Source organism: Triticum dicoccoides, chromosome 5A (assembly GCF_002162155.2).
Source record: "Triticum dicoccoides isolate Atlit2015 ecotype Zavitan chromosome 5A, WEW_v2.0, whole genome shotgun sequence".
Lineage (NCBI taxonomy): Eukaryota > Viridiplantae > Streptophyta > Magnoliopsida > Poales > Poaceae > Triticum > Triticum dicoccoides.
The window spans coordinates 529,061,486-529,133,574 of record NC_041388.1 but is presented as its reverse complement, the minus strand read 5'-3'; the positions used below and the strand labels follow the sequence as shown (position 1 = coordinate 529,133,574).

The 72,089-nt window shown below is 44.0% G+C and overlaps 2 protein-coding genes across 5 annotated transcripts; one reads left to right on the top strand and one right to left on the bottom strand.

The window, feature by feature from the left end:
- Positions 1–42,477: 42,477 nt before the first annotated feature.
- Positions 42,478–59,695, top strand: LOC119302541 (protein HAPLESS 2-B-like). 4 transcript variants are annotated; one of them, XM_037579574.1, is made up of 18 exons: positions 42,478–42,783; positions 42,870–43,013; positions 43,687–43,775; positions 44,068–44,107; positions 44,627–44,684; positions 44,770–44,830; positions 45,195–45,273; positions 45,667–45,801; positions 45,982–46,179; positions 46,312–46,392; positions 46,472–46,572; positions 46,635–46,752; positions 47,114–47,146; positions 47,302–47,395; positions 47,489–47,577; positions 47,857–47,975; positions 48,072–48,727; positions 59,379–59,695. In XM_037579574.1, the coding sequence occupies exons 2-17, from the start codon at positions 43,008–43,010 to the stop codon at positions 48,223–48,225; spliced, it is 1,455 nt and encodes a 484-aa protein (XP_037435471.1). In that variant the 5' UTR covers positions 42,478–42,783; positions 42,870–43,007; the 3' UTR covers positions 48,226–48,727; positions 59,379–59,695. The 4 variants fall into 4 exon arrangements, with proteins under 4 accessions (XP_037435471.1, XP_037435472.1, XP_037435473.1 ...); XM_037579575.1 differs by having other exon boundaries at positions 59,302–59,387; XM_037579576.1 differs by lacking the exons at positions 42,478–42,783; positions 42,870–43,013 and having other exon boundaries at positions 43,716–43,775; positions 44,599–44,684.
- Positions 59,696–64,736: 5,041 nt separating this feature from the next.
- On the bottom strand, positions 64,737–65,613 carry LOC119297734 (germin-like protein 9-3). The gene has a single exon (XM_037575404.1). The coding sequence runs from the start codon at positions 65,573–65,575 to the stop codon at positions 64,919–64,921; it is 657 nt and encodes a 218-aa protein (XP_037431301.1). The 5' UTR covers positions 65,576–65,613; the 3' UTR covers positions 64,737–64,918.
- Positions 65,614–72,089: the final 6,476 nt, after the last annotated feature.

Genomic DNA, 72,089 nt, shown 5'->3' with positions numbered 1-72,089 from the left:
CCTAGCCTTCTTCCACCTCCCGCCACCGGACGTGTCCGTCCCGGGCCGGACGTGTCCGCCGGACGCGTCACTCCGACGAATCACAGCGCGCCAAGTTAGCTTCACCGCCCCGCTCGACCTCTCCCGCATCGCCACCTGTCAGCGTCGCGCCCTCCTCTCTCCTCCGCCGCCGCGGGCCCGCGAGGCCCAGATACGGCCCGTGGGGCCCGAATCGCCAGCGCCTCCGCCCGGTGAGGCCGCGCCATCCGCGCGAGGGAGCCGCCCGCTCCAGCCTCGCTTCGCCGCATGCCGTCTCGTCGCTGGCGCACTGGTCACCGCGCCGCTTCGCCGTTGCTCCGGCCTCGCCGCCGCCGCCGGGTGCTCGCCGGCCACCGCGGCACCTGCCGGAGTCGTGCACCGCGCTGCAGCCGGCCACCACCGCCTCCATCCGCGCCTTCCCCGACAGCTCCGGCGACCCCTCCCCTCCATCTCCGGCGAGATCGAGCTCTTCCGGCGACGTCTCCCGCGAGCCTCGATTCGCGTGCACGAACCCGAGATTTCCATGTTTCAAATGTCCATGTTCATCGTGCCGTAACTTTGCATCTGTAGCTCCGTTTTGGGAATATAGCATATCAAAATGTTCGTCTCGGAGAGTACATCATTTCATCTCATTGCATCATTTTCATTTGAGTCCATCTTGATGCCCGAAATGCTGTTGGAAAAGTGCTATTTGAGTTAATTGGCAGATCTGCTGCTCCAAATAGTTATTTGTCATTTTTGCCATGATTATTGTGTGCATGATATGCCCCTGAGCTCTGCATGAGTTTTGTTATATGCTTTTCCATCTATCCAGAGGTGCTATCCATGTATTTGTGTGATGTGTGTGGTGACTAGCACAATCTTGCAAAGTGGTGCCTTTGTTAATGCTGATTTCAGGGACTTAGCAATTCCACCAAGTCCTTGATCTGTTTATTTCATTATGCCATATGTTCATGTTGTTTCCTAGTGATCTGTGCCTCTTTTGAGGATGATCAGTAAGGATGTTTTGTTAATCTTGTAGTGCTCCATCCATCCATGTCTTTGTTTGCAATTATGGAGCACCCTAGCTTGAGTCAATCGAGCTCTACTTTTGCTATTTCGTGAATCTGGGCAGATTGTCTACTTGTTAGCGATTTTGCCGAGGATGTTGTAATTGATCCGTGCATGCTATGTTATTGTTCTTGCCATGTCTAGCTTGTATAATGTGTATTCTTGATGGGTGTATGCTTAGATTGTCATGCCTTGCTCTGTAGTGAGTGCATCGAGCTCGTAAACATGCCTACTTGACATCTGATTTGCATGTTCCAGTTTTTCTCTAAGTCTGTAATCTGATTATGTTTTTTCCATGTTCACATGCTTGCAATTGTATTTTCTGATCCCTTTTGGCTCAAGGTCACTAAGGGACTTTTGTTAAACTCTTTGAGTAGCTCCATGACATGCTTTACTTTGCCATGTTCAGGTCCTGTAGCATATAGTTTTCATGCTCCAAAGTGTGCTAACTGGTATGAAATTCCAAACAAGTGTTAATTTCACTAAGTCTGAGATCTGTTTACCAATTTCATTTTTGCCATGCTTGTTTGAACCTGTTAATGGATGAATTGACCGTAGCTCAGTGTTCATCTTTTGTTAAGCGTCATGAGTGGATCCCTGCCATGTATTTTGTTGCCATGTTTGAGTGTTGTAGCATGTTCATCTTATTGCATTTAGATGGCTACTTGCTGCATATCGCAGACCGGTGCCATATTTGAATTGCTTGCCATTTCCAAACCGTAACTCCGATTCCGGCGTTCTTTATATCGTTTTCAAGCGATTTCATCTCACCTTTCCAGTGGCACACTTGGATTTCCAAGTTGAGGCCGGGTTCATTCATTCCTTGTCAAATCATGCATATGCATCGCATACCGCATCCCGCATATCATACCATGTTCATGTGTTGGTTGTTTACTATGTTGTGTGTTTCTTTCCGGTGTTTGCTTCTTCGGGTTGGTTCCGGTAACGTCGCGTTTGTGAGGACCCGTTCGTCTATGTCCGTTTGTCTTCTTCATGGACTCGTTCTTCTTTCTTGCGGGATCTCAGGCAAGATGACCATACCCTCGAAATCACTTCTATCTTTGCTTGCTAGTTGCTCGCTCTTTTGCTATGCCTATGCTGCGATACCTACCACTTGCTTATCATGCCTCCCATATTGTTAAACCAAACCTCTAACCCACCTTGTCCTAGCAAACCGTTGTTTGGCTATGTTACCGCTTTGCTCAGCCCCTCTTATAGTGTTGTTAGTTGCAGGTGAAGATTGAAGTATGTTCCTTGTTGGAACATGGAGTTGTTGTTCCTTGTTGGAACATGTTTACTTGTTGGAATATCACAATATATCTTATTTAATTAATGCATCTATATACTTGGTAAAGGGTGGAAGGCTCGGCCTTATGCCTGGTGTTTTGTTCCACTCTTGCCGCCCTAGTTTCCTTCATATCGGTGTTATGTTCCCGGATTTTGTGTTCCTTACGCGGTTGGGTCATAATGGGAACCCCTTGATAGTTTGCCTTGAATAAAACTCCTCCAGCAAGGCCCAACCTTGGTTTTACCATTTGCCACCTAGCCTTTTTCCCTTGGGAGTCGCACATCCCGAGGGTCATCTTTATTTTAACCCCCGGGCCAGTGCTTGTCTAAGTGTTGGTCCAACCCAGAGCACCGTGCAGGGCCATCCCTTGGCAACTTGGGTTGCGTCGGCTTCTGTACGCTTGGCTTATCCGGTGTGCCCTGAGAACGAGATATGTGCAGCTCCTATCGGGATGTCGGCACATCGGGTGGTCTTGCTGGACTTGTTTTACCATTGTCGAGGATGTCTTGTAGAACCGGGATGCCGAGTCTGATTGGAATGTCTCGGGAGGAGGTCTATTCCTTCGTTGACCGTGAGAGCTTGTCATGGGCTAAGTTGGGACACCCCTGCAGGGTTTTGAACTTTCAAAAGCCGTGCCCGCGGTTATGGGCAGATGGGAATTTGTTAATGTCCGGTTGTAGAAAACCTGAAGTTGACCTTATTTAAAATGCATCAACCGCATGTGTAACCGTGATGGTCTCTTTCCGGCGGAGTCCAGGAAGTGAACACGGTGTTGGAGTTATGCTTGATGTAGGTTGTTCTAGGATCACTTCTTGATCATAGTTTCTCGATCGTGCTTTGCCTTCTCTTCTCGCTCTCATTTGTGTATGTTAGCCACCATATATGCTAGTCGCTTGCTGCAGCTCCACCTCATACTTTTACCTTACCCATAAGCATAAATAGTCTTGATCGCGAGGGTGCGAGATTGCTGAGTCCCCGTGACTCACAGATACTTCCAAAACCAGCTTGCAGGTGCCGATGTTACCGAGCAGGTGACGCAACCAAGCTCAAGGAGGAGCTCGATGAAGATCTTGTCCGTTGTGTTATTTCGCTCTAGTTGATCAGTAGTGGAGCCCAGTTGGGGCCGATCGGGGACCGTGTCGCATTTGGGGTTCTTCTTTTATTTTGGCTCCATAGTCGGGCCCTGATTGTATTTGGATGATGTAATGCTTTATTCATGTATTTGTGTGAAGTGGCGATTGTAAGCCAACTATGTATCTCTTCCCCTATTGTATTACATGGGTTGTTTGCGAAGATTACCTCACTTGCGACATTGCTTTCAATGCGGTTATGCCTCTAAGTCGTGCTTCGACACGTGGGAGATATAGCCGCATCGAGGGCGTTATAAAGCCCATCATTGGAATATACAATCCAAGTTCTATAATGAAAGATTCCCACTAGTATATGAAAGTGATAACATAGGAGACTCTCTATCATGAAGATCATGGTGCTACTTTGAAGCACAAGTGTGGTAAAAGGATAGTAGCATTGCCCCTTCTCTCTTTTTCTCTCATTTTTTATTTTTATTTTTTTATTTGGGCCTTCTCTTTTTTTATGGCCTCTTTTCTTTTTTATTTGGGCTTCTTTGGTCTCTTTTATTTATTTATTTATTTTCGTCCGGAGTCTCATCCCGACTTGTGGGGGAATCATAGTCTCCATCATCCTTTCCTCACTGGGACAATGCTCTAATAATGATGATGATCACACCTTTATTTACTTACAACTCAAGAATTGCAACTCGATACTTAGGACAAGATATGACTCTATATGAATGTCTCCGGCGGTGTACCGGGAAGTGCAATGACTCATGAGTGACATGTATGAAAGAATTATGAATGGTGGCTTTGCCACAAATACGATGTCAACTACATGATCATGCAAAGCAGTATGACAATGATGGAGCGTGTCATAATAAGCGGAACGGTGGGAAGTTGCATGGCAATATATCTCGGAATGGCTATGGAAATGCCATAATAGGTAGGTATGGTGGCTGTTTTGAGGAAGGTATATGGTGGGTTTATGGTACCGGCGAAAGTTACGCGGTACTAGAGAGGCTAGCGATGGTGGAAGGGTGAGAGTGCGTATAATCCATGGACTCAACATTAGTCATAAAGAACTCACATACTTATTGCAAAAATCTATTAGTTATCGAAACAAAGTACTATGCGCATGATCCTAGGGGGATAGATTGGTAGGAAAAGACCATCGCTCGTCCCCGACCGCCACTCATAAGGAAGACAATCAATAAATAAACCATGATCCAACTTCATCACATAACGGTTCACCATACGTGCATGCTACGGGAATCACAAAATTCAACACAAGTATTTCTCAAATTCACAACTACTCAACTAGCATGACTCTAATATCACCATCTTCATATCTCAAAACAATTATCTAGTATCAAACTTCTCATAGTATTCAATGCACTCTATATGAAAGTTTTTATTATATCCCTCTTGGATGCCCGTCATATTAGGACTAGTTTCATAACCAAAGCAAACTACCATGCTGTTCTAAAGACTCTCAAAATAATATAATTGAAGGATGAGAGTTCATCTATTTCTATAAAATAAAACCACCATCGTGCTCTAAAAAGATATAAGTGAAGCACTAGAGCAACAACAAACTACTCCGAAAGATATAAGTGAAGATCAATGAGTAGTCGAATAATTATGCAACTATGTGAAGACTCTCTAACATTAAAGAATTTCAGATCTTGGTATTTTATTCAAACATCAAGCAAAACTATATAAAATGACGCTCCAAGCAAAACACATATCATGTGGCGAATAAAAATATAGCTCCAAGTAAAGTTACCGATGAACGAAGACGAAAGAGGGGATGCCTTCCGGGGCATCCCCAAGCTTAGGCTTTTGGTTGTCCTTGAATATTACCTTGGGGTGCCTTGGGTATCCCCAAGCTTAGGCTCTTGTCACTCCTTATTCCATAGTCCATCGAATCTTTACCCAAAACTTGAAAACTTCACAACACAAAACTTAACAGAAAACTCGTAAGCTCCGTTAGCGAAAGAAAACAAAACACAACTTCAAGGTACTGTAATGAACTCATTCTTTATTTATATTGGTGTTAAACCTACTTTATTCCAACTTATCTATGGTTTATAAACTCTTTTACTAGCCATAGATTCATTAAAATAAGCAAACAACACACGAAAAACAGAATCTGTCAAAAACAGAACAGTCTGTAGTAATATGGACCAAACGTATACTTATGGAACTCATAAAATTCTAAAACAAATTTATGGACGTGAGGAATTTATTTTTTAATCATTTGCAAAAAGAATTAACTAAATATCACTCTCCAATAAAATATGGCAGCAATTCTCGTGAGTGCTAAAGTTTCTGTTTTTTTATAGCAAGATCAACAAGACTTTCCCCAAGTCTTCCCAACGGTTCTACTTGGCACAAACACTAATTAAACACATAAAACCACATATAAACAGAGGCTATATAAATTATTTATTACTAAACAGGAACAAAAATCAAGGAACAAAAATAAAATTGGGTTGCCTCCCAACAAGCGTTATCGTTTAACGCCCCTAGCTAGGCATGATGATTTCAACGATGCTCACATAAAGGATAAGAATTATAACATAAAGAGAGCATCATGAAGAATATGACTAGCACATTTAAGCCTAACCCACTTCCTATGCATAGGGATTTTGTGAGCAAACAACTTATGGGAACAAGAATCAACTTGCATAGGAAGGTAAAACAAGCATAACTTCAAAACTTTAAGCACATAGAGAGGAAACTTGATATTATTGCAATTCCTACAAGCATATATTCCTCCCTCATAATAATTTTCAGTAGCATCATGAATGAATTCAACAATATAACCAGCACCTAAAGCATTCTTTTCATGATCTACAAGCATATAATTTTTATTACTCTCCACATAAGCAAAATTCTTCTCATTCGGAATAGTGGGAGTATCATAAGAAACTCGAATACTATAAATTGTTTCCACATTAAAAGAGTAATGTTAAGAAAAGGGGTAACCATAATCATGACAAGTTTTATAAATATAATCATCACTACTTTTTATAGCATATGTATCATCACAATAATTATCATAAGTAGGACGCATGCTATCATCATTATAAATTTGCATATCAAAACTTGGGAGACTAAAAATATCATATTCATTAAGCGTAGAATCCCCAAGCTTGGGACAAACATTAATTGCAGCAAATATATTCTCAAAAACATCATCTTCATCAAGCATAGCATCCCCAAGCTTGGGCCTTTTCATATCATAAGCATAATCACTCTCATCATTAATAGTATAGATAGCACCAATAGTATAGCAATTATCATATTCTTCCAAGCAAGTGCCAAAAATATTTTAAAGATCATAAGAAGTATCATTATATTCCACAATTATATTTTCATGAGGCACAATAGTAATAGGAGCAGCATTATTTGGGAGAGATATATTTTTGCCTCTCTTCCTTTTTCTTTTCTTCTTCTTCACCACATCATGTGTGGGTTCAATCCTCTTTTTGGAGCTCCTTATTAATGAGATTGGTTGAATAGGAGGCTCCTCCTCGTTACCTGATTCATCACAAGAAATAATAGGAGGGTATTGAGAAGTCTCTTCCCTTTCATTAGTATTCTCTTCATCCTCTATTTGTTTTCTTTTCTTTATGTAATTAGCAATATAAGGGTTTTCAATACAATTCACCGCACAATACATATAAATTTCCTCTAGATCAAAATGAAGAACTCTATCAAGGGCAAATTTTGGAATATCCTTAGTTATACGTTTCATTTCTTCATAACCCAAGACCAAACTAAGTTCATTATGATGTGCAAGAGAAATCAAATCATTACAATTTTTAGACACGATACGATCATGAAACAATTTGCATTGGGTACTAAAATGATCACGTTCATTACAAAGCTCACAAGTATGGCCAAGAAAATTTAAATTTTCAGCACAATAATCTAGCCTTTCTTGCAACAATTTAGTTTCTAAGTACTTATGCCTCTTGCAATATCTATCTTCCCTATTTGGTGTGTACTTGCAAACCCAATGCACTCCACAAAAATTGACATGTTTATAGGAGACATTTTCATCATAACTAGTGCAATCATCATTAGTACTATGGATATTCAAGGAGTTCTAACAACATTGCAATCATGTTCATCATTCAAAGATTTAGTGCCAAACATTTTAGTGCATTCTTCTTCTAGCATTTTGGCACAATTTTCCTTTCCATCATACTCACGAAAGATATTAAAAAGATGAAGCGTATGAGGCAAACTTAATTCCATTTTTTTGTTTTCTTTTATAGACTAAACTAGTGATAAAATAAGAAACAAAAAGATTTGATTGCAAGATCTAAAGATATACCTTCAAGCACTCACCTCCCCGGCAACGGCACCAGAAAAGAGCTTGATGTCTACTACACAACCTTCTTCTTGTAGACGTTGTTGGGCCTCCAAGTGCAGAGGTTTGTAGGACAGTAGCAAATTTCCCTCAAGTGGATGACCTAAGGTTTATCAATCCGTAGGAGGCGTACGATGAAGATGGTCTCTCTCAAGCAACCCTGCAACCAAATAACAAAGAGTCTCTTGTGTCCCCAACACACCCAATACAATGGTAAATTGTATAGGTGCACTAGTTCGGCGAAGAGATGGTGATACAAGTGGTATATGGATAGTAGATAAAGGTCTTTGTAATCTGAAAATATAAAAACAGCAAGGTAACTAATGATAAAAGTGAGTGTAAACGGTATTGCAATGCTAGGAAACAAGGCCTAGGGTTCATACATTCACTAGTGCAAGTCCTCTCAACAATAATAACATAATTGGATCATATAACTATCCCTCAACATGCAACAAAGAGTCACTCCAAAGTCACTAATAGCAGAGAACAAACGAAGAGATTATGGTAGGGTACGAAACCACCTCAAAGTTATTCTTTCCAATCAATCCGTTGGGCTATTCCTATAAGTGTCACAAACAGCCCTAGAGTTCGTACTAGAATAACACCATAAGACACAAATCAACCAAAACCCTAATGTCACCTAGATACTCCAATGTCACCTCAAGTATCCGTGGGTATGATTATACAATATGCATCACACAATCTCAGATTCATCTATTCAACCAACACATAGAACCTCAAAGAGTGCCCCAAAGTTTTTGCCGGAGAATCACCATGAAAACGTGTGCCAACCCCTATGCATAGGTTCATGGGCGGAACCCGCAAGTTGATCACCAAAACATACATCAAGTGAATCACGTGATATCCCATTGTCACCACAGATACGCACGGCAAGACATACATCAAGTGTTCTCAAATCTTTAAAGACTCAATCCAATAAGATAACTTCAAAGGGAAAACTCAATCCATTACAAGAGAGTAGAGGGGGGAAGAAACATCATAGGATCCAAATATAATAGCAAAGCTCGCGATACATCAAGATCGTATCACCTCAAGAACACGAGAGAGAGAGAGAGATCAAACACATAGCTACTGGTACATACCCTCAGCCCCGAGGGAGAACTACTCCCTCCTCGTCATGGAGAGCACCGGGATGATGAAGATGGCCACCGGAGAGGGATTGCCCCCTCCGGCAGGGTGCCGGAACGGGTCTAGATTGGTTTTGGTGGCTATGGAGGCTTCTGGCGGCGGAACTCCCGATCTATTGTGCTCCCTGATGTTTTTAGGGTATATGGAGATATATAGGCGGAAGAAGTACGTCAGGGGAGCCACGAGGGGCCCACGAGGATGGAGGGCGCGCCCAGGGGTGGGCGCGCCCCCTGCCTCGTGGTTTCCTCGTTGATCCCCTTACGTGCACTCCAAGTCTTCTGGGTTTCTTCTGGTCCAAAAATAAGTTCCATGAAGTTTCAGGTCAATTGGACTCCGTTTGATTTTCCTTTTCTGCCATATTCTAAAACAAGGAAAAAACAGAAACTGGCACTGGGCTCTAGGTTAATAGGTTAGTCCAAAAAATCATATAAAATAGCATGTAAATGCATATGAAACATCCAAGGTTGATAATATAATAGCATGGAACAATCAAAAATTATAGATACGTTGGAGACGTATCAACGGGGGCGGAGGGCGGGGAGCGAACGGCGGTGGCGGGGAGCGAGATGCGATGCGATGCGAGATGTGGTGCGGGATCTAGATGCAGGCGATGGATATTTTTTAATGGGACCCACCACATCTAACCCCAATAAGCAGCTCCCCATCGGGTTGGTTTTTTTTGCTGGGTTAGATGCAAATAACTCTACTCTAACCCATCTGTTTGGATATTTTAGGGTTATTTCTGCCTCAACTAACCCATACTAGCTCTAACCCCCTGATCCAATCAGGGTGCTTGATTTGGACAGGAATCCTCGCTTTCACGTGGAATAGCATATCCATCAATCCTCGCTTTTCGTGTCAGTACCAATTGTACTTCGGCTTGATTTTCCTTGTGGCTAGCTTTGACAAACCCTTTTTTTTAAACGCCTTTGTCCAGCGGTACTTGCCTTAAATTGATTGCAGCTTCACGTAATCACGTGACCGAGTACTAGTAGTACTTGATGTTTCCTAGGATTTGACTCGTCTGCACGTAGCAATTTATGGATGATTCCCTTGGGAGAGATGGAGAGTCTTCTAATCTGACGTGTACCAGTAGTAGCAGCAATCCAGGTCTTGTGTACTTGTCTGTAGATGGTAAGACATGATCGTGGTTTCTTGACTGGCTACGCGCAGCCGTAGCGAATTTTGGCTTCGATCCGGAAAACGAAACGCCTTCGGTGGATTGCAACGATGCCAAGGGAATCTTTTTTGTCAGTCTCGGCGACTTTGTAGAACAGCGCAATGGAAATCGATCCAGATGGATCGCCTGGCCGCGTGCACGCAACCCTAAATCTTTCATCTCAATCTCATATATGCCAACTCCGAAGTTAGGTAACGACTCTGAAACGATGAAAACTTGTTGACTCCGCTCAAGGTTATCCATGCCGGTTTATCCTGCGTGACTTGTTCTGGGCCGACTCTTCTTTATCCGGAAATTCGCAAACTCTCCGAAGCCCTAGGAAGGATTCCTCCAAGAACTCGACACCACCGTGCGTCTGGCCCCACGGTGGGCGCCAACTGTCATGGAATTATCACAGCAGATGTCCTTAGTGTCAGGACTTAGTTGCGAGGCCAACGCATCTATGTGGTAGCTGGAACGAGAGACGCGAGGTTTTACCCAGGTTCGGCCCCTCATGGTGGAGGTAAAAGCCTACGTCCTGCTTCATTGATATTGATGATGATGATCACGATTACAAGGGAGCTCTATCTCGAGAGCTATTGAGTTGTCTGTCTAAACCTAACTTGTCCAACTCGTGGAACTTGTGAATCTTGTCACTCTTGGGGTGCCCTACCCCTCCTTATATATGTTTAAGGGGCGGCTTACATGACTAGTCCTATTAGGATTAGGATTACTCTATTATAAGTGGAGTCCTAGTCTTCCTTCCTTTGTAGGAGAATATTCCTTATGCCTTTCCTCTTAAACCGGCCCATCATTAACATAAACCAGCCTTTTGGGCCTTGGGCCTTGTCTTCCATCTGAAACACCAGTCGGGTCACCAATGAGTCTTCAGGCTCGTGAGTCGTCACACTAGTGAACCGCCAGACACATGAGTCACCAATCCTCTGGCGGGTTACCAATGAAATGCCAAGTCCGGCCGGGTCATACCGCGAGGTATATCCCCGACAGATGCATTGTTGTCAGATAGGTAGCTATATGTGTCATCAATTTCTGCAAGGCTTGGATGATAGGCGATCAACGGAACATGAGAAAATTTGTCAATCCATCAGAGCGTAATTCATTTGCTAAGATGCATCCGCCCTGTTGTGCCCCACAACCACATCGCTAGCTCAGCAACCTCCGCCACAACCAGATCACTGGCTCAGCAACCTCTGGCAACCATTGCGTGCCGCCTCCACCCCCACGGGCCAGGCTATTGGGGAACGTAGTAATTTCAAAATTTTCCTACGCACACGCAAGATCATGGTGATGCATAGCAACGAGAGGGGAGAGTATTGTCCATGTACCCTCATAGACTGTAAGCGGAAGCATTATGACAACGCGGTTGATGTAGTCGTACATCTTCACGATCGACCGATCCTAGTACAGAAGGTACGACACCTCCACGATCTGCACACGTTTGGCTCGGTGACGTCCCACGAACTCACGATCCAGTAGAGTGTCGGTGAAGAGCTTCGTCAGCATGATGGCGTGATGACGGTGATGATGAAGCTACCGGCGCAGGGCTTCGCCTAAGCTCTACGACGATATGGCCGAGGTGGATTATGGTGGATGGGGGCACCGCACACGGATAAAAGATCAATGATCAACTTGCGTGTCTATGGGGTGCCCCCTCCCCCGTATATAAAGGAGTGGAGGAGGAGGAGGGGGCCGGCCTCCTAGGCGCGCCCCAAGGGGAGTTCTACTCCCACCGGGAGTAGGATCCCCCCTTCCCTAGCTGGATTAGGAGAGAAGGAAGGGGAAGGAAGGAGGAAGGAAAGGGGGCCGGCCCCCCTCCCAATTCGTATTGGACTTGGGGGGCGCGCCCCCTCCTTTTCTTCCTTCTCCTCTCTCCCACTATGGCCCAATAAGGCCCATATACCTCCCGGGGGGTTCCGGTAACCTCCCGGTACATCAGTAAATGCCCGATCTCACCCGGAACCATTCCGATGTCCAAATATAGTCGTCCAATATATCGATATTTATGTCTCGACAATTTCGAGACTCCTCGTCATGTCCGTGATCATATCCGGGACTCCGAACTACCTTCGGTACATCAAAACACATAAACTCATAATACGATCGTCACCGAACTTTAAGCGTGCGGACCCTACGGGTTCGAGAACTATGTAGACATGACCGAGACACGTCTCCGGCCAATAACCAACAGCAGAACCTGGATGCTCATATTGGTTCCTACATATTCTACTAAGATCTTTATTGCTCAAACCGCATAAAGATATACGTTGTTCCCTTTGTCATCGGTATGTTACTTGCCCGAGATTTGATCGTCGGTATCCCAATACCTAGTTCAATCTCGTTACCGGCAAGTCTCTTTACTCATTCCGTAATGCTGAAGGAAATATGTCCTCGAGGCAATAATAAAGTTATTATTTATTTCCTTATATCATGATAAATGTTTATTATTCATGCTAGAATTGTATTAACCGGAAACTTAGTACATGTGTGAATACATAGACAAAAAAGAGTGTCACTAGTTTGCCTCTACTTGACTAGATCGTTGAATCAATGATGGTTATGTTTCCTAACCATAGACATGAGTTTTCATTTGATTAACGGGATCACATCATTAGAGAATGATGTGATTGACTTGACCCATTCCGTTAGCTTAGCACTTGATCGTTTTAGTTTACTGCTATTGCTTTCTACATGACTTCTACATGTTCCTATGACTATGAGATTATGCAACTCCCGGTTACCGAAGGAACACTTTGTGTGCTACCAGACGTCACAACGTAACTGGGTGATTATAAAGGTGCTCTACAGGTGTCTCCGGTGGTACTTGTTGAGTTAGCATAGATCGAGATTAGGATTTGTCACTCCAATTGTCGGAGAGGTATCTCTGGGACCTCTCGGTAATGCACATCACTATAAGCCTTGCAAGCAATGCAACTAATGAGTTAGTTGCAGGATGAAGCATTACGGAAACGAGTAATGAGACTTGCCAGTAAAGAGATTGAACTAGGTATTGAGATACCAACGATCGAATCTCAAGCAAGTAAAATATCGATGACAAAGGGAACAACGTATGTTGTTATGCAGTTTGACCGATAAATATCTTCGTAGAATATATAGGAGCCAATATGAACATCTAGTTTTCGCTATTGTTTATTGACCGGAGACGTGTCTCGGTCATGTCTACATAGTTCTCGAACTCGTAGGGTCCACACACTTAACGTTTGGTGACGATCGGTATTATGAGTTTGTGTGATTTGATGTACCGAAGGTAGTTCGGAGTCCCGGATGAGATGGGGGACATGACGAGGAGTCTCGAAATAGTCGAGACGTAAAGATTGATATATTGGACGACTATATTCAGACATCGGAAAGGTTCCAAGTGATTCAGGTATTTTTCCGAGTACCGGGGAGTTACGGGAATACGGGGAAGAAGTATTGGGCCTCATGGGCCAAGTGGTGGGAGAAAGGAGGCAGGGCGCGCGGCCCCCTGGCCCAAACTGAATTGGCTAGGGGGCGCCCCCCCCCCTTTCCTCCTTTCCTCCCTCTCCTTCCTTCTCCCTCTCCTCCTTCCTTTCCTCCTCCTAGTAGGAGTAGGAAATGGGAGTCCTACTCCTACTAGGAGGAGGACTCCTCCTCCTGGCGCGCCCTGCAAGGGTCGGCCGGACTCCCCCCTTGCTCCTTTATATACGGGGGCAGGGGGCACCCTAGAACACACAAGTTGATTGTTCCAAGCCGTGTGCGGTGCTCCCCTCCACCATAATCCACCTCGATCATATTATAGCGACGCTTAGGCGAAGCCCTGCGTCCGTAGCAACATCATCACCATCATGACACCGCCGTGCTGACGTAGGGTTTTACCTCCATCGAGAGGGCCCGAACCTGGGTAAAACTTCGTGTCCCTTGCCTCCTGTTACCATCCGGCCTAGACGCACAGTTCGGGACCCCCTACCCGAGATCCGCCGGTTCTAACACCGACATTGGTGCTTTCATTGAGAGTTCCTCTGTGTCATCGCCGTCAGGCTTGATGGCTCCTACGATCATAAATGGCAATGCAGTCCAGGGTGAGACCTTCCTCCCCGGACAGATCTTCATCTTCGGCGGCTTCGCACTGCAGGCCAATTCACTTGGCCATCTGGAGCAGATCAAAAGCTATTCCCCTGGCCGTCAGGTCAGATTTGGAAGTTTAAACTACACGGCTGACATCCGCGGGGACTTGATCTTCGACGGATTCGAGCCACTGCCGAGCGTGCCGCACTGTCACGACGAGCATGATCTAGCTCTGCCGCCGAACAGTGCCCTGGAGGCCGCACCCGCATCGGCTTCGACCCTTAATTCGGAGCCAACTGCGCCGATCGAGGATGGGTGGTTGGACGCCACCTCGGGGGCTACGATCCCAACGGTGATCGAGCCGAACACCAGCCCCGCACTCTGCGAGACTCATGACTCCAAGGAGCCGGACTCCTCTCCAGACTCCGAACCCTCCGCGCCCCTGCCGATCGAATCCGATTGGGCGCCGATCATGGAGTTTACTGCCGCGGACATCTTTCAGCACTCGCCTTTCGGCGATATTCTAAAGACACTGAAGTCTCTCTCTTTATCAGGAGAGCCCTGGCCAGACTACGGTCAGCAAGGTTGGGATTCGGACGATGAAGAAATTCAAAGCCCACCCACCACCCACTTTGTAGCCACTATCGATGACTTAACCGACATGCTCGATTTCGACTCCGAAGACATCGATGGTATGGACGCCGATGAAGGAGACAATGAAGAACAAGCGCCTATCAGGCCCTGGAAAGCCACCTCGTCATATGACATATACATGGTGGACACCCCAAAAGAAGGATATGGCGATGGAATAGCGGAGGATGACCCCTCCAAGAAACAGCCTAAGCGCCGGCGTCAGCGGCGCCGCTCAAAATCCCGCCAAAACAAATACGGTGATTCCAGCACAGGAGATAATAATACTCCGGAAAGTGCCGAAGAAAACCCCCTCCAGCAAGATTTAGCACAGGAGGATGGAGAAACCAGCCCTCATGAGAGAGCGGCAGACAAAGAGGTCGAGGACGATAATTATATGCCTCCCTCCGAAGACGAGGCAAGCCTCGACGACGACGAATTCATCGTGCCAGAGGATCCCGTCGAGCAAGAGCGTTTTCAACGCAGGCTTATGGCCGCGACAAGAAGCCTCAAGAAAAAACAGCAACAGCTTAGAGCTGATCAAGATTTGCTAGTCGACATATGGACTGAAGTCCTTGCGGCCGAAGAGCATAAACTCGAACGCCCCTCCAAGAGCTACCCAAAGTGCAGGTTGCTACCCCGATTAGAGGAGGAAGCACTTGATGCGGCCGACCAGCCACCTCGTGGCCGTGACAGAGAGGCCTCTTGGCCCTCCACTCAAGCCGCACCCCGTACCAAGGCACGGGAATATGCGCCGGACTTACGAGATATGTTGGAGGACAAGGCAAGGCAAACAAGATCAATCTACGGATCGCGTGGGCGCCCCACGGCTCGAGACGGTAACCGTCACGCCGGCCACAAATTCGGCAGGGCAGAACATAGTAGACAAAGCTCATTGGAGCTACGTCGTGATATAGCCCAGTACAGAGGCGCCGCACACCCACTATGCTTCATAGACGAAATAATGGATCATCAAATCCCCGAGGGTTTCAAACCCGTAAATATCGAATCATATGATGGCACAACAGATCCTGCGGTATGGATCGAGGATTATCTCCTTCATATCCACTTGGCCCGCGGCGATGATTTCCACGCCATCAAATACCTCCCACTCAAGCTTAAAGGACCAGCTCGGCATTGGCTTAACAGCTTGCCAACAGGATCAATCAGTTGTTGGGAGGACCTAGAAGCCGCATTCCTCGACAATTTCCAGGGCACTTATGTGCGACCCCCAGACGTCGATGACCTAAGTCACGTAATTCAGCAGCCAGAGGAATCGGCCAGGCAATTCTGGACACGGTTCCTAACAAAGAAAAATCAAATAGTCGACTGTCCGGACATTGAGGCCCTAGCAGCCTTCAAGCACAATATCCGTGACGACTGGCTTGCCCGGCACCTTGGACAGGAAAAGCCGAAATCTATGGCAGCACTCACGACACTCATGACCCGCTTTTGCACGGGAGAAGACAGCTGGCTTGCTCGTAGCAACAATATGACCAAGAACCCTGGTAATTTGGATACCAGGGACAGTAGTGGCAGGTCGCGTCGCAACAAGCAAAAGCGCCGCATTAATGGCGACAATGTTGAGGATACGGCAGTTAATGCCGGATTCAGAGGCTCTAAATCCGGTCAGCGGAAAAAGCCATTCAAAAGGAATCCTAGGGGCCCGTCCAGTTTGGACCAATACTCGACCGCTTGTGCCAGATACATGGCACCCCCGAAAAGCCAGCCAATCACACCAACAGGGATTGTTGGGTGTTCAAGCAGGCAGGCAAGTTAAACGCCGAAAATGAAGACAAGGGGCTGCATAGCGATGACGACGAGTAGCCCCGACCGCCGAACAATAGTGGACAGAAGGGTTTTCCCCCACAAGTGCGGACGGTGAACATGATATACGCAACCCACGTCCCCAAAAGGGAGCGGAAGCGCGTGTTAAGGGACGTATACGTGGTAGAGCCAGTCGCCCCAAAGTTCAACCCATGGTCCTCCTGCCCGATTACCTTTGATCGAAGGGACCATCCCACTAGCATCCGTCATGGCGGATTCGCCGCATTGGTTCTAGACCCAATTATTGACGGATTTCATCTCACTAGAGTCCTTATGGACGGCGGCAGCAGCCTAAACCTGCTTTACCAGGATACAGTGCGGAAAATGGGCATAGATCTCTCGAGGATTAAGCCCACCAAAACGACCTTTAAAGGCGTAATACCAAGTGTAGAGGCCAATTGTACAGGCTCAGTCACACTTGAAGTGGCCTTCGGATCTCTGGATAATTTCCGAAGCGAGGAGTTAATCTTCGACATAGTCCCATTCCGCAGTGGCTATCACGCACTGCTCGGGCGAACCGCATTCGCAAATTTCAATGCGGTACCGCATTACGCATACCTTAAGCTCAAGATGCCAGGCCCTCGAGGAGTAATTACGGTCAATGGAAACACCGAACGCTCCCTCCGAACGGAGGAGCACACGGCGGCCCTTGCAGCGGAAGTACAAAGCAGCCTCTCCAGGCAGTTCTCCAGTCCGGCCATTAAACGACCGGACACCGTCAAGCGCGCCCGGAGTAACCTACAACAAGACCGCCTGGCACGATCCGAGTAGGCGTAGCAATGCGGCCCCAACCCCAGCCCTCGCAAAAATGCGACACCAGTACTTCCCGTACATAACTACGCTCTAGAAATACCATGGGTACAGGGGAAGGGGCACCATCACGGCACGCCCGAAACACGGCTTAAACCGCACCAAGGGCTGCCGATTTTTTAATTTTCTCTTACTTTCAGGACTCCACTCTTCGGAAGGCTTGTTCGGCAGTTCAATTGCCGCACAAACGATGCAAGAACCGGGGAAGCAGACAAGCCACGCCGCATTATGGAACTCCAAGGTGGTCTCTATCACAAGCAGTATACCTGTTTCGCATACTATTCCGCAGCTTGCCCCTGGAACGGACATGTTACATAGTCCAACCTTTTGCTTATCGCATTATTTGTATCGTTCTGCTTTGATCGCAACCCTCTTTAATAAACAGTGCATAGCTTTTGTCTATTTTTGCATTACTCTTTATATATATATATATATATGTTCCTTAACGACATATTGCACCCGTACACTTTGGTACAGCCTAAATACGCCAGGGGCTTTAGTACCCCTCAATATGGTGTGAGAAGTCCGAAGACTTTAACAAGTGCGGCACCCCGAACTTATAGCATTATATGCATCGGCTCCGAATCATGTCTTGGGTCAATAGTTGGGTTTGCCCGGCTCCTATATTTTGGTGCCTTACGTTCCGCTATATCAGCTAAGGTAGCACTAGGAGAACCACTGCGATTGTGCCCCAGTTGAGCTGGGTCGAGCACCTCAGTGGAGAAAGCTAAAACTGACTGTCATGATGAAGCGAGAGCTGGTCGCTGTTTGAGAGGTTTTTCGAGTCCCTAAAGACTTATGTCGCTTAGAGCGAGGAGCCGGCTCTGTCCGGCCAAGGCGTGGATAGCGCCCCAAACTCGGTCTTCCGAATACCAGGGGCTTCGCCGAAATTTAAAATTACAGAATTCTATGGCTAAGTGAGAGTGTTCAGGCATTATAGTCCGATTTCCTTGTTCGTTGGGCTGAGCGCCTCCCTCGAAGGACCCAAACATGAGAAAAAGAGTGCTCAGGTTTATCCCCGAACACCCCAGCACTAGCGGCACGGGGGCAGAAGCCGACGACTTGCCATCTCTCAGAATTGATAAACAGTCGCACAGAAGGTAATATTTTAAATTCCAACAGCATTGCTTAGCGCATATGAACAAGTTTTCAGCGCACAGGACAAAACGAGCAAGTTTCACTCAAAAATTACATCCCTAGAACATTCATCCGCCACAAGGCAGGCACCCTTCAGAACATCCTTATAATAATTCTCGGGCTTGCGATGCTCTTTCCCCGGCGGTGGCCCGTCCTTCACAAGCTTCTCAGCATCCAGCTTGCCCCAGTGCACCTTAGCACGGGCAAGGGCCCTACGGGCACCTTCAATGCAGACGGAGCGCTTGATGACTTAGAGCCTTGGACAGGCCTCCACCAGCCGCCGCACCAGCCTGAAATAGCTCCCAGGCAGAGCCCCTCCAGGCCACAGCCGAACTATGAGGCCCTTCATGGCCTGTTCGGCCGCCTTGTGGAGCTCGACCAGTTGCTTCAGCTGGTCGCTCAGGGGCACGGGGTGTTCGGCCTCAGCATACTGAGACCAGAACACCTTCTCTGTCGAGTTGCCCTCCTCGGCTCGATAGAATGCGGCGGCATCGGACACACTCCGGGGAAGATTTGCAAACGCTCCTGGAGAGCTCCGGATTCGGGTAAGTAACAAGTAACTCACGTTTATGTGTTTGCTTTGCATAAAGAATGCCTTACCCGCCGCTATCTTCTTCACCTCATCCAACTCCTGGAGGGTCTTCTGGGATTCGGCCTCAGCAGACTTGGCATTTTCAATAGCCACCGCGAGCTCGGACGCTCGCGTCTTTGAGTCAAGCTCCAAACTCTCATGTTTTTCCATGAGAGCCAGGAGCTCTTGCCGTACCTTGCCAACCTCGGCCTCATACTTCTCCCGCTCGGTGCGCTCTGTGGCCGCCCTCTTCTCGGCCTCGACCAGCGCTTGCTTAAGGGTCGCCACCTCAGACGTGGCCCCTACAATAGCCACGATAATCCTGTCATTTTTGCAATTGCACATTTTTATATATATTTAAACACGGTATTTATTACCTTCATTGTCCTCGAGCTGCTTCTTGGCACGCCCGAGCTCTTGCTCGGACTGCTCGAGGTTTTGCTTTAGCGTGTCCACTTCCGCGTCAGTGCGGCGGACGTAAGCAGAGAAGCCTGCATACGCATATTGACTCCTTTTTATTAGACTCCTGTGAATTTTATTTGATCCTCTATTCGGCTTTTCTTCCCGAACGCCAAACAGAGCATCAGGGGCTACTGTCTATACGGTAATATTATTTACACATTCTTTACTTACCTCAAAGCCTATTAAAAGGCTAGTACAAGCTTCAGTCAGTCCGCTCTTGGCGGACTGAACCTTCTGGACCACCGCACTCATAGTGGTGCGGTGCTCCTCGTCGATGGAGGCACCTTGGAGCGCCTCTAACAGATTGTCCGGCGCCTCCGGTTGGACGGGGGTCACCGGCACGGTGGGCTTGCTCCTCTTGGAAGGAGGACCCCCGCCGGACTCTGGAACCTTTGAAGGTTCCGGAGCGGTGTCCGGCCTAGAGCCGGACTTGGAGCCCTGGGGGGTTTCATCACCTTTACTCCTGGAGTCCGGGAGGTCACCTTGCGGCGCCTCCAGGACCACCTCCTCCCGGCTTGGAACCTATTGGGACAACACTTCGGTGTCGTCCGTAGGGTGGGGGGAGGAAGCCGTCGGAAGCGAGTTCACATCCGACGAGTCCAATGAGCCGCTCGATGACACATCGAGCCGGTCTTTGGGTGGGCTGCATAAACATATTCGACATAAGGGAAAGCTGTGCAATAAAAGAATACTATGAATTACTCTAGTATCCGGATACTTACGATTTTGCCAGGGGCTTGGCCCTGGGTGGCCACTCCTCTCCGCCGTCGTCGGCGTCGGTGGAGTAGTCCGGAGGAAGGGTTTTCCCCTTCTTGGACCCTCCGGCCTCCCCAGAGAGGGCGGCCTTCCTTTTCTTCTCTCCTCCCGCTGGAGGGGGAGAGGTCTCTTCCTCTTCCTCCTCGTCTTCACGGGAGGAATGCGCCTCGGAACCGTCGGATAATGGATCCGACACCTCCTGGCGTCGGGCACTCTTTTGACTCCCCGTGGCCTTTTTCGCGGCCTTCTTCTCCGGCACCACGTAGGGTGCCGGAACCAGCAGCTTCACCAAGCGAGCGTCCGCTGGGCCTTCGGGCAAAGGAGCCGGACAGTTGATCTGTCCGGACGTCACCTGCCAATCCTGTCAAAGGTAAGGGAGCTTAGATCCTGCATGGAGTCAAACTATGAAAAACCGATACCCTGTAAAAGGAAAAAACAGCTTACCGCATGAGCGTGACGCTGCGTACTGAATCGCGATCCTCGGTAGCGGATGCGGGGGCCTCGGCGCCCTTGAAAAGCACCTTCCAGGCATCTTCGTACGTCGTGTTGAAGAGCCTGCTCAGAGTTTGGTGCCGCGCCGGGTCGAACTCCCACAGGTTGAAAGCCTGTTGTTGACATGGGAGGATCAGGCGGATGAGCATAACCTGGACTACGTTGACAAGTTTGAGCTTCTTGTCCACCAGGGTTTGGATGCATGTTTGGAGTCCGGTCATCTCTCCTTTTTTACCCCACAACAGCCCGTCTCCTTCCAGGAGGTGAGCCGCGTAGGGGATCCGGATCGAAACTCGAGGGTTGCGACCCATTCGGGGTCGCGCGGCTCGGTGATGTAAAACCATCCCGATTGCCACCCCTTCAGGGTCTCCATAAAGGAGCCCTCGAGCCATAAGACGTTGGCCATCTTGCCCACCATGGCGCCTCCGCACTCCGCCTAGTTGCCCCGCACCACCTTCGGCTTGACATTGAAAGTCTTGAGCCATAGGCCGAAATGGGGGCGGATGCGAAGGAAAGCCTCGCACACGACGATAAACGCCGAGATGTTGAGGACAAAGTTTGGGGCCAGATCGTGGAAATCCAGGCCGTAGTAGAACATGAGCCCCGAACAAATGGGTGAAGAGGGAAGCCCAGTCCGCGGAGGAAATGGGGGAGGAACACCACCCTCTCATGGGGCCTAGGGGTGGGGATGAGCTGCCCCTTTTCGGGAAGCCGGTATGCAATGTCGTTAGACAAGTATCCGGCCTTCCTCAGTTTTTTGATGTGTCCCTCCGTGACGGAGGAGACCATCCACTTGCCTCCCGCTCCGGACATGGCTGGAGAAGGTTGAGGTGGGGAGTGCGGACTTGGGCGCTGCAGCTCGAGTGCGCGAGAATGGATAAGCAAGGGAGGAAGAAGGCGTAGGTGAAAAGGTGGATCCTTATCCCCTTATATGGGTGGACGCAACTACGTGTCACCACCAGCCTGGTAAAACTCGCTTATCTCCAAGCGCCGTAATCAATGGCGCGGTTGGGTTACCCACGCCGTATTGATGAGAATCCCGGAATAAGGGGACACGATCTCTGCTTTAACAAGACGTGCCAAGGAAACCGCCTCGCGTGACGCGCTGAGGTGGGATAATGAAACGACTCGGATAAAGGCTTGGCCGTGGTGTGTCACACTACGAAATACGTCAGCAGATTAGATTTGTGTAAATGTTATTCTCTCTATGGAAATATGTGGAAACTTATTTTGCAGAGCCGGACACTATCTTTGTGTTCAAAATCTTCTATGAAGTACTTGGAGGAGGAACCCGCCTTGCAATGCCGAAGACAATCTGCGCGCCAGACTCGTCGTCATTGAAGCCTGGTTCAGGGGCTACTGAGGGAGTCCTAGATTAGGGGGTGTCCGGATGGCCGGACTATACCTTCAGCCGGACTCCTGGACTATGAAGATACAAGATTGAAGACTTCGTCTCGTGTCCGGAAGGGACTTTCCTTGGCGTGGAAGGCAAGCTTGGCGATACGGATATGCAGATCTCCTACCATTGTAACCGACTTTGTGTAACCCTAACCCTCTCCGGTGTCTATATAAACCGGAGGGTTTTAGTCTGTAGGACAACATACACAACAACAATCATACCATAGGCTAGCTTCTAGGGTTTAGCCTCTCCGATCTCGTGGTAGATCTACTCTTGTACTACCCATATCATCAATATTAATCAAGCAGGACGTAGGGTTTTACCTCCATCGAGAGGGCCCGAACCTGGGTAAAACTTCGTGTCCCTTGCCTCCTGTTAGCATCCGGCCTAGACGCACAGTTCGGGACCCCCTACCCGAGATCCGCCGGTTTTGACACCGACAATCACCATGATCTTGCGTGTGCGTAGGAAATTTTTTGAAATTACTACGTTCCCCTACAGTGGCATCCGAGCCAGGTTTATGCGTAGATGTTATATGCACGAGTAGAACACAAAGGAGTTGTGGGTGTGGGTATATACATATTGCTTGTCGTCACTAGTTGATTCTTGATTCAGCGGCATTGTTGGATGAAGCGGCCCAGACCGACATTACGCGTACGCTTACGCGAGATTGGTTCTACCGACGTGCTTCGCACACAGGTGGCTAGTGGGTGTCTGTTTCTCTAGCTTTAGTTGAATCGGATTCAATGAACAGGGTTCTTTCTGAAGATCAAAAAGCAATCACTATATCGCGTTGTGGTTCTCGATGCGTAGGTAAGAACGGTTCTTGCTCAGCCCCTAGCAGCCACGTAAAACTTGCAACAACAAAGTAGAGGACTTTGACTTTTTTTTGCAGGGCATGTTGTGATGTGATATGGTCAAGACATGATGCTAAATTTTATTTTATGAGATGGTCATGTTTTGTTAAAGTTATCGGCAACTGGCAGAAGCCTCTTGGTTGTCTCTTTATTGCATAAGATACAAGCGCCATACAATTGATTTACTTTATCGCTATGCGATAGCAATAGTTGCAAGAGCAATAGTTGGCGAGACGACCATATGATGACACATTGATAGAGATCAGGATGATGGAGATCATAATGTCATGCCGATGACGATAAAGATCATGACGGTACTTTGGAGATGGAGATCAAAGGCGCAAGATGATCATGGCCATATTATGTCACATATTTTGATTGCATGTGATGTTTATCCTTTATGCATCTTACTTTGCTTAGTTCGACGGTAGCATTATAAGATGATCTCTCACTACATTTCAAGGTACAGGTGTTCTCCCTGAGTATGCACTGTTGCAAAAGTTCGTCGTGCCAAGACATCACGTGATGATCGGGTGTGATAAGCTCAACGTTCTTATACAACGGGTGCAAGCCAGTTTTGCACACGCAGAATACTCGGGTTAAACTTGACGAGCCTAGCATATACAGATATGGCCTCGGAACACTGAGACCGAAAGGTCGAGTGTGAATCATATAGTAGATATGATCAACATAGTGATGTTCACCATTGAAAACTACTCCATTTCACGTGATGATCGGTCATGGTTTAGTTGATTTGGATCACGTGATCGCTTAGATCATTAGAGGGATGTCTATCTAAGTGGGGGTTCTTAAATATGATTAATTGAACTTTAATTTATCATGAACTTAGTCCTGATAGTATTTTCATAACTATGTTGTAGATCAATAGCTCGCGATGTAGCTCCCCGTTTATTTTGATATGTTCCTAGAGAAAAACTAAGTTGAAAGATGTTAGTAGCAATGATGCGGATTGGATCTGTGATCTGAGGATTATCCTCATTGATGCACAGAAGAATTATGTCCTTGATGCACCGCTAGGTGACAGACCGATTGCAGGAGCAGATGCAGACGTTATGAACGTTTGGCGAGCTCGATATGATGACTACTTGATAGTTTAGTGCACCATGCTTTACGGCTTACTATCGGGGCTTCAAAGACGTTTTGAACGACACGGAGCATATGAGATGTTCCAAGAGTTGAAATTAGTATTTCAGACTCATGCCCATGTCGAAAGGTATGAGACCTTTGACAAGCACTTTGCCTACAAGATGGAGGAGAATAGCTCAGCAAGTGAGCATGTGCTCAGAATGTCTGAGTACTACAATCACCTGAATCAAGTGGGAGTTAATCTTCCAGATAAGATAGTGATTGACAGAGTTCTCTAGACACTATCACCAAGTTACTGGAACTTCGTGATGAACTATAATATGCAAGGGATAATGGAAACAATTCCCAAGCTCTTCGTAATGCTAAAATCGACGAAGGTAGAAATCAAGAAAAGCATCAAGTAAAGATGGTTGACAAGACCACTAGTTTCAAGAAAAGGGCAAAGGAAAGAAGGGGAACTTCAAGAAGAATGGCAAGCAAGTTGCTGCTCAAGTGAAGAAGCCCAAGTCTAGACCTAAGCCTAAGACTAAGTGCTTCTACTACAAAGGGACTGTTCACTGGAAGCAGAACTGCCCCAAGTATTTGGCGGATAAGAAGGATGGCAAAGTGAACAAAGGTATATTTGATATACATGTTATTGATGTGTACTTTACTAGTGTTTATAGCAACCCCTCAATATTTGATACTAGTTCAGTTGCTAAAGATTAGTAACTCGAAACAGGAGTTGCGGAATAAACAGAGACTAGTTAAGGATGAAGTGACGATGTGTGTTGGAAGTGGTTCCAAGATTGATATGATCATCATCGCACACTCCCTATACTTTCGGGATTAGTGTTGAACCTAAAATAAATGTTATTTGGTGTTTGCGTTAAACATGAATATGATTGGATCATGTTATTGCAATACAGTTATTCATTTAAGTCAAAGAATAATTGTTGTTCTATTTACATGAATAAAACCTTCTATGGTCATACACTCAAGATAAATGATTTATTGAATCTCGATCATAGTGATACACATATTCATAATATTGAAGCCAAAAGATGTAAAGTTAATAATGATAGTGCAACTTATTTGTGGCACTGCCGTTTAGGTCATATCGGTGTAAAGCGCATGAAGAAACTCCATGCTGATGGGTTTTTGTAATCACTTGATTATGAATCACTTCATGCTTGTGAACCATGCCGCATGGGCAAGATGACTAAGACTCCGTTCTCCAGAACAATGGAGCGAGCAACTGACTTATTGGAAATAATACATACTAATGTATGCAGTCCGATGAGTGTTAAGGCTCGCAGTGGGTATTGTTATTTTCTGACCTTCACAGATGATTTGAGCAGATATGGGTATATCTACTTGATGAAACATAAGCCCGAAACATTTGAAAAGTTCAAAGAATTTTAGAGTGAAGTGGAAAATCATCATGACAAGAAAATAAAGTTTCTACGATCTGATCACGGAGACGAATATTTGAGTTACGAGTTTGGTCTTCAATTAAAACAATGTGGAATAGTTTCACAAATTCGTGCCACCTAGAACATCATAGCATAATGGTGTGTCCGAACATCATAACCGTACTTTATTGGATATAGTGCAATCTATGATGTCTCTTACCGATTTACCACTATCGTTTTTGGGGTTATGCGTTAGAGACAGCTACATTTACGTTAAAAAGGGCACCATCTAAATCCGTTAAGACGACACCATATGAACTGTGGTTTAGCAAGAAACCTAAGCTGTCGTTTCTTAAAGTTCAGGGTTGTGATGCTTATGTGAAAAAAGTTTCGGCCTGATAAGCACAAACCTAAATCGGAAAAGTGTGTCTTCATAGGATACCCAAAAGAAACTGTTGGGTACACCTTCCATCACAGATCCGAAAGGCAATATCTTTGTTGCTAAAGAGTGGATCCTTTCTAGAGAAGAAGTTTCTCTCGAAAGAAGTGAGTGGGAGGAATGTAGAACTTGATGAGGTAATTGTACCTTCTCCCGAATTGGAAAATAGTTCATCACAGAAATCAGTTCTAGTGATCGATACACCAATTAGTGAGGAAGCTAATGATGATGATCATGAAACTTCAAATCAAGTTACTACCGAACCTCGTAGGACAACCAGAGTATGGTCCGAATCAGAGTGGTATGGTAATCCTTTCTGGAAATCATGTTACTAGACCATGACGAACCTACAAACTATGAGGAAGTGATGATGAGCCCAGATTCCACGAAATGGCTTGAGGCCATGAAATCTGAGATGGGATCCATGTGTGAGAACAAAGTATGGACTTTGATTGACTTGCCCGATGATCGGAGAGTCATTGAGAATAAATGGATCTTCAAGAGGAAGACGGACACTGATAGTAGTGTGATAACCCACAAGTATAGGGGATCGCAATAGTTTTCGATAAGTAAGAGTGTCGAGCCCAACAAGGAGCTAAAGGCAGAACAAATATTCCCTCAAGTTCTATCGACCACCGATACAACTCTATGCACGCTTGACGTTCGCTTTACCTAGAACAAGTATGAAACTAGAAGTATTTGTAGGTGTTGTTGGATAGGTTTGAAAGATAATAAAGATTACGTAAATAAAAAGTAGGGGCTATTTAGATAAAGACACAACTAAGTTAGTTTTAGTAAAGAGATTTTTTGTTACGAGAAAGTTATTTGTCCCTAGGCAATCGATAACTAGACCGGTAATCATTATTGCAATTTTATTTGAGGGAGAGGCATAAGCTAACATACTTTCTCTACCTGGATCATATGCACTTATGATTGGAACTCTAGCAAGCATCCGCAACTACTAAAGAACATTAAGGTAAAACCCAACCATAGCATTAAAGTATCAAGTCCTCTTTATCCCATACGCAAACAACCTACTTACTCGGGTCTGTGCTTCTGTCACTCACGCCACCCACCATAAGAAAATCATGAACATATTGCAAACCCTACAGCGGGAATCCCTCACTCTTGAGCGACACAGAGAGCACCATTGGACATCACCAACAATCAAACATGCAACTCAAACCAATCTTGATCATCAAATAGCCCATAGGACAAAACGGATCTACTCAAACATCATAGGATAGCCATACATCATTGGGAAATAATATATAACGTTGAGCACCATGTATAAGTAGAGATTACAGCGGGTAAGAGAGAGGTTACACCGCTGCATAGAGGGGAAGAGTTGGTGATGATGGCAGTGAAGTTGTTGGTGAAGATTGCGGTGATGATGATGGCCCCCAGTGGCACTCCGGTGCCACCGGAAGCGAGGGGGAGAGAGCCCCCCTTCTTCTTCTTCTTCCTTGACCTCCTCCCTAGATGGGAGAAGGGTTTCCCCTATGGTCCTTGGTCTCCAAGGCATGGGAGGGGCGAGAGCCCCTCCGAGATTGGATCTGTCTCTTTGTCTCTCTCTGTTTCTGCGTTCCCAGATTCTACCCTTTCACCATTTCTTATATTCCCGGAGATCCGTAACTCCGATTGGGCTGAAATTTTAACACGATATCTATCCGGATATTAGCTTTCTTGCGGCGAAAGAAGGGCACCAACCGCCTTACAGGGTGGCCACGAGGGTCATGAGCACACCCAGGGGGATGGGGCGCGCCCCCTGCCTCGTGCCTCCCTCGGGCACCGTCTCGCATGGATTTTTCTTCCCAAAAATCATATATATTCCAAAAAAAATCTCCATCAGTTTTTATCCCGTTTGGACTCCGTTTGATATGGATATTCTGCAAAACAAAAAACATGCAACAAACAGGAACTAGCACTGGGCACTGGATCAATATGTTAGTCCCAAAAATAGTATAAAAAGTTGCCAAAAGTATATGAAAGTTGTAGAATATTGGCATGGAACAATAAAAATTTATAGATACGATGGAGACGTATCAGCATCCCCAAGCTTAATTCATACTCATCCTCAAGTAGGTAAATGATAAAAAAAGATAATTTTTGATGTGGAATGCTACCTAGCATAATCTTGATCACATATCTAATCATGGCATGAATATTAAGATACGAGTGATTCAAAGCAATAGTCTATCATTTGACATAAAAACAATAATACTTCAAGCCTACTAATAAAGCAATCATGTCTTTTCAAAATAACATGGCCAAAGAAAGTTATCCCTACAAAATCATATAGTCTGGCTATGCTCCATCTTCACCACACAAAATATTCACATCATGCACAACCCCGATGACAAGCCAAGCAATTGTTTCATACTTTTGACGTTCTCAAACCTTTTCAATCTTCACGCAATACATGAGCCTGAGCCATGAACATATCACTATAGGTGGAATAGAATGGTGGTTGTGGAGAAGACAAAAAGGAGAAGATAGTCTCACATCAACTAGGCGTATCAATGGGCTATGGAGATTCCCATCAATAGATATCAATGTGAGTGAGTAGGGATTGCCATGCAACGGATGCACTAGAGCTATAAGTGTATAAAAGCTCAACAAAAGAAACTAAGTGGGTGTGCATCCAACTTGCTTGCTCATGAAGACCTAGGGCATTTTGAGGAAGCCCGTCATTGGAATATACAAGCCAAGTTCTATAATGAAAAATTCCCACTAGTATATGAAAGTGACGAAATGAGAGACTCTCTATCATGAATATCATGGTGCTACTTTGAAGCACAAGTGTGGTAAATGATAGTAACATTGTCCCTTCTCTCTTTTTCTCTCATTTTTTATTTTTTTATTTGGGCCTTTTCTATTTTTTATGGCCTCTTTTCTTTCCTTTTTTTATTTTTCGTCCCGAGTCTCATCCCGATTTGTGGGGGAATCATAGTCTCCATCATCGTTTCCTCACTGGGACAATGCTCTAATAATGATGATCATCACACTTTTATTTTCTTACAACTCAATAATTACAACTCGATACTTAGAACAAAATATGACTCTATATGACTGCCTCTGGCGGTGTACCGGGATATGCAATGAATCAAGAGTGAGATGTATGAAAGAATTATGAATGGTGGCTTTGCCACAAATACGATGTCAACTACATGATCATGCTAAGCAATACGACAATGATGGAGCGTGTCATAATAAACAGAACGGTGGAAAGTTGCATGGCCATATATCTCGGAATGGCTAGGTAGGTATGGTGGTTGTTTTGAGGAAGGTATATGGTAGGTGTATGATACCGGCGAAAGGTGCGCGGTATTAGAGAGGCTAGCAATGGTGGAAGGAAGAAAAGTGTGTATAATCCATGGACTCAACATTAGTCATAAAGAACTCATGTACTTATTGCAAAAATCTACAAGTTATCAAAGCAAAGTATTACGCGCATGCTCCTAGGGGGATAGATTGGTAGGAAAAGACCATCGCTCGTACCCGACCGCCACTCATAAGGAAGACAATCAAAAAATAAATCATGCTCCGACTTCATCACATAACGGTTCACCATATGTGCATGCTACGGGAATCACAAACTTTAACACAAGTATTTCTCAAATTCACAACTACTCAACTAGCACAACTTTAATATCACCATCTTCATATCTCAAAACAATTATCAAGCATCAAACTTCTCATAGCATTCAACACACTCATAAGAAATTTTTTACTATTCTTGAATACCAAGCATATTAGGATTATTTAAGCAAATTACCATGCTATTTAAGACTCTCAAAATAATCTAAGTGAAGCATGAGAGATCAATAGTTTCTATAAAACAATTCCACCAACGTGCTCTAAAAAAATATAAGTGAAGTACTAGAGCAAAACTATATAACTCAAATGATATAAGCGAAGCACATAGAGTATTCTAACAAATTCCAAATCATGTATGGCTCTCTCAAAAGGTGTGTACAGCAAGGATGATTGTGGTAAACTAAAAATCAAAGACTCAAATCATACAAGACGCTCCAAGCAAAACACATATCATGTGGTGAATAAAAATATAGCTCCAAGTAAAGTTACCGATAGAAGTAGACGAAAGAGGGGATGCCTTCCGGGGCATCCCCAAGCTTTGGCTTTTAGGTGTCCTTAGATTATCTTGGGAGTGCCATGGGCATCCCCAAGCTTAGGCTCTTGCCACTCCTTGTTTCATAATCCATCAAATCTTTACCCAAAACTTGAAAACTTCACAACACAAAACTTAAAGTAGAAAATCTCGTGAGCTCCGTTAGCGGAAGAAAACAAAAGACCACTTCAAGGTACTGTAATGAACTCATTCTTTATTTATATTGGTGTTAAACCTACTGTATTCCAACTTCTCTATGGTTTATAAACTATTTTACTAGCCATAGATTCATCAAAATAAGCAAACAACACACGAAAAATAGAATCTGTCAAAAACAGAACAGTCTGTAGTAATCTGTAGCTAGCGCAAGATCTGGAACCCCAAAAATTCCAAAATAAATTTCTGGACGTGAGGAATTTATATATTAATCATCTTCAAAAATAAATAACTAAATAGCACTTCCCAAATAAAAATGGAAGCAGTTCTCGTGAGCGCTAAAGTTTCTGTTTTTTACAGCAAGATATCAAGACTTTCCCCAAGTCTTCCCAACGGTTCTACTTGGCACAAACACTAATTAAACACAAAAACACAACCAAAACAGAGTCTAGGTAAATTATTTATTACTAAACAGGAGCAAAAAGCAAGGAATAAAAATAAAATTGGGTTGCCTCCTAACAAGCGCTATCGTTTAACGCCCCTAGCTAGGCATAAAAAACAAGGATAGATGTAGGTATTGCCATAATAGTAAGATAGATCGTTAAAACTCATTTTCATATTCTCTATGTTCGGCAGCAGGTTTTCTTTGAGGCAAGCAAAAGTAATCAAAAGGGCTAAATTTAATGCGACAAAAGTCCCCAAGATCAACCTTGGGAGGTATAGGTTCCTCATTTGGTCCTTCGTATTGCACAACCAATTCATCATTATAAGCATTCTTTTGACAGAACTTTGTGAGCCTATATTCAAGAGAATATCCTAGTTCATTATTTCGAATGGCCAAATCATCATAAGTTCAGAAATTCTATCAACTAAAACATTGGTAGGAACCCTTTTTCCAAGATTTTCATTGAAAGCAACATAGTCTAGAGATTCAAAACGCATTATTTCTTCTTGATCAAAAAGGATAGCCTCTATGGGAGGACAACAAGCGTCCACCCTATAATGCGCAGAGATTTCTTTGGCCTCTTTTATTATGAATCTAAACTCATGAGCCAAAAAGAAAGTAGCGGCACGCTTAACAGAAGAATGCTCAATATTAGAAAATTCTAGGAAAATCCTTTGTATGCAAGGATGCATGTGCATGAATTGTCTTTCAAGTTCAACTACAAACATGGCAATAGCATCCGCAAGACTACTAGTTCTATGAAGGATAGAACTACCCATAGAAGGTAAAGCACTGGCACAAATAAAGAAATCTTGAATAACTCCTTTTCCAATAATATTACCACTACCAACACAGAATTTTTTGTATGTAAGATGGGGGGTTCTTTAGTAGGAGCATCAGAATTTTTCATGATATTATTATTGTCCATATCAACAATAATTTCCCCAATTTCAGACATAACGACAGAAGGTGCAAAGGGCAAAAAAAGGCAAATAGATAAAGAGAGGGAGGATAGAGAGAGAGAGGGCGAATAAAACGGCAAGGGTGAAGTTGGGGAGAGGAAAACGAGAGGCAAATGGCAAATAATGTAATGCGGGAGATAAGGTTGTGATGGGTACTTGGTATGTTTGACTTTTGCGTAGACTCCCCGGCAACGGCGCCAAAAATGGCTCGTTGTCGGGAGTCAAATCTTGAATTGCACGAACCTCCCCGGCAACAGCGCTAGAAATTCCTCTTGCTACGTCTTGAGCACTGCGTTGGATTTCCTTGAAGAGGAAAGGATGATGCAGCAAAGTAGCGTAAGTATTTCCCTCAGTTTTTGAGAACCAAGGTATCAATACAGTAGGAGGCTATGCGCGAGTCCCTCGTACCTGCACAAAACAAATAACTTCTCACAACAAACGCGATAAGGGGTTGTCAATCCCTTCACGGTCACTTATGAGAGTGAGATCTGATAGATATGATAGGATAATATTTTTGGTATTTTTGTGATAAAGATGCAAAGTAAAATAAAAGCAAAGTAAAAAGCAAAGGAAATAACTAAGTAACGGAAGATTAATATGATGAAGATAGACCCGGGGGCCATAGGTTTCACTAGTGGTTTCTCTCAGGAGCATAAGTATTTTACGGTGGGTGAACGAATTACTGTTGAGCAACTAAAAGAATTGAGCATAGTTATGAGAATATCCAGGTATGATCATGTATATAGGCATCACGTCCGAGACAAGTAGACCGACTCCTGCATACATCTACTACTATTACTCCACTCATCGACCGCTATCCAGCATGCATCTAGAGTATTAAGTTCATGAAAACAGAGTAACACCTTAAGCAAGATGACATGATGTAGAGGGATAAATTCATGCAATATGATAAAAAAAACCATCTTGTTATCCTCGATGGCAACAATACAATACGTGCCTTGCTGCCCCTACTGTCACTGGGAAAGGACACCGCAAGATTGAACCCAAAGCTAAGCACTTCTCCCATTGCAAGAAAGATCAATCTAGTAGGCCAAACCAAACTGATAATTCGAAGAGACTTGCAAAGATAACCAATCATACATAAAAGTTCATAGATAATCTTGATCATAAACCCCCAATTCATCGGTCTCAACAAACACACTGCAAAAAGAAGATTACATCGAATAGATCTCCACAAGAGAGGGGGAGAACATTGTATTGAGATCCAAAAAGAGAGAAGAAGCCATCTAGCTAATAACTATGGACCCGAAGGTCTGAGGTAAACTACTCACACTTCATCGGAGAGGCTATGGTCTCCTAGATCATGTTCGGTGAGAAAATCACGTTCCCGAAGGTTTCATTCCGTTTAGACTCCGTTTGATATTCCTTTTCTTCAAAACCCTAAAATAGGCAAAAAACAGCAATTCTGGGCTGGGCCTCCGGTTAATAGGTTAGTCCCAAAAATAATATAAAAGTGGATAATAAAGCCCAATAATGTCCAAAACAGTAGATAATATAGCATGGAGCAATCAAAAATTATAGATACGTTGGAGACATATCAATACCCACCGCGAGCCTCAACACTCATCGGACCGCATACATCAGTATGTATTATTTCCAATAAGTCAGTTGCTCGCTACATTGTTCCGGAGAACGGAGTCATAGTCATCTTGCCCATGAGGCATGGTTCGCAAGCATCAAGTGATTCATAATCAAGTGATTCCAAAAGCCCATCAGCATGGAGTTTCTTCATGTGCTTTACACCAATATGACCTAAACAGCATGCCACAAATAAGTTGCATTATCATTATTAACTTTGCATCTTTTGGCTTCAATATTATGAATATGTATATCACTACGATCGAGATTCAATAAACCATTTATATTGAGTGTATGACCATAGAAGGTTTTATTCATGTAAATAGAATAACAATTATTATTTGACTTAAATGAATAACGTATTGCAATAAACATGATCCAATCATATTCATGCTCAACGCAAACACCAAATAACATTTATTTTAGGTTCAACACTAATCCCTAAGGTAAAGGGAGTATGTGATGGTGATCTTATCAACCTTGGAATCACTTCCAACACACATCATCACCTCACCCTTAACTAGTCTTTGTTTATTTTGCAACTCCCGTTTCGAGTTACTACTCTTAGCAACTGAACCAGTATCAAATACCAAGGGGTTGCTATAAACACTAGTAAAGTACACATCAATAACATGTATATCCAATATACCTTTGTTCAGTATGCCATCCTTCTTATCTACTAAGTATCTAGGGCAGTTCCACTTCCAATGACCATTTCCTTTGCAGTATAAGCACTCAGTTTCAGGCTTGGGTCTAGCTTTGGGCTTCTTCATGGGAGTGGCAACTTGCTTGACATTCTTCTTGAAGTTCCCTTTCTTTCTCTTGCCCTTTTGCTTGAAACTAGTGGTCTTGTCAACCATCAACACTTAATGCTTTTCTTGATTTCTACCTTCGCTGATTTCAGCATCGCGAAGAGCTTGGGAATTACTTTCGTCATCCCTTGCATATTATAGTTCATCACAAAGTTCCAGTAACTTGGTGATAGTGACTAGAGAACTCTATCAATCACTATTTTATCTGGAAGATTAACTCCCACTTGATTCAAGCAATTGTAGTACTCAAACAATCTGAGCACATGCTCATTGGTTGAGCTATTATCCTCCATCTTGTAGGCAAAGTACTGTCAGACGTCTCATATCTCTCGACACGGGCATGAGTCCGAAATACTAGTTTCAACTCTCGGAACATCTTATATGTTCCGTGGCGTTCAAAACATTTTTGAAGTCCCAGTTCTAAGCCGTAAAGCATGGTGCACTAAACTATCAAGTAGTCATCATACCGAGCTTTGCCAAATGTTCATAAGGTCTGTCTACTCTTGCAATAGGTTCGTCACCTAGCGGTGCATCAAGGACATAATTCTTCTGTGCAGCAATGAGGATAATTGTCAGATCACGGACCTAGTCCGCATCATTGCTACTATCATCTTTCAACTTACTTTTCTCTAGGAACATATCAAAAATAAAACAGGGGAGCTAAATGTGAGCTATTGATCTACAACATAGATATGCTAATACTACCAGGACTAAGTTCATGATAAATTTAAGTTCAATTAATCATATTACTTAAGAACTCCCACTTAGATAGACATCCCTCTAATCATCTAAGTGATCACATGATCCATATCAACTAAACCATGTCCGATCATCACGTGAGATGGAGTAGTTTTCAATGGTGAACATCACTATGTTGATCATATCTACTATATGATTCATGCTCGACCTTTCGGTTTCAGTGTTCCGAGGCCATATCTACATATGCTAGGCTCGTCAAGTTTAATCCGAGTATTCAACATGTGCAAAACTGGCTTGCACCAGTTGTATGTGAACGTAGAGCTTATCACACCCGATCATCATGTGGTGTCTCAGCACGAAGAACTTTCACAACGGTGCATACTTAGGAAGAACACTTGTACGTTAAAATTTAGTGAGAGATCATCTTATAATGCTACTGTCGAACTAAGCAAAATAAGATGCATAAAGGATAAACATCATATGCAATCAATATAAGTGATATGATATGGCCATCATCATCTAGTGCTTTTGATCTCCATCTCCAAAGCACCGTCATGATCACCATCGTCATCGGCTTGACACCTTGATCTCCATCGAAGCATTGTTGTCATCTCATCAACTATTGCTTCTACGACTATCGCTACTGCTTAGTGATAAAGTAAAGCAATTACATGGCGATTGTATTTCATACAATAAAGCGACAACCATATATGGCTCCTGCCAGTTGCCGATAACTGTGTTACAAAACATGATAATCTCATACAATAAAATTTAGCATCATGTCTTGACCATATCACATCACAACATGCCCTACAAAAACAAGTTAGACGTCCTCTACTTTGTTGTTGCAAGTTTTACGTGGCTGCTACGGGTTGAGCAATCTTACCTACACATCAAAAACCACAACACGGTATAGTGATTGCTTTTTGATCTTCAGAAAGAACCCTGCTCATTGAATCCGATTCAACTAAAGTTGGAGAAACTGACACCCACCAGCCACCTGTGTGTGAAGCACGTCGGTAGAACCAGTCTCGCGTAAGCGTACGCGTAATGTCGGTCTGGGCCGCTTCATCCAACAATACCGCTGAATCAAGAATCAACTAGTGACGGTAAGAAAAATGTATATACCCACGCCCACAACTCCTTTGAGTTCTACTCGTGCATATAACATCTACACATAAACTTGGCTCGGATGCCACTGTTGGGGAACGTAGTAATTTCAAAATTTTCCTACACACATGCAAGATCATGGTGGTGGATAGCAACGAGAGGGGAGAGTATTGTCCATGTACCCTCATAGACTGTAAGCGGAAACGTTATGACAACGCGGTTGATGTAGTCGTATGTCTTCACGATCGACCGATCCTAGTACCGAAGGTACGACACCTCCGCGATCTGCACACGTTCGGCTCGGTGACGTCCCACGAACTCACGATCCAGTAGAGTGTCGGGGAAGAGCTTCGTCAGCACGCGTGATGACGGTGATGATGAAGCTACCGGCGCAGGGCTTCGCCTAAGCACTATGACGATATGACCGAGGTGGATTATGGTGGAGGGGGACACCGCACACGGCTAAAAGATCAATGATCAACTTGTGTGTCTATGGGGTGCCCCCTCCCCCGTATAAAAAGGAGTGGAGGAGGGGGAGGGGGTCGGCTGCCTAGGCGTGCCCCAAGGGGAGTCCTACTCCCACCGGGAGTAGGATTCCCCCTCCTTCCCTAGTTGGGTTAGGAGAGAAAGAAGGGGAAGGAAGGAGGAAGGAAAGGGGGGGCGACCCCCCTCCCAATTCGGATTGGGCTTGGGGGGCGCCCCCTCCTTTGCTCCCTTCTCCTCTCTCCCACTATGGCCCAATAAGGCCCATATACCTCCCGTGGGGTTCTGGTAACCTCCCGGTACATCGCTAAATGCCCGATCTCACCCGGAACCATTACGATGTCCAAATATAGTCGTCCAATATATCGATCTTTATGTCTCAACCATTTCGAGACTCCTCGTCATGTCCGTGATCATATCCGGGACTCCGAACTACCTTTGGTACATCAAAACACATAAACTCATAATACGATCGTCACCGAACTTTAAGCGCGCGGACCCTACGGGTTCGAGAACTATGTAGACATGACCGAGACACGTCTCCGGTAAATAACCAACAGCGGAACCTGGATGCTCATATTGGTTCCTACATATTCTACGAAGATCTTTATCGGTCAAACCGCATAACGATATACGTTGTTCCCTTTGTCATCGGTATGTTACATGCCCGAAATTTGATCGTCGGTATCTCAATACCTAGTTCAATCTCGTTACTGGCAAGTCTCTTTACTCGTTCCGTAATGCTACATCTCATAACTAACTCATTAGCTACATTGTTTGCAAGGCTTATAGTGATGTACATTACCGAGAAGGCCCAGAGATACCTCTCCGACAGTCGGAGTGACAAATCCTAATCTCGATCTATGCCAACTCAACAAATACCATCGGAGACACCTGTAGAGCACCTTTATAATCACCCAGTTACATTGTGACGTTTGGTAGCACACAAAGTGTTCCTCCGGTATTCAGGAGTTGTATGATCTCATAGTCATATGAACATGTATAAGTTATGGAGAAAGCAATAACAACAAACTAAACGATCATCATGCTAAGCTAACGGATGGGTCAAGTCAATCACATCATTCTCTAATGATGTGATCCCGTTAATTAAATGACAACTCGTGTCTATGGTTAGGAAACATAATCATCATTGATTCAACGAGCTAGTCAAGTAGAGGCAAACTAGTGGCACTCTGTTTGTCTATGTATTCACACATGTACTAAGTTTCCGGTTAATATAATTCTAGCATGAATAATAAACATTTATCATGATATAAGGAAATATAAATAACAACTTTATTATTGCCTCTAGGGCATATTTCCTTCACATGCCCACTTCCCATCCCTCTTCCCATGAGTGAGCTCGGGGAAGGAGACACTACCGGCGAGCCACGTGGTTTAGGTCAGGGGCTTAGGGTCGTGTAGAGAGGGGGATCTCAACGAGCAGCAGTGCAGGAAAAAGAAGTGCGGGAGATGCAGTTTTGCGAGCGAGCAAAGGGAGGAGGTGCGAGCGATCGGGATCGCGTGGCTAGGGAGTCGTTTGGTAGTTTTGCAATCTGCCACACGGTTGCCACATACATATTTCGTTTTTCTTTAGCTTGTCTTTTTTTCCTATCTTCTTAGGCCTTCTATAATAAGTTGTTTAAAATTGGATGTCATGGACAATATACTACTCCCTCGTGCATAAATATAAGATATTTTGGATATTTTAATATAAACTACATACAAATTGAAATGAGTAAACAAACACACTAAAATGCGTCTATACACATCCGAATCAGAAAAAAACAATAAAACATTATATTTGTGAAAGAAGGAAGTCCGTATAGGATTCTTTTGTTTTTGTTTTTGCGGGTGTGTATAGGATTCATCCAACCCAAAGATTAGAATCAATGCTTAACTTGGAGTCTGGCATTTTAAGTGAATTTATAGTGTTTTTCTCTTCAACCAATGGTAGACTAGAGAGCATCATGTTTTCATCGAGAAAAATTTAGAGCTAGTTTGGTTGGTGGCAACATTAAGCGAAAGGCAAGAATTGAAGACAGGATAATCTGCATTCTCCATAATGGAGAGCGAGGGGCTATCTTGTTTTTTGCTATTTTACCTTAGAGAATATAGTAGGTCCTAAGAGAATGTAGTAGGTCCTATGAGGTACAATATGTTTATTCTGTGATACAATGTGTTAGAGTTGAAGATATCAGGAGTACTTGTGATTACGACTAGTGACCAATGATATGATGATGATGATGATAAGTTGTTAATGATATGATGATGATGATGATATTTATTATATCATTGGGTGAAAGAACCGCGGATTAGTTTCAAGTGGATGTCCGTCCACTTGAAACTAGTCCACACGGTTCTTTCACCCCGTGATGTAATAACTCATGATGATGTAAAAATAATTTGTAAATTCCTGTTGTATGAAAATTTGTGTAAAGGTGTATGAATACAATATGAAATAAAAAAGAAATAAAATCCGAAATAATAGTAGCAGCGCAGGCAGAGAGAAGCGCTACTACTAATTACCAGCAGCGCTCCTCCTGGAACTCGCTGCTACTAAGTCGATTTAGCCGTAGCGTGGGTGGAGGCACGCTACTGCTATTCGTTAGCTGTAGCGCCTTATCAGTAGCGCACCACCCCTGCGCTACTGATATGTGCGCTACTGATAGGTCTAAAACCCACGCTGCTACTAGCCTTTTCCCTAGTAGTGTCATATCATAAGATAGCAACGCCACAGTAATATCCTCATTCTTGACGGTCTCCTTGCCGTGCGTCAAAGTAGTGATCAAATGATCATAGGATGATGGCAACGAACAAAGAAGCAGAATTGCCCTATCCTCGTCGTCAACCGTCGCACCCAAGCGTGCTAGATCCATCAAGACTTGATTAAAGGCGTTCATATACTCCACAAGATCTGACCCCTCCTGCATCCTCATCCCATACAACTTTTGCTTCAGATACACCTTGGTCGTCGCAGTCTTGGACGTAAACTGACTTTCCAGCTTCTCCCAGATCTTCTTCGGCGAATTCTCATCCATCACATGATAAATAACCTGGTCCGACAGACACAGCCGTATAGTCCCGGCTGCTTTCAACTGTAACTCCTCCCAGTCATCCGCCTCCATCTTAGCTGGCTTGCCTTCCTGCAACAACGCCTTCAAGCATCCCTGTTGTGCCAACAAATCTTTCACCCTTGTCTACCATAACCCAAAGCTTCCAGTTCCGTTAAACTTCTCCACCTCAAACCTGGTACCCGATGGCGCCATGGTTCTTTGTACGGCTGACCCTGCGAAAAATTATCTAAGCTTTGCACGCGATGCCCCAAAGTACGCAACTAAACCTCCGGTCCTCCACGTACTACTAGCACTTCCAACCAAAAAATCTCTTCACGTGTATAGCTCCTGTCCTGGCTCAACTCCTGATGCTAAGCTAATTTGCTTTGCCTTGCCCTTGCTAATTCCGATGGATAGCACAACCAGCGATGGCCTTTTCCGCCGATTGGATCTGTTGCTTGCCTCGTCTCGAGTCATGAGGACCTGCCCTGCCGCTGCTTTTAACCGCGCGCACACGTCCGCCTTGTACACGAGTCCCACCAGGACTCGGTCCTGTTTTGGTCTCCAAATAAAATCTCGTGACTTGTTGTTTCCGATTGCATCACATATATCGCTAGAATCTGTACGCCCAACCACCGCTTGAGTCCTCAGCCTGCACGCGTCGTTCCGCCGCTTGGGCTGCAACCTTGCCGACTCCGAGTACGTCGGCTCGGCGCCCATGCGATCATGACACTCGCCGATTCTTCCGCTCTCGCCGACGACTAATTCTTCCACGATATTTTCACCTCTAAATCAATACGATCCGCCTCAATTTCAAACCTTGCTCTGATACCACTTGTTAAAATAAATCCGAGATACGCGGACGATCCACCGAGGAACAAACAATCACAGACAATGACAACACCGAGATTTGTTAATGAGGTTCGGCGAACTTGCCTACTCCCCCGGGCAATGACTACGGGCGCTCCTCCCCGAGATACCGTAACACCGGCCACCCGGGCGCCGGCACAAGCCACCGGCACCCCCTTGCGAGCCTGTCGCTATCTAGTCGTCATAGGTTACAACGTGGAGTGCCTCCTCATATATAAGAGGCCAAGGGTACGTGTCCGACTTCGACACTACAAGTATCCTACCCACACTATAATACCAAGTCCAAGCGTAACCCAACTAGTACAAAATATTCGACACAAGAACACAATAGAAGCGGCTTCAGTGGTGGCCCATCTTCTCAGCCGCCATGGAGGAAGCCAAGGGAACAACCAGAGATGGGGAAGCAGTGCTGGGGTAGAGCTCTTGTGCTGGAAAAGGACAAGAATAGTAATTCAAGTTACCCAGAAAACTGTATGTATACATCATATATTTGTCATGCTTACGGTCACAAATTTCCTATACACACAAGGATACTTCAAGAGGAAAAAACTATCATCTGTTAATTCATGGAAGTACGTAAGCAAAATCCCTATTGATGATCCACTTCCTGTTTGAAAATGGTGATAACCAAAGTCTATATGAAGTACTGAAATTTCAATAAGTGTGCTTAGTATAGGTTATGCTGACATACCTGGTTTCTGTAGGGGTAGGGGTACACGAAATAAGCAGTAAGCAGGACGTACTTCCCTTCATGACACCAGCCGGCCCTCCCTTGAATCCATACATGGTGCTGCCTTTGGCACGCTCCCGCGGGTAATCAGATCCACAACACCAACCATGACAAGTCAACGACAAGAATTATTCAGCAAACACCGCAAAGCAACAAAATCTAACAAGATATATCCTCAGATTTTCCATTAGAAAAGAGACTGGCACAGTGCACTAACAGCTCTTTAATTCAATTATGAACACCTATTTTCAGTCAATTGGTCTTAGCTAGTGCTAAACGAAACGAACGTGCAGTTGGAGATCACTCGCACTTATCAAAAATGTCGCAGATCACATTGTGCCCCCCTAGAACCTAGTCACCAGAAAGCACGGCGCCGATCTTGAGCACCATCGTTGCAACCGGCTTGGCCCAAGGCTGGCCGTACAAGCTGGGAATAGTTTGGCGATCTCATCTGCGACAGATCAAGTCATGGTGGCGATCTCATCTGCGACAGATCAAGTCATGGCCGTCAAATCCCAAATTCAAAGCAGCCCAAAACGCAATCTTGCAGTCCGAGATCCGGGAGCGGCGCATCCCAGGAAACAGGGCGTTCATTACTCACCGAGTCACCGGGGCTTCCCACGGCGGTGGTGGCGGGCCCATTGACGTCCATGAAATGGAAGCAGACGACTAAGGGGAGGGGCAGCGTGTGCCGATGCGGCTCGTCTGCACCTCGATGTACACTTACGCGAGGTGACCGAGCACAGATGCGTTGGGGGTCGCTCCCCCGTTGAAGGCCGCCGCCGCCATGCGATGCGATGTGTCGGTGAGGAGTTGCGGGCGGCGGCGTGAGGTGAGGGGTGAGCGGCAGAAGCGGGCGGGGGTCTCCAGCAGCGGGCGGAGGCCAAGCTGTGCGGCAATGGTGGATGAGGGGATCGGCGGGGCGGCGAACGGTGCAGGAGGATCGGTGTGCGGCGGCCCGCCTGTGTTGTGGCCAGCTGTGGCGAATGGCTGGCGTCCGTTAGGAGGAGGAGGGGGGGTGAGAGGTCGTGCGGGCGTGCGTTGGCACTGTTTTTTTTTCTTCGAACATGGGCAGAGTTAGCGATTGATCGAGCGTGGCTTGTTGCGTGGTCGGTAGCGTTAAACACAAAATGATTAAAAGCCATTAGATTTTGATGATGAATGGATGTGATTGTTTGGATCCATCTTTTTTTTTTATAGTGGTAGTAGATAGTAGATAGTAGACTAGTGGGAAACCGGAGGGCCGGAGACAACCGCAAGCCCAAGAGCCTCAGGGCCTATGATGCTCAAGCGGTTACGTTTTCGCCATCCATTTCGAAGCGGAGGCGCGCGCCTGCGGTTCCGCCACCAGTTGCTGCAGCCTCAAAAAGAAAAGAAAAAAACAGTTGCTGCGACTCATCCCCACCCCGCTCCGCTCGCCCTTCGCCACCGCGACGGCAACCGCCGATGGCTCCTCGTCCCCGTCCCCGTCCCCCTCATTCCCGGCCTGGTAACCACGCCGTGTTCCTCCTCCTCGCCGCGGCCGCCCTGGTCGAGCCCGCCGTCGGGGTGGAGATCCTCTCCAAGTCCCGCCTGGAGCGCTGTGCCCTGGACTCGGGGGCCGGCGGCGCCCTCGCCTGCGACCGCAAGCTCGTCCTCAACCTCGCCGTTCCCAGCGGCTCCGTAAGCCTATCCTCCTCTCGAGCCCCGATGGAGTCGTGCATTTTGTTTTTTTACTGACGATGTGTGTGTTCGGGGGCTCGATTCAGAGCGGCGGCGAGTCGTCGCTGGTGGCGCAGGTGGTGGAGGTCGAGGAGAACGATGCGCAGGCGATGTAGACGGTGCGGGATCCCCCCGTCATCACCATCAACAAGTCCGCCGTCTACGCGCTCTACGACATCGACTACATGAGGGTAAAGCCCCTCTGCCTGTGCCCCCCTGACCAACAGACCGGAGTCTGGTTTTTCTGATGAATACCTAGTAGGATGCCACTTTCCACTTTAAGACTTAGATCCAAACAGCTTCCAGCCATCATACAATGGCTCCTATGGTACTTCTACTATTTTGTTGTGTTGTGGTGGGCTGTGTTAATTGCTATCGTGCATTCCTTCAGAAGAAATTTAGGTGTACTATGCTCGAGATGGAAATAGCATGCTATTTTCAGGCTCTTGGCAGTCCCTGTTGCTGTCCGTTCCCATCACTCTGCAGCCCTATCAGCGTTGCTGAAATGTCGTGTTCTAGGTTTTGGAATGGGCACATCATAGATAAACAGGGAGTCGACGAAGCGGGTTTCCAAAATGTTTCAGAGCTATCAAAATATTGGAATGCCATTCAGTATGATCTGATATCACTAGAGTGGGACCGTTTATGCTTACGTGTTTTGCATCTCCTCATTTGTTATAGCAACCCCATTTGCATCTGAAAATGTTTTTAGCATTTTGTTGTCTGATTGTTTTTATATGCAGCTTGTTGCACTGAAAAGTTAGCCACACCACTGATATCAACTGTTACCTACCAGTAACACTATACTCTCTAACAAATCATGTGAATTCGGAGCTGATTTATTGTCTGTGCTTGTTTCTTCAGGATGTTGCTTATAAACCAGAGGAAATGTTTACCAAGACACATAAATGTGAGTCAGATGCTGGTGCTGATGTTGTTGGAGTTTGTGAAAGGTAAAAAAAAACTTTGGGACTCGATCCAGTTGATAGGTTGTCATCATCATTCGTCAATATTTCTGGGAGGGATTCCAATTGGCAGGTCTTCGTAATCACAGACCCACCATTTCAGTTTTAGACAGCTATAATCTGTGCTGTAGCACTTTTGGTGCGAGTTTATTACAATAGTATACCATTTCCTCTCATGGCCATTCATATCTTCAGACTTTCCCTCGATTTCTGCATCCTTCTTTATACATATTTTCAATGCCGTATAAACTAATGATGTCTATTTCATGAATATGGCTAGGTTATGGGATCAGAACGGTCACGTAGTTGAGCATACAGAGGTGAAACGCACTGGCCTTTGTCATCCTTATTATCTCAGTGTCTTGAGTAGTAACAATATTGAACCAAACAGTTTTTGACCAAATAAACCGCGGATCTGATTGCTTTGGGCATTTTTTTCCTCGCCTACGCATAGCTTTGGTCTTACATGACTTTGCTAGGTGCCCGTGTGTTTTTGTGTATGTGTGTTGGTGTTGGTTGTGTGCATCATAGCTATGCAGAGGCCGGGTGTGTCCTCATAGTGTTTGTATCCTCTTGATGCTCCATTTTGAGCCAATACAATCCACCCTTTGTTGATTTCTTTTTGAGAAAAATAAAGGCACATATGAATTCTTTTCAACGTGCTTGTGCAATGAATGCATCTGCATGTCATATACTCGTTTAGTTTGTGTTATTGTATTTTACATGTAGCTATGATCTACTATCTCATAAAAAAATGATATACTATCTCATGATTCTACTGTTTCCTCTCTTTTCCACGGTAAATTTAAAGTTTCCTCTACACTTTGACATTGCACTAGCCGGTTTGCTGTCCATGTGGGCCTAATCGCCGTGTTGGTTCGTCATGCGGATCAATTTGTGAGTTAACAAATTGATTTTTTTACCATTTCTGCATTTTCAGTATAACATTGTGTCACACCTTTCACATGCATCTTCCTTGCAGTTGATAAAATGATTAAAGGCAAAGCTAATACAGCTCACTGTGTACGTTTTCCAGGTGATTGGTATGGGCATTACTTGTGAGATATCTTTGTAATATTTATAAATATTGTCTTAAGAACTCCACCTGCTGAGTTCACTAAAAGAAACTTGAATTGGCACGATATCCTAATATCTTGTACTTCTTATTTCGGTCTGACATGGTCGTAGTACTTCCTTTTCGTTGCTAACATCATCAAGTAGGTAGTAAACATTTTGGGGATTAATGGTGATCTAGTTTATTTATTTATTTTTAAGTAGAATCTTAGAGAGTATATGCTCATGCCAAACTTATATGCTGCTCACATCATTCCATGTTTTTTTAATCATTATTCAGGTCAAAATTTGAGTAAATCTGTGTATCACTCTATCTCCATTGCTTATAAACAGGTTTCATGTTTTTGGAATTAAGAGAAGTTCACTTGGGTTCAGCATCAGAGTACAAGTAAAGAAAGGCTCTTCTGTAACGGTAGGCACTAAAATTCTGCACTGTTACTTGTAAGGCTAGTATAGAATACAGACTCTTGAAGAAATTACCATGATTATGTACATGCTGACAATATGTTGGCACAAATAGGCACAAGCAAAATCAATCATCCTGATGATGATATTATTTTTCACATGCCTTTGCTATCCGGAGTTCTATCAAGTCTGGGGACCTTGGCTTACTGCGCTTTTATTGTTCGATCTTGTGCCCCTTTAAGGACTAATATTCTGAATATTCTATTTATTTATCAAATCAAAGTAGCGTCCAAATGACTACTTTTCTGTTCTTATATCTAGTTTGCTGTTTTGGACTTTGAGTATGCAAAGCACTCACGCAACAGCAGTATGCCTTTATCAATTAAACACTGCACTGCAGGAGGTTATTGTTAGTCCAGAGAATAGTACAGTTGTTTCTAAAGATAACTTTCTGAGGGTAAATCTCATTGGTGACTATGTTCGTTATACAAGTATCCCAGCATTTGAAGACTTCTATCTTGTGACTACACGGAAGGTATTCAGCAAATTACTCCCTCCGTTCGGAATTAGTTGTCGCAGAAATGGATGTATCTAGATGTAGTTTAGTTCTAGATACATCCATTTCCGAGACAAGTAATTCCGAACGGAGGGAGTATGATACATGTATTTCTCTCACGTGACTTCATAATTATCTTCTATATCTGAAATATTGAAGGGTGGTGGTGACGGTCAACCACAAGTCCTTGGCGACGAGTTCTCCAGGTGGATGCTGTTGGAGAGAGTCCGGTTTACATTAGATGGTCTTGAGTGCAACAAGATTGGTGTTGGGTATGAAGCTTACAGAAACCAGCCTAACCTCTGTGGATCACCATTTGGGAGCTGCTTGTACAATCAGCTTTGGAATTTCAAGGAGGTAAGGTTGTGCATTAGCAAGTGTCAAGTTTTCTTTTGCAAGGATAAGTGTCAAGCTTCTTGTTCCTGAAGCACAATCTGCTAATATTGTAACTGTTTAGTCATGAGTTTTTATTTCACCATTTTTCTTCAGTCTGACGACAATCGAATAAACAGAAACCAAGAGCCCCAGTATATTGTGCAGGGAAGATTTGATAGGATCAACCAACACCCGGTTATATTCCCACCATTTATTCTTGAGTCCTGTTTTTATGCTGGCATTGGATAAAGCATTTGATACATACCCATCACAGAATGCAGGAGCTCATTCATTCTCTATTGGAATCACAGAAAGTCTGAATACTAATTTGCTGATAGAGCTGAGTGCTGATGATATAAATTATATATACCAGAGGTACTGATAATAATTACGCAATTTTATTTTGCATTTACCTTGCACTGATTTGTCAATTTCAGGAGTCCAGGGAAAATAATTGACATTAATGTCCCTACATTTGAAGCCTTAAGCCAAGTTGGTACTGCCAAGGTCACAATTAAGAACATTGGCAAACTGGAAGCTTCATATAGCTTGACGGTATGCATCGCCAAGGAAATTATAATTTTCTTTGCAGGGAAGCAAATGCCTTTTGATATATTTTTAGACAATTGTCTACCTTTTGATAGTTCATTAATTGCATTAATTTTCTTTTCTCTTAAGATAGATACGTCCATGAACTGATTTCCTACCCATCATTCTTGTTGTCCTTGCATGAATATCCTTTCTATTCCCTGCATACCTACATGGACGCACCCACATCGTTCGACTGAGATATATTTGACTAACATATTTCACATTTACTTTGCTTATAAAACGGTTGGATTAAAAATTTAGTCGATGATTTACTTGGCCTCCTCAGTTTTCCTGAACTCTGATGACTGCCTTACTCCTTTTACAGTTCGTCTGCTTAAGTGGCATCAGTTATGTGGAGGTATATTTATTGTGTTATCGGTGTTTTCTGTTTTTATTTGATTGACGAGCTGCAACACATCATTTCAGTTAATTATTCATCAGCACAGTTTCCTGCTTTGGTTATTTTCTCATTCAGTTTGTTCTCATGAAGCTACCCTGCAATTTCATTTGCAGGAGCAATTCTTCATCATGAAACCTGGCCAAGTGCTTATCCGCTTATTCTATTTGCGTTCCTCATCAGACCAAGCATCAAAATATCGCTGCTCGGGTGAGTTAGAAACCAAAGACAGCTCATCATTGTCCTTACATCCAAAGTCCTATTTTAGGAATTAACATGGGATTTGTTTGTGGTCGATTGCAGCTATTTTGAAAGGGTCAGATTTCAGTGAACTTGACAGAGCAGAGTGCCAGTTCTCTACTACAGCCACAGTTCTTGACAATGGAACACAGGTTCTGAAATGTTTGTTCCCTTGTAGTGATCCTGTTAGGATTCATTAGCTTTTGTTTCCTGTTAAAACAAGCGCAGGGAGATAGTTAGAGTTGCCTACAATGTTTCATCCCAATCTTTGATGTCAGTGTATCTCTTGCCTTGATAAACTTTTGTCAGAGTATCACAGATCTGTGTTTTCGCACGATCCAGATCCCCTTTTTACCATGACAAATAATTGTGTTGTGCTGTTCCAATCTCTGAGCTACATACATTGCTTACTGCCCTTAAAACCCATGTAGATCGGCCCACCGAAGCAGCATAAGAAGGGTGGCATCAGGGGTTTCATCGAAGCCATCGAAACCTTGTGGCGCAACACATGGGACAGCGTGATCGATTTCTTCACCGGCAGATCATGCAGGTAATAATGTTTTCGGTAGTAATTCGGATCCGGCTGTGCCTCTTACTCTTTCTGATCATTTTAGCTCATCTATCTATTCCACTCCCTCTGAAACAGCACCAAGTGCACGAGCTTCATGCTGATGGTAACAAACCTAACGGGGAGACATACTGGACTGGACTTCCGGCGGCTGCCGGCGACTGGCGTGATGCCGATCCCCTTCTTCCCCTCTTCTTCTCCTTCCTCTCCTCCACCCCACCTTCTTCCCTAGCTGATCCACTCTTCCCTGCTCTGTCGCTACTTCTATCTCTGTTTCCTTTCTCTCAGATCCCTTTCCTTTCCCCTTGTTCCTGCCGGATTCAAGCCAGAGGCGATCTTTCTGACCGGATCTGATGCGGCGTCGTTCGATCCGACCGGATCCAAGGCTTCCTTGTCTCCTCCGCAGAGTCCATCCCCAGCCTTTGCTGTTCTTTCTACCTTTCCCGTCTTCCACTCCTCCAATCCCCTTGTTTTTGTTTTCTGTTCCTCTCAACTTGTCCCACTTATAATCTTCGATTCAAGTTTCCCAAAACCTGTTTTGCTGGATCTGCTTTTGCGCAATCTTTTTGTCTGGTTTAAGCCCTCTCTCTCGCGCAGGGGTCAGCAGTGCATCGTCCTTAAGGATCTTGGGTGCCATGAAAGCTATAGCGTGGAATTGCCGAGGCATGGGCCGGAGCCTCAGCAATGATCGTATGCTATTTCTGGCTAATCTGATCCGTTCTACTAAAGCGCAGGTTGAAAGGACCACGATGTCGCCTAGAGGGGGGGTGAATAGGCGTTTTAAAATCTTATACGGATTTGGCTATATCCTAATGTGGAAATAAACTAAGAGGATACTTTTCAAGCACAAATCCTAAATATACCAGGCTAACTAAGTGCACCAACAACTTAGGATAAACAAGATGAGAACAACGAGGATATGAGTAAGCACAAGTAAGTTACACAAACTTACTCAATGTATATCACAAGATATATAAATGAATAATACACACAACCACAAGTAAGCAATACAGGCTTACACAAGTTATGTCACAAGATATGGAAATGAATGTTACAAGCTAGCAATTCACACTAAGCACACGATAGAACAATAGTAGCAAGTATGAATTGCGGACTATAAAGTGTTGGCCTAGATAATCTCTACGATATGGTAACCAACACAATATAATGAGGACAACAAGATATAGTGAATGCAAGGTCAAGAGACCAAAGTAAACCACAAGTAGTGGCTAGGGTTAGAATTAACCGAAGACATGGAGACGAGGATGTATCCCGATGTTCACTTCCTTGGAGGGAAGCTAGTCACCGTTAGAGAGGTGGATGTTACCACGAAGGCACACCAACGCCACGAAGGCTCACCCTATTCTCCTTGAGATATCACCACGAAGGCGATTCTCAACCACTAGTGGTAGACCTTGAGGCGGCCTCCAAACCTTCACAAACTTTCCGGGGGACAAATCACAAGTTGATTCCTCACCGGAGCACTCCTACCGCCTAGGAGTCTTCAACCTCCAAGAGTAACAAGATCAAGGGGGAAATGCTCAAGACTTGCTCAAATCACGAATTGCTTTGGTCACAAGAGGGAGAGGGAGAGGATCTATCTTTTGATTGGAACAACTCTCAAGAACACTCACTAATCTCTTCGGGATCTAAGATTTGGTGTAGGAGAAGTGAGAGGGAGCCACTTGTGTTCTTGGGACGATTTGGGATGAAGTGCTCAACCCTCCCCCGGAGTGGGAGAGGGATATTTATACCCCCAAAGAAAATAGAGCCGTTTCCCGCAGTTGTTGACCTGCCCGGATGATCTGGACGCATACCCGGATGATCCGGGCAATGCCCGGATGATCCGGGAAGGTCAATATACAATGTGGTGAAGTAGATACCCGGATGTCCGGGGACATAGCCGGATGATCCGGGCAATTCCCGGATGATCCGGGTGGGTAGCCGGATGATCCGGCTAGCGGAATAAGCTTCTGTGATGAATTTTACGAATAACCCGGATGATCCGGGCAGGAACCCGGATGATCCGGGCAAAGCCCGGATGATATGGGAGAGGACCCGGATGATCCGGCCAAACCAAACTGCTGCAGCCTAGAAACTGAAACAGGCACAACTTTTACATCCGGACTCCGATTTTGATGATCTTGGGCTCGTTTTGAAGCTATGAAAAAAACCCAGGTCCTCACATAGAGAACCACCCAAGATGAACCAAAATGGAGGATGCAAAATATGCAAAGGTTTTATCATGTATTTGGGTAACCTATTTGGCTTTGGATTTTCTTTGGTATATAGGATATGAGTGGAATTGTGTAGAGAAGATGTTGACTTGAGCAAATCTATCACGAACCCCTTTGATCCCCTCTTAATAGTGCGGGATCCCTATAACTCAAGAATCATAAAAGGTCTACACTACATAGCTATCAATAATCCATTCTTGAGTGTATGTGTTCTTTCGGTGTCCATCACTCCACAACACTAACGTCGAAGGAACTAATACCTTTGACTCGAGCCTTTCACTTGAGCTTGAAGTTGAAGTTTCTTCTTGGATCAAGTTGAATGGCAAGGCATTGGTGAAGTCTTCAAGTAGCTCCCCCATACACAATGTGGGAAGCTTTGCTTTGTATTTATCTTCATGTGTCCATCATGTGATCATCCACAAGCTTCAAGCATGTAATCCTTCGGGATAGTTATCTTGAACTTGCCCTTGTCAACCATGATCATCAACACTTGATGTCATCCTCTCATAGACACTTGAAATATCTCTCTCGATGCGAGCCCATGAGAATCTCCTCTCAAAAACATAGGCAACACATAGTATGGGTTAGTACACAAAGCGCAATTGACAAATTCTTACCATACCACAAGATCTCACGTGGCACATGATTTGCGCTTGTGTGTTGATCATCTTTGAATTCAATCTTCGATCTTCATCTTGGTCAACCTTAATCTTTACTCCATGATTAATCTTGATGCACAACTACATGTATATGGCATTCATTCCGAATCCATTCAATATCCTTCTTGCATCACCCATGGAACAAACCTTCCTATATAACTTGATGTCATTGTTTCTTCATAGGAATTGTCATTCATTATCAAGTCTCAATGCATATATAGATGTTGATGGATTTCATCCACCAATTCATCCAATATTCTTCATGCATTGCAAATGGAACTTTCCTTCAAATGTATATCTCAGTGCAAACATTAGTCCATTAGGATTGTCATTTAATTACCAAAACCACACATGGGGACTACATGTACTTTCAATCTCCCCCATTTTGGTAATTGATGACAATCTCAACAAGAGGGTTTATATAATGAATTTTTAAACAAGCATGAAATTTATCCAAGGATAAATTGTATACTTGGGATGGTTGTACTATCATCAATACACTACACAAGCATTTGATGATAGTACACCCATAGTATATAGAGCAAACTCCCCCATAATATATGAATTTGTGAATGAACTTTGAATGTCATTGCATATATTGGTTGACATAAACTAGGAGAAGATTTCTCTATATACAAGACTCATCCATGCAATAAGAATATATAACAAGGGTAGATATGCATGAGTGACAACAAGAACTAGAAAAGATATTTATCTTAAACCCTCTAAACTTCTCCCCCATTGGCAACAAATGCCAAAATGGAAGACAAAACATCTAGCAGACCAATACAGTATGAGTTCCTCCTTGATGTGTGCATATAACAAAATGTGAGTGAAAACAAATGCACATATTCAATGATGAACAATTAAAGGAGCTCGAAATCTATATAATGCAATCAGATACGAAGATATGAACTTTTTCATGTATAAAAATTTCTAAGTGGCCTATAATAATCATGATATGTATCCACAAAGAAACTCGTATACACAAAAAGAAAGGTTGCAATTGATAAGAACATGATATCCACAAGTGAATCCACTATTATACAACTTGAGCCTAGTCATAATAGCAAGTCACATGGCACAAAACACATGGCACAAATTGATCTCATTTGCATAACACAAAGTGAAGCAAGCAATCAAAAGATCCGATGAGCCAAAAGAATAAAAGAATATTACGATTTGGGTAAAGGAGTGTTCTAAGAAAAATAGAGAAGCTCCCCATGATTTGTGCACAATTGATTTTTTTTTATTTGGATACAAGTGCACAAAATAGGATCATCACTCCCCCAAAATCAATAGGAACACACAACAATTGCAAGCAAACATAGATAAGAAAAGAAGCCTAGCATTTGCAACAAACATATGGTTGAGCAACATGTACATGAGGCAACCTAAGAATAGGCACAACCAAAATGATGTGTGTGAGACACGCCAAAGCACTTGAGAAGACTAGTATAAGGATGAGAATTAAGCATCAACATAGCCTTGAGTAAATGAGATACAAGGTGCAAGACATGTCCTTCCCACACACATGAAGTTAAGAAGGTCACACACACATCAAGAAAATGGGTTCACAAGCTCACTAATAGCAAACTAAAAATCAAAGCTTGTGACAACCCATGATGAAGATAGGAAATAATAGGCTTGTCAAGACAAGCATGAGAACAACAATCTTCACCAAACATGAGTGCACTAAGATGGAAAGAGCTAAGACATGCACTCATTCAACAAATGCTTCCATGGAGCCACCAAAAAGATATAAAAAGTGAATGAAATGGTGGACATGAAAGAATAGGGATATCAACTAGAGATGTAACTTCTCTCACGTGTATAAGATACTAGGTAGATGATATCCACAAAGAAGGATGTACACATAAAATAGTTACAAAAGGAAGGAATAAGATATCAAAACGGGAGTCATAAAATATACCAATGAGATCTTTGCTTGAAAGCATCGCACATGGCTTAATATAATCTTATTGTATATTAATGAACTCCAAACACACAACCATCAAAGACATCACAACTAGCAACAAGAGATCATTGTTGGGATGCTTTGAGAAAGGAAACAAGTATCACAGGAACGAGTCAAGAAATTCATGCCATGATGGAACCTACACAAGGTTAACCCCATTTCTATATATATGCATGAAGTAAATACTTGTTACCGAGATAGCATTGGTATGAAGTTGTAGATCAAATAAAATGCCCAAGCTTGGCTCTAATTTCCTCATAGTGCCACCACCTTCATGAATAAGCCAAGCACCCAATGCTTCTCAAATGTACCTAAAACATTTTAAGTACAATATGGTCCCCAAACTTATTGGGTCCGACGTAGTTAGCATAACTACAACACATAGGGTAAAACCACTTAAATATGTGCCTATTGATATGAATTTGAATTTCATGCACATCATAGCTATTAAGAATTTGATGGATTTACCATATATATATTGGATCAAATAAGGCAAACAAGGCATGTGAATTTACACATAGTAAATATGCATGCATAAGCCTACCAAAATCCAGGGAGATATAAATTGGACAAATGACCACATAACTGTTAATACTTTCAATAACAACACTAGTCATTCATGTTGTCCAAAATGAATCAAAGTGACAAATCAACATATGATAGCACACAAAGTTCAACATATGAACCAAGGAAAAAAAACAATGAGCATATAAGATATGCATTGCACACATACTCATAGGAATATCCCACTCGAGTAGATATAGGACACTATAAACAATGAGATAACAAACTCTCATATAGAGCAATAAGATGAATTCGAACAAAATGGTATTTTGGGTTATCATTGGGTGTAGAAACCAAATAAGTACATGATCATCTATACTAACACAAGCATAACATGAGAGTTTAGGAATAATCACAATGCTTGGATAGCATAATATTAACATTCCGACTAGATAGATAATCATGAAAAGCAATAATTGGAATAGCTTTAATCAAATGATTTTCCAAATATGGTTTTAAAGATAACCATGGGCAAAACCGCACAAGAATGCCATACGTAAACAAGACATCGCATGCCACGGAGATATAAGATAATCTCAAATATAAATTCTAGGTGGCATCCCTCAATTGTTCATATTAACAAGGATTGTGATATGCACAAAGCATATCACTCCCCCATAATATGATGATCCATGTATTATCCACAAGAAGCAAATGAAACCCAACTAAGGATAATTAATGGATGAGAATTTGAGTTTCAAATGAGCTTTACATACCACATAGTACCTTGATAATATAGCACTAACAATACTAGGTGGTATCCCACATACATACACCTTTAAGGTTTGTGATATCCGTAAAACATAGCACTCCCCCACAATGTGATGATCCAGCCAAGGAAGATTCAACTAATGAAGCAATAAAGGCTTGAAACCACACACGCACAAATATATGAAGTGCATTGTGACCTACACATGCTAGATAACACAAATCAAGCATACTAGGAAGCACAACTAAAAAAGCACATGCTAGGTACAAAACCTAAACATGCAAGGGACACAGTAACTTTCAATGTAAACAATGCAAGTACAAGTTACCGCAAAGAGGAGCATTGGATTGATAGATATGATGATAATCCACTTAACTTGGCATTAACCATAACATATGGTGAAAATAGTTTTTCTTCATGAAGTAGCCAAGTCTCCAATGCCCTCCACACACCTATTGATCAAGTTTGAGCTTGATGGTCCCCAACCAAGTTGGGTCCTAAGAAGTTAGTAACAATAGGCTTGGCAACCCAAATGGTCTTGTCCACTTTCAAACTTCTCTGGGAACCCACAAACTTGGCAAACACATTGCCAACAATATCCTTCTTTAGCAAATAATGATTATTGACTATAGGAGGCTTAGATATGTTACCGTTGGAACAAGATGAAGCTATGTGTCCCTTCTTACGGCAAATATAGCAACATGTGCTCCCCTTTCTCTTCTTCTTTACCTTTTCAACTTGGAGAGCATTATCTTGGTTAGGCATGGGAAGAGGCCTTTCATTATCTTGATATTGAACTTGAGGCCACTTCCCTTGATGCTTCACACTTGAAGCCTTCTTCTTCAATGGACAAGATCTCACATGGTGTCCAACATTCTTGCACTTGAAGTAAATAATGTTGGCCGAATTCTTGACTTGATCTCGTCCCTTCTTCTTGTTCTTGGACTTCTTCTTGTTGGAGATGAAATCAAGTCCAATTTTGTCTTGAGGGTCCTTTTGCACACTCAAGATATTATCACAATATTTTTCCAAGTCTTTCTTCAAACTGGTGACTTGGGCCTTGAGCTCTTTATTTTCCTCTACAAGGTTAGTATTAACAAAAGAACTAGAGGAAGTAGAAACTTCATTGTTAGAGCAACAAGGCATGGTGAGCAATTCACCACAAGATGTACCAATATCATGTAGAGAGGAATTGCAAGGACTAGCACATGGCAATAAGGCACTTCGAGTAGAAGATGTGCTAATATCCACATGAGACTCACACCATTTTACCTTAGTCCACATAGCCTTATGAGCTAACTTTAGCCCATCATGAGAGATTATAAGATCCTCATGAGTGCTCGAGAGCTTTTCATAACTTTCTTCCAATTTCCCATAGTTGCTAGTTAGCAAATCAAGTTGAGTCCTTAGGTCAACATTTTCTTTTAATATCGATGCTTCACACAAGATAGAGTTAGTAGCACAAGCATCATTATCAATATGAGAGGAGCATGTAGAAGCTAGAGACTCCGCATGAGTAGCTTGAAGTTCCTCATGAGACTTAGAGAGTTTGATGAGCTCTCCTTTGACCTTCTTGTAGTCAAGGTCAAGGGGCTCAAAATCCTCTTTAAGTTTACAATGCGTAACTTCAATCTCTTCTTTTAAGGACCTCAAGTCACTAAGACATTGATGAGCCATAGCAAGTTCATGTTCAAGTTGTTCACTTTTTGCTTGCTCGTAAAGAAATAAGTCATTACGTTTTTGAAAGCAAGCAAGAACATCTTGGAACCTTTTATAAGTGTTATTTTTAGCTCTACGAAGAGTTTTCCCAATCTCATAGAGATTTTGAGTCAAGACTTCACCATCTTCCTCATTACAACTATCATCATTGTCACTAAGAGAAGATGATACCTCGTCATTACCTCTTGCCATGAGGCACATGTGAACACAAGGGGTTGATGATGATTCTTTTGGAGAAGAGGGTTCTTCATCAACCAAGCATGCCTCATTTTTCTTGATTTCCTCTACATGGTTAGTTTCACAAATAGAACTAGAGGGAATCACGATATTTCTATCATGGCAACATGGGAGATCAAGCATATCATCACAAATGAGCTTAACACCATCATTACAGGATATTTCTTCACTCACCATGTCATTACCTTGTGGTATGCCACATGTTGGTGAAGTGAAAGATGTTGGGGTATGCAAGTAATCGGAGGTGGAAGCAATAGAGAGCTCTTCATGATTTAAAAATGTGGAGAACTCCTCCATTAACTCCCCAAAAAGAATATTGTCTTCATGAAGATTGGACCCACCATATATATCTTCAATTTTGGTCCAAGCATCATGAGCCAACGAACAAGACGAGATTGACTTGAACACCTCGAAGGTTATAGCTTGGTGAATGAAACTTAAAGCTTCACAATCAAGATGCATATCATCAAGTGATGGAGATTGTCCATCCTTTAGATTTGAATTTCCTACAACCACAATCCGCAAAGCATTTGGACCCATGGCCCGAAAGTGACAAAGCATGCGTAATCTCCACATAATGTAATTTGTGCCATTAAAACAAAATGTGTCATCGTGCACTAGTTCACTAGTCGACATCGTTACTCTCTAGGCGGTTAAGCCTAATAAGGAGAGACCTAGCTCTGATACCAATTGAAAGGACCACGATGTCGCCTAGAGGGGGGTGAATAGGCGTTTTAAAATCTTATACGGATTTGGCTATATCCTAATGCGGAAATAAACTAAGAGGATACTTTTCAAGCACAAATCCTAAATATACCAGGCTAACTAAGTGCACCAACAACTTAGGATAAACAAGATGAGAACAACGAGGATATGAGTAAGCACAAGTAAGTTACACAAACTTACTCAATGTATATCACAAGATATATAAATGAATAATACACACAACCACAAGTAAGCAACACAGGCTTACACAAGTTATGTCACAAGATATGGAAATGAATGTTACAAGCTAGCAATTCACACTAAGCACACGATAGAACAATAGTAGCAAGTATGAATTGCGGACTATAAAGTGTTGGCCTAGATAATCTCTACGATATGGTAACCAACACAATATAATGAGGACAACAAGATATAGTGAATGCAAGGTCAAGAGACCAAAGTAAACCACAAGTAGTGGCTAGGGTTAGAATTAACCGAAGACACGGAGACGAGGATGTATCCCGATGTTCACTTCCTTGGAGGGAAGCTAGTCACCGTTAGAGAGGTGGATGTTACCACGAAGGCACACCAACGCCACGAAGGCTCACCCTATTCTCCTTGAGATATCACCACGAAGGCGATTCTCAACCACTAGTGGTAGATCTTGAGGCGGCCTCCAAACCTTCACAAACTTTCCGGGGGACAAATCACAAGTTGATTCCTCACCGGAGCACTCCTACCGCCTAGGAGTCTCCAACCTCCAAGAGTAACAAGATCAAGGGGGAAATGCTCAAGACTTGCTCAAATCACGAATTGCTTTGGTCACAAGAGGGAGAGGGAGAGGATCTATCTTTTGATTGGAACAACTCTCAAGAACACTCACTAATCTCTCCGGGATCTAAGATTTGGTGTAGGAGAAGTGAGAGGGAGCCACTTGTGTTCTTGGGACGATTTGGGATGAAGTGCTCAACCCTCCCCCGGAGTGGGAGAGGGATATTTATACCTCCAAAGAAAATAGAGCCGTTTCCCGCAGTTGTTGACCTGCCCGGATGATCTGGACGCATACCCGGATGATCCGGGCAATGCACGGATGATCCGGGAAGGTCAATATACAATGTGGTGAAGTAGATACCCGGATGTCCGGGGACATAGCCGGATGATCCGGGCAATTCCCGGATGATCCGGGTGGGTAGCCGGATGATCCGGCTAGCGGAATAAGCTTCTGTGATGAATTTTACGAATAACCCAGATGATCCGGGCAAAGCTCGGATGATATGGGAGAGGACCCGGATGATCCGGCCAAACCAAACTGCTACAGCCTAGAAACTGAAACAGGCACAACTTTTACATCCGGACTCCGATTTTGATGATCTTGGGCTCGTTTTGAAGCTATGAAAAAAACCCAGGTCCTCACATAGAGAACCACCCAAGATGAACCAAAATGGAGGATGCAAAATATGCAAAGGTTTTATCATGTATTTGGGTAACCTATTTGGCTTTGGATTTTCTTTGGTATATAGGATATGAGTGGAATTGTGTAGAGAAGATGTTGACTTGAGCAAATCTATCACGAACCCCTTTGATCCCCTCTTAATAGTGCGGGATCCCTATAACTCAAGAATCATAAAAGGTCTACACTACATAGCTATCAATAATCCATTCTTGAGTGTATGTGTTCTTTCGGTGTTCATCACTCCACAACACTAACGTCGAAGGAACTAATACCTTTGACTCGAGCCTTTCACTTGAGCTTGAAGTTGAAGTTTCTTCTTGGATCAAGTTGAATGGCAAGGCATTGGTGAAGTCTTCAAGTAGCTCCCCCATACACAATGTGGGAAGCTTTGCTTTGTATTTATCTTCATGTGTCCATCATGTGATCATCCACAAGCTTCAAGCATGTAATCCTTCGGGATAGTTATCTTGAACTTGCCCTTGTCAACCATGATCATCAACACTTGATGTCATCCTCTCATAGACACTTGAAATATCTCTCTCGATGCGAGCCCATGAGAATCTCCTCTCAAAAACATAGGCAACACATAGTATGGGTTAGTACACAAAGCGCAATTGACAAATTCTTACCATACCACAAGATCTCACGTGGCACATGATTTGCGCTTGTGTGTTGACCATCTTTGAATTCAATCTTCGATCTTCATCTTGGTCAACCTTAATCTTTGCTCCATGATTAATCTTGATGCACAACTACATGTATATGGCATTCATTCCGAATCCATTCAATATCCTTCTTGCATCACCCATGGAACAAACCTTCCTATATAACTTGATGTCATTGTTTCTTCATAGGAATTGTCATTCATTATCAAGTCTCAATGCATATATAGATGTTGATGGATTTCATCCACCAATTCATCCAATATTCTTCATGCATTGCAAATGGAACTTTCCTTCAAATGTATATCTCAGTGCAAACATTAGTCCATTAGGATTGTCATTTAATTACCAAAACCACACATGGGGACTACATGTACTTTCACAGGTAACTTTTGTTTCTGAAATAAAATCTTCTAAAGTGCGATCGATTGATCTAGTTAATAGATTTGATGTTGCCAACAGTTTTGTTGTTCCTTCGAGAGGGGCCTCTGGAGGGCTCTGGCTAATGTGGAATGATGATCTCAAAGTCACTATTCATGCTGCTTCCTTCCACTATATATTAGCTACTGTACTTCATGTAACCACTGGTGTCCAATTTTGTTTGGTCTGTATATATGGTGATCCCTATCATAGACAAACTATTGCCATTTGGAGTGAGATTTCAACTTTTGTGTATGATAATCTGGGTCTGCCCATGATGTGTATGGGAGACCTTAATGACATCTTGTATGATATGGATGGTTGTAACGGCAATGTTAACTATTATCGTATGAATGTTTTCCGCTCTCTTGTTAAAAATTGTGGATTCTATGATATAGGTTTTAGTGGTCCTGCGTATACTTGGCGTAGTAAACAACACACTTCGAAACCTATTTATAGACGCCTTGATCGCTGCTTGGTTAATTCTGAATGGTGCATGCATTATCCTAATACTAAAGTCCTAAACTTGCCTATTATTCTTAGTGATCATGCCCCCATTCTAGTGTCTACTGAAGGTACTTTTGTTAAACCTAAGCAAACATTTAAGTTTGAAAATTGGTGGCTGCTGGAGAAAGATTTCGCTAGTTTTGCTAAATCTGCATGGAATAATTGCTCAGTTCACTCCTTTGCAGCCAAAACCTCTTATTTGGCAGGTTCCTTAAAGATGTGGTGCAAGAAAAAAAAAGCCTCTCCAGCAGGATCTTCTTGACCTAGAATCGAAGATTAATCAAATTCAACAACTTCCTTTGCAACCGCAGAATCATGCATTGGAAAGTTCTCTTATTTTCAGGTATGAGCAAACTCTTTCTAAGCTTAACCAATTCTATAAGCAGAGAAGTAAGAAAGGTTGGGCTACTGCTGGAGATCGTAATACTAAATTTTTCCATCAAGCGGTGGTTAAACGTAGGAAGAGGAATACTATTTGTTCTGTTAAGGATGAGAATGATATGATCCATTTCAAACCTAGTGCTATCACTAACACTTTTGTTAATTATTTTCGTTATATTTTCTCATCTCCCGATAATAATGCTGATAGGCCTTATCTTGATACACATTGGCCTAGTGACTCTCTGGATCCTACCTATGCTCTTCCTGATAAACATGAGGTTTTACAGATTCTCAAAGAAATGAAATTGAATGCTTCTCCAGGGCCAGATGGGTTTAATGTTGAATTTTATTTGGCGGCCTGGGACTAGATAGGAGATGAAGTCACTCAACTTGTCATTAACTTTTACACTACTGGTATTTTGCCTCCACATATTAATGACACTAACATTGCTCTTATTCCGAAAAAGCTTGTGCCTCAAGTTCCCATGGACTATCGCCCTATTAGCCTTTGTAATGTTGTTTACAAAATCATTGCAAAGTCGCTTGCTAATAGGATCAAGCCTCATCTTCCTGATTATATCGATCCTGCTCAACAAGCTTTCATTGAGGGTAGACGTATTAGTGATAACATCATTATTGCCCAGGAGATTGCCCACTCTTTCTCTCTTAAATCTTGAAAACACAGTGCTTTCATGCTTAAGATAGATCTAGCCAAAGCTTTTGATCGTCTAGAATGGAATTTTATTGTGTCTGCTCTTGCTCGTAAAGGGCTGCATGGTCACTTCATTAATTTAATTCATGCATGTGTTTCTTCTCCTACGTTCTCTGTGCTGATTAATGGACAACCCTCTCACAAGTTTAGGAGCTTTCGAGGTATTCGTCAGGGCTGTCCGATGTCTCCTTTTTTGTTTGTTATTGCCATCAATGAATTATCTATTGCTCTCAACGAAGCTCTTGCTGCTCATCATTTGCAGGGTATTTCGCTTGGACCAAATTGCCCTTCTATCCACTCTTTGTTATTTGCAGATGACTTGTTGGTTTGTGGGCAAGCCAATCTTCAAGAAGCTCGCACTATGGCTCATCTTATTAATCATTTTTGTTCTATCTCAGGTCAAACTCCAAATTGGGCCAAATCAGCCATTCTTTTCAGTTCTCATGTTCCTCAAGCTATGATGCAGGATATTAAGCAGATTTTCCCTGTTTCTAATCTGGATAGGAATTTCACTCATCTTGGTCATCCACTTGTTCTTCCTGCAAAAAGAAGAGCTGCTGCATATAACTTTGTTCTAGACAAATCTCTAAATAAGTTGCCCATTTATAAAGCTAACATGCTTTCTCATGCTGCCAGACTTGAATTGATTCGCTCGGTTTTCTCGGCTATCCCTCTCTATTACATGGCTAATATCTTGTTTACGAAGAAATTCATTGCTAAGCTTACTGCTGTTATTAGGAATTTTTGGTGGACAGGTGTTCGAGAAAATGACTCAAAAAAGAGTCTTTGCCTTAGAGCATGGAAGGACATTTGCAATTCAAAAGATGAAGGTGGCTTAGGTGTCAGAAATTTAAAAGTTATTAATGAGAGTCTTCTTATTTCTGCTGCCTGGAGGTTAGCCAAGTTCCCTTCTTCTCACTTGCATCTTGTGCTTAAGGCTAAGTACTTTCATGATGCTTCTATCTGGACAGCTACTGCTATTTCTCCCAAATCAGCTTTCTGGGCCTCTATTTTGAAATTGTTGCCTAAACTTAAAGCTCATTCTTTTTATCAGTTATCTCAAGGTAATATTTCAATTTGGAGCACACCTTGGTGCACTCTTTGGAGCTCGGTTCATGATCATCTTATTGCTCAACAACCTGGTTTTATATATCCTTCTTTAGTTAAAGATCTTCGGCTTCCAGGTCAAAAAAGTTGGAATCATGATCTTGTTTTCTCCCTTTTCCAGCAACCTTTGGCCTCTCTCATTGTTCAAACTGAAATTATTGATGACGAAAGTCCAGACTTGCTTTGTTGGGATCTTACCCCTAATGGAATTTGTTCTTCTAAATCTGCATATAAACTCTGTTTACAGGAGATTCATGCTAATCCCAGAAATGCGCCTGCTACTCTTCCTTTGGATTTGTTAGATTTTCTCAAATTAATTTGGAAACAGAAGGATTTGCTTCCTAGGGTCAAAACTTTCGCCTGGAGATTACTTAGAAAGGCCTTGCCTACGGGTTTGCGAGCTGGTCGTTTTTCCATTCATATTTCTAAAAATTGTTGTCGTTGTGTCCAGCAAGAGGATGAGTTCCATCTATTTTTTCTGTGTAACTTTTCCCATGCGGCTTGGTTTTCCTCTCCTTGGTTCCTTCGATCGGATGCTTTAATTCAGGGCCATTCCACTATGCATTCTGTTCTTTTTGACTTGCTTCGTATGGGACATCCTCATGGTTCTATTTCTAGTGTTTTAAATTTTTTGTGGTGTCTCTGGAAGGCTAGAAATGATTTTCTCTTTGATAGAAAAAAGGCTCTTCCCCACCAAGTTCATATTGCAGCTCTTGCTTTAGCTTCTGATTGTTATGATAATCTTTCATGTTTACCTTCGAAGCAGGATCAAGCTCATAATCAATTGCCTCCTAATCAGCTCCCTATGCAAGGTAGAACGCTTAAGACAGATCTGTTAATTGTTGGCCCTAAGATCTATTCTGATGCTGCTTATAGGACCAAGAAAGTTCCAGGTTTGTTGCAAGGAGAGGTTGCTACAGGTGTGGGAGTGTACATCTCTATGCCCTTCAACCAAAAGGAAATTAATGTGCAAGTTCAAGCTTCGGCTTCTCCTACTTCTACTCCTCTACAAGCTGAAGCATTGGCTCTTTCTTTTGCTGCTCATCTTGCTTCTCAACTCAATATTGCGCAGCCCACTTTTCTTTTGGATTGTCTTGCTTTAGCTTTGGCTGTTGCCTCAGGTAATATTTGTGATTCTGCCACCCCTTGGAATATTAGAAAGTCTTTGGCTAGCTTTTTCAAATGTACAACTAATTTGCAACCGCGCGTGTTTCATATTTCTAGAGAAATCAATGGTATTGCTCACAATCTTGCGCAACAGGTTTTTCGTACTGATGGGCACACTCAACTCTCTTGTTTTGCTGCTACTCATTCTCAAGTTTCTTGTCCTGTGTTGCCCCTTCTTTCAAATTTCCAGATTCAGGGTTTTAGAATTCATACTATACATTGCTACTAACAACCTTGTTGTGCATGGATCTTCTGCTTCTATTCACAGTGTTGCTGTGCTGACTTCTATACTCTCTCTCTCTCTCTCTCTCTCTCTCTCTCTCTTTCAGGATGCGCCTTTGCCAGATTAAGGATGGTCTTCTTCAACTTGCTGGTTTCTCACAGGAAAAGGAATCCTCTTCCATGTTGTGCATTTTGCAGAGTTTGCCAAGCTGAGGCCAGTTGACGTCTTAAGCTCTGCAGGATTAAATTTAGAGGCTTGTATTACACCTGCCTTTGGGTGCTTCAGTACACTTTCAAGTCATCTTTGTTTGGCACACTTGTTGTTTTAGTCTGTCTGTTGTCTGTCTTTCTGTTCTTCTGATCATGGTGTTCATCAGTTGGGGTTTCCCTCTCTGTCTTCCAGGATAGTTCCTCAGCTCATATAGCCTTAGACTCTGCTTCTCTTTCTTTCAATTTCTTGGCAGGTCTATGTAATGCTTGATGTACTCTGTCAATGAGCTGAATGAAATTGGCACCTGTTGGTGCCTTCTCTTGTTCAAAAAAAAAAAAAAGTGCACGAGCTTCTTGGACCTGAGCTGCCACATCCAGTACATATGCATCGGCTGGCTCGTCATGTTCGGCCTGCTGCTCACCACGCTACCCGCTGGTCCGTAGGCATTTCGTATCGTCAGGTGGCTATTTTTCTTCATGTTCACGACGCCGATGCTCATTTTCTCCGTGTTTTTGGGGTTGCAGTCGCGGTGCTGCTGTGGCTGCTCCACCAGAAGGGCATGTTCGACCCGCTGTACGACTGCTGGGAGGACGTGTTCGGGCCGCCGGAGGCCGCGCACCCAAAGCACCGGGGAGGCCCAGGCCACCACACGCACGCCCACGCCCACGCCCACCACCACCACCACCACAGTAAGCACCCGCACGCGCACAAGAAGCGCAGCAGCGGGGCGCCCGGCCAGCACCACCACCACGGCAAGGCGCCGCAGAGGGAGAGGGATGACGGCCGCGGCGCGGAGTACAAGGAGCAGCGTGGGCACCATGAGAGGCACGGCGGGCGCGAGGGCCGCCACCACTCCCGGGCGGCGTAGAAGACGGACGGTTGTGATCAATTGGCTCAATGCCGGTCGATGTATGTAAGACACTTAAAGGAAATTAGGAACTCGTTGCGACTTGTGTGATTCATGTTGTTCATTTCTGTTTGCCGTTGTTACGTTGTCCTACAGAACAACTTTAGTTCTTTTGACATGAGCATCCGTGACAATCGACCGCACATCAAATAAACACAGAGATGTGCATAACAGGCGCGAGTAGAATTGGTGACAAACCAACATCTCAATCAGATAAAAATTTCACATCAGCACAATCACAACTCACAACAAGCACAGATTATTAATTTCACATATTATTGTCTACTTGGCGGCACCGGGATTGTTCCATCCCGCTCACTAGCTCAGGGCCTTATTAACTCAGAGCGGCGTGAAGAAGAACACATGAATCACTTCTTGGGCGGTGGAGTGAGCGCCGCCTTGAGCTTCTGCACGGTGGGCAGGTCGGTCTTGAATGACTTGGCGAGCACGGCATCATCGACGCCGGTGCCGAACACGGTGACAGGCACGGACACGGTGCCAGGCGCGGAGCTGCCGAACGCGGAGAGCGCCACGGCGGGGCTTTGCCCCGGGTTGGACTGGTAGTGCACCAGGCCCTTGGGGAACACAAACATGTCGCCGGCGGCCAGGTCCTGCGTGTAGAGCTTGCCGGCCGTGTCGACGAAGCCGACGGAGAGCGCGCCGTCAAGGACGAGCAGCAGCTCGGCGGCACGGGGGTGGGTGTGTGGCGGGTTCACGGATTCGGAGGGGAACTTGAGCATGGCGTAGGCTACGCTTTGCCCGTTGAGTGCAGGGAATTCCACCATGGTGGCCTTGGTCACCGTGAAGTTCTGCGTCCCCGGCATCGGCATCGGCATGGTCATGTTGCTGAAGCCGGTGTAGGTGAAGAAGTCGCCGGTGATGTTCATCGGTGGCATGCCGATCATGGAAGTCGGCACTACGAAATCGCTGAGGATGTCCGGGTCGCCGGCCACGGCGGCCAACGGCACCAAGGCCAGTGCAACCACCACCAACACCAAGGAGTAGTAGCAGTTGATGGACGCCATTGGAAATGGATGTAGCAGCAAGCTAAGCTAACAGTTTAGCTTTGCTAACCGATTGATTAAGGCTGTGGTTGAACGACTTGCTGTGTTAATTTATACGGAAGAGGTGGGCTAGGATGTGATGGAGGGTTTGAGAAACCAAGGACGATGGATGCACATTGTGGAACAGCAAGCTGTAACCAGCTAGCGTTAATTGACAGTTTGACACACATCTGAGGAAGAATTAACTGGCCGATGTTATGCAATTCTTGGTGTCTCCAAGCATATGGATATACCTGCAATGCAGCGCGGAATTTATTTTTGCTTCCATTATAATGAAAACTTTGGTGTGTGTCCCTCAAGAAAGAAAAAAGACTTGGGTGTGTGAGTGTGTCTCATCCCCAACTTCATTAATCTGAGAAATTTAAAAATGTAACAACAAATATATGCATGTAATTTTTCCAAAGTCCAAACACAAAAGTCTAACCTATGTATGCACTAGCAATTTACAATAACTATGTTTTTCTTTAAGTCTAGAATATGTAATGTATGAACAAACCAAACTAGCAGCGAGTCGCCAATTGAACCAATCCGAATCAGGCCATACAGCAAATGATGACATCATTGAATATGTCAGCAATTAATCAACATGTTGCACGTAATGATTGTGAAATCATACTAACTACAAGGACTAGGCACGCTTTGCTGCGCCGTTTATGTTGTTGTGATTTCATAGTGATCAAAATTGGGTTGACACATGGGGAAGATAGTGAAGTGTTTTTTTATATAATACAATGTTTTGATGTGTTTTTTGGCAGTATGATTTTTGTGTTAAATGCTAATCAACCCATACGTGGAAAAGTTTTCGGTGTTGGTGGACGCATGTACTATATTAGTGTTGCAGTGCACGTGTTGGCGCTGGTTTGTTAGTTGGGAGGGTGTGTGGGACAGATGTGTTTCTATAGAATGGTTGTTTCCAATTAATTTGACAAGTTGTTGGTCCAGTCAAAATCGTGAATCAAATCCGAGTGGTTGTTTCCAATTAACTTGAGAAGTTGTTGATCCAGTCAAAATCGTGAATCAAATCCAACATTAAATACCTCAACTGAATGAGAGAGCTCCTGAGAAATCGTTGACCCGGTAGAAATTGAGAACCAGTGAACTCCTCAATTGAACGGGAGAGCTCCAAAATTAGGCAGCAGGGTGCATTAGATAGATGATAAGAGAATTAAAGACAGAGCCCCTTAAATCATTGACCTGGTCAAAATTGGTGACCCAATTTCAAATTAAAGACCTCGTTGAATGTGTAACACCTCTGGAGGGCTCTAGAAATTAGGGAGCATGGTATATTAGATGATAAAAGAATTGAAGAGAGAGCCCCTTAAATCATTGACCCGGTCAAACGGTGATCCAATTCTAAATTGAAGACCTCAATTGAATGTAAGGCCTTAACAATTAGGGAGCATAATGTATTAGATATATTGTGCAATTATTGTATACATACACGCTGTTGAAAGTATTTAAAAATATGATGTATTAATTTATAGTAGTAAGAGGTTTACATTCAAATGCAAATCATAGTTTTATATAAGGATTGAAATGCACTCTCAAACTAATTGCACGATCTGATACGGGAAAAACAATAATGTTAGACCTACAAAGAATCTACAAAACGTTTAACTTTCCAAACTAACTCTCTCTTGAATGGGGCTTGCTGACCACCAGAACAGTAAAAACTTTGTGCATAAAGACGCAACGAACAATATATATTGTAATGCAAAGATACAGTTAACTATTTCAAAAGTGTGTTTACAAAACTATATAAAACTCCGAGTGGATTCAGTGGGACTCGTACCCTCACCCTATGGAAAATTTTGGTTGACATGTGGTCACCAACTCACCATTCAATCCTCCTGTAACGAATCTGTCTCCCCGGATATGTGATTCCAACAACACGCAATTAGTAGATTTTAGGATCTCATTTGACAACGCTATGGTGCCGGCAGCAACACCCTTGAGAAGCGTTTGCACTCCTCTGGACAATGTTGATAAGCCGACGAGATTAGAGTTTGGTTGCGCACGTCGTCTCTTTGGGGAGGTGACCGAGACATGCTAGCCTTTTGGCACTCTGGTGACCTCCTACCCTACCCAACAAGCCGTTGACATTTTTGGCGACTCCATGAGGGTCTTGTGAGCCTGAGTCTCCTGAATCTGTATGATCAGGATATGCAGTGCTTTGTGGTGCCATCCATAACCCGGTACAACACCGTCTTCTTCTTCTGGTTGTCGGTCCCTCTAGATTGACATCACTAATGTATCATAACAGAGTTCGATGCCTTTCCGGTTGCATGCCAAGGCCAGTCGACTTTGCACACGTTAAGAAAGGAAGTAAGCCCTGCCCAAATTTCATAAGGGTGACACTCTGTGCCGGTCGACGGCTGAAAGGATCGAGAAGAGGGGTCTAGAGGGGGGGGGGGGAGGGATTAGACCCTTAACTAGTAAAAGTGGTAGTTTTTAGTTTCTTCAAGTTAAGGTTGAGTTTAGCACAAGTTAAAGGGCATCCAATACATTTCAAGTATGCATGACAAGAGTATAAGCAACGAAAAGAGTAACACATGCAATTTGCAAGAATGTAAAGGGATGGGATTGAAGTGTGCAAACGCAATGGAGACGCGGAGAATTTTTGGCGTGGTTTCAATAGGTGGTGATATCGTACATCCACGTTGATGGAGACTTCAACCCATGAACGGTAATGGTTGTGCGAGTTCACGGAGGACTCCACCCATGAAGGGTCCATAAAGAAGCAACATTGTCTATCCCACCATGGCCATCGCCCACAAAGAACTTGCCTCACTCGGATAGATCTTCATGAAGTAGGCGATCTCCTTGCCCTTACAAACTTCTTGGTTCAACTCCACAACATGTTGGAGGCTCACAGGCGACACCTAACCAATCTAGGAGACACCACTCTTTAAAAGGTAATAGAAGGTGTGTTGATGATGAACTCCTTGCTCTTGTAATCCAAATGATAGTCTCCCCAACACTCAACTCTCTCTTCATAGATTTGGCTATGGTGAAAGGATTTGAGTGAAAGGCAACTTGGGGAAGGCTAGAAATCAAGGTTCAAATGGTTGGAATGGAATCTCTTGATCTCAACACATGAGTAGGTGGTTCTCTCTCAAAAAATGAATGGTAGGAGTGTAGGCATGTTCTGATGGCTATCACTCAAATGGACAAGGGGTGAAGGGGTATATATAGCCTCCACACAAAATCCAACCGTTACACACTTCTGACTCATCTCGGTGGCACCTATTTGGAAACTCGGTGACACCGATCTATTCAAAAATATGAATGTTAGGAATCTCAGTGGAACCGACTGGAATAACTCGGTGGGGCCGATGTGCTAGGGCTTAGGGCAAACTTCATCTCGATGGCGCCGATTGCATCAACTCGGTGGGACTGAAATGAAGCAATAAGCAACAGAGAATCTGCCATGCCAACTCGGTGAGATCGATTGCATGAACTCCATAGGACCGAAGTGAATGCAACAGATCACAGAGCGCTGGCAAGGCCATCTCGGTGGGATCGAGATCCGTATCGGTGTGACCGAACTATTAAGGTTTATGGCAGTGGCTATGTCAAATGAACTCGGTGGCTCCGGGTAGAAAGAATCGGTGGGGCCGAGTTTGGAATTTAGGTTTGGACATATTTGGATAGAGAAAGTGGCTGAGGGTTGATGTGGCTTGAGACTGCGTCGGTATTTCCCCAAAAAGGAAGGGATGATGCAGCACGGCTACGGTAAGTATTTTTTCCCTCAGTTACAAAACCAAGGTTATCAATCTAGTAGGAGAACCAAGCAACACTATGTAAACCGTACCTGAACATAAAGAACAAATACTTGCAACCCAATGCATAAGAGGGCTTGTCAATCTAAAATAAGTAAAGAAAAAGTGCAACAATGTATTTTGGGGGTTTTGGGACAATAGATCTGAAAACAATATGATAAAAGATAGATTGAGGGGGCGTAGATTCCACTAGTGGCTTCTTTCGAGAAAATAACATACGGTGGGTAAACAAATTACTGTTGAACAATTGATAGAAGAACAAATAATTATTACGATATCCAAGGCAATGATCATGAATATAGGCATCACGTCCAAGATTAATAGACTGACTCCTTTCTGCATCTACTACTATTACTCCACACATCGACCGCTATCCAGCATGCATCTAGTGTATTAAGTTCATGGAGAAACGGAGTAATTCAATAAGAACGATGACATGATGTAGACAAGATCTATTCATGTAGGAATAGACCCCATATTTTTATCCTTAATAGCAATCATACATACGTGCCTTGCTACCCCTTCTGTCACTGGGTGAGGACACCGCAAGATCCAACCCATCACAAAGCACCTCTTCTCATTAAAAAAATCAATCTAGCTGGCCAAACCAAACCATCTAGCTACTGCCTACGGACCCGTAGGTCTATGGTGAACTACTCACGCATCATCGGAGGAGCACCAATGAGGATGATGAACCCCTCCGTGATCATGTTCCCCTTCGGCAGAGTGCCGGAACAGGTCTCTAGATTGGATCTCGTGGTTCTGGAACTTACGGCGGTTGGAATTGTGTTTCGTCGACTCCCCTAGGGTTTCTGAAATATTTGGGTATTTATAGAGATGAGAGGCGGTGGAGAGGACCTTCGTGGGTCCCACAACCCATCAGGGCACGTTAGGGGCCTCTGGCGCGCGCTGGTGTCTTGTGGACCCCACGGGCCTCCCCTCTGGTGCTTCCTTGGCTCCCAAGTTTTCTTCTAGTCCAAAAAAAATCTTCAAAAAGTTTCACTGCGTTTGGACTCTGTTCGATAGGGATATTCTGTGAAGTAAAAAACAAGCAAATAACAGCAACTGGCACTGGGCCCTATTGTTGGAAATATGCCCTAGAGGCAATAATAAAATGGTTATTATTGTATTTCCTTGTTCATGATAATTGTCTATTGTTCATGCTATAATTGTATTAACCGGAAACCGTAATACATGTGTGAATACATAGACCACAACATGTCCCTAGTAAGCCTCTAGTTGACTAGATCGTTGATCAATAGATGGTCATGGTTTCCTGACCATGGACATTGGATGTCATTGATAACGGGATCACATCATTAGGAGAAGGATGTGATGGACAAGACCCAATCCTAAGCCTAGCACAAGATCGTATAGTTCGTCTGCTAAAGATTTTCTAATGTCAAGTATCATTTCCTTAGACCATGAGATTGTGCAACTCCCGGATACCGTAGGAATGCTTTGGGTGTACCAAACGCCACAACGTAATTGGGTGGCTATAAAGGTGCACTACGGGTATCTCCGAAAGTGTCTGTTGGGTTGGCACGAATCGAGACTGGGATTTGTCACTCCGTGTAAACGGAGAGGTATCTCTGGGCCCACTCGGTAGGACATCATCATAATGTGCACAATGTGACCAAGGAGTTGATCATGGGATGATGTGTTATGGAACGAGTAAAGAGACTTGCCGGTAATGAGATTGAACAAGGTATTGGGATACCGTCGATCGAATCTCGGGCAAGTACTATACCGGTAGACAAAGGGAATTGTATACGGGATTGATTGAATCCTCGACATCGTGGTTCATCCAATGAGATCATCGTGGAGCATGTGGGAGCCAACATGGGTATCTAGATCCTGCTGTTGGTTATTGGCCGGAGAGTTGTCTCTGTCATGTCTACATGTCTCCCGAACCCGTAGGGTCTACACACTTAAGGTTCAGTGATGCTAGAGTTGTAGAGATATTAGTATGCGGTTAACCGAAAGTTGTTTGGAGTCCCGGATGAGATCCCGGACGTCACGAGGAGTTCCGGAATGGTCCGGAAGTCCAGTTTCGGCCACCGGGAGAGTTTCGGGGTCACCGGTATTGTACCGGGACCACCGGAAGGGTCCCGGAGTCCACCGGGTGGGGCCACCAGTCCCGGAGGGCCCCATGGGCTGAAGTGACGTGGGAACCAGCCCCTGATGGGCTGGTGCGCCCCCCTTGGGCCTCCCTTGTGCCTAGGGTTGGAAACCCTAAAGGGGTGGGGGCGCCTCCACCTGGCTTGGGGGCCAAGCCACCCCCTAGGCCGCCGCCCCACCCATTAGATGGGATCTCTAGGGGCCGGCGCCCCCCAGGGCCCCTATATATAGTGGAGGGGAGGGAGGGAAGCAGCACCCAAGCCCTGGCGCCTCCCTCCCTCCCGTGACACCTCTTCCTCCCTGCTTCCGCTTGGCGAAGCCCTGCCGGGATCCCGCTACTTCCACCACCATGCCGTCGTGCTGCTGGATATCCATCAACTTCTCCTCCCCCCCTTGCTGGATCAAGAAGGAGGAGACATCTCCGCTCCGTATATGTGTTGAACGCGGAGGTGCCGTCCATTCGGCGCTAGGCTCATCGGTGATTTGGATCACGACGAGTACAACTCCATCAACCCCGTTCTCTTGAACGCTTCTGCTTAGAGATCTACAAGGGTATGTAGATGCACTCCCCT

What these genes read in the sequence shown, in the direction of transcription:
- LOC119297734 (XM_037575404.1), bottom strand. Translation starts at nt 65,575, where the DNA reads ATGGCGTCCATCAACTGCTACTACTCCTTGGTGTTGGTGGTGGTTGCA.
- LOC119302541 (XM_037579574.1), top strand. An exon ending in TTCGTCATGCGGATCAATTT is followed by an intron (nt 44,685 to 44,769) that starts GTGAGTTAACAA and finishes TCTTCCTTGCAG; the next exon opens with TTGATAAAATGATTAAAGGC. An exon ending in AGAAAGGCTCTTCTGTAACG is followed by an intron (nt 45,274 to 45,666) that starts GTAGGCACTAAA and finishes ACTGCACTGCAG; the next exon opens with GAGGTTATTGTTAGTCCAGA.